Raw genomic sequence first — 60,948 nt, 5'->3', positions numbered from 1 at the left:
TCAATAGACATTCCGTAAAAACGTATGATAATTACGATGATATAAGTCTAAAGAAGCTATAACAATAAATTATATTTTATGACTAAAATCATTTCGAAATCTGCCAAATTCTCGATTTCTGCATGAAAAATGTGACAACGCTCTTAAGAAGAAATTATATTTCATGTTATTATAAATAAATTTCAGGACTGACCATTGAACTTGGCACCCATTTAGATCTCACTTGTTTTGTCATTAAAGTCAACAACGATGACATACAATATTGAAATTGGCTCTCATTTCACATTTATGTTTTAATGGGGACCCCTTTACTTCACTTATAATTGGGTATTTCCTTACCGTAATAGTATGGGTGGGCTGGATCATACTGACTGGGGACCTGCACTTTTTTGGTTATTGGAGACCGCTCTTTCGTATTCTCATAGCGTTGATCTAACCATTCATACGGCAAATGACCGGTGAATGCTCCGTACAGGAAATCTAGAACTTCATGGGTGTTCAGTACAGTGAAATAGTGGACTATTGGTATGGAGCGGAGTCTCATGGACACTGCGTTCATTCCAATAAGGCCATCGTAGCGCCAGCCGTGCCCTTCCAAAGATCGAAAGTAAGTCGCACCACTGTCCAAACCCAGTGGTGCCCAGTCACCTGGAATACAGTGGAACCAACCCCACTCGGACTGAAACCAAAACAACATTGTGCTAAACTATGATCTAATTCTAATGTACAACCTGGTCAAGTCAACCAACTTCTCTGCTCCGCTCCGCCTCAGTGGAAACCAGGCCGTACTCAAGAAAGACTGATATTACTCATCATCATCATCATCATCTCAGCCATAGGACGTCCACTGCTGAACATAGGTCTTCCCCAATGCTTTCCATGTTGCCCGGTTGGTAGCGGCCTGCGTCCAGCGCCTTCCTGCTACCTTTATGATGTCGTCGGTCCACCTTGTGGGTGGACGTCTCACGCTGCGTTTTCCGGTACGCGGCCTTCACTCCAGAACTTTGCTGCCGAACCACCGGCCGTAAGTTCTGCGTGCTATGTGCCCTGTCCACTGCCACTTCAGCTTGCTAATCCGTCAGGCTATGTCAGCGACTTTAGTTCGTTTACGGATCTCCTCATTTCTGATTCGATCTCGTAAAGAAACACCAAGAATAGCCCTCTTAATAGCACACTGTGCAACTTGAGCTTCTGTATAAAGTTGTATTTTTTTTGTTATGGTGACAATAAAGGTTTATTTATTTATTTATAAGGCCTATAGTAAGAGGTCACGTTTCCGAACCATAAGTCATCACTGGTAACACACTTTAGTCTTCAGGCACTGACTGTATTTTGGACGAAAAGATGTTGCGTAGTTTTCCGAATGGTGCCCAGCTAAGTTAGATTCGATGATTGACCTCTTTCTCGAAATTGGACCTACTTAGCTGAATCGTTTATCCGAGATATTACTAGTAGGTACTAAATTTAATTCTGTACTGATTATTTACCTTCGGGCACGGGTATGTGTGTTTCCTCGTCCTGACTGCGTATTTGAACCAGGGCATGGGCTTTCGCCTATAAGCCTTTATGAATTGGAATCCTGCTATCAGGGCCAACTCTCTAGGTCCAGGTACAGATGATCCGTATTCCATCCTTATGATATATAAGCATAATTATTAATGATCATCATCTTAGTAGCTTTTTTATTCAGTTATACCAAAAAACCGTCCAAAGCTGGACAAAGGCTTCCCCCAAAAATTTCTACGACTGGTCTGAAAAAAGACCGTCCCAATCCCAATACTTTCCGTGAGCTACATCACATGATTGATCCGGCGAACCATTTCTGGGGGGAAATGTACTTAGCTGATATTATACAGAGTGGCCAGGGTGTTGACGTTCAAAGTTAAAATTTAGATTCCTTACATCGAGGTGTATCTCACCCTCATGACTACGATTTTGCTCAGTTTAGTAAATAGGGTTAATTTTGTGATTTATTTCCTTAACTTTCACCTATGATTGGTTTTTTTTTCTCACTCTGGCGAGCACTTGTTGTAGTTTGTTTTTACCTATTCACGCTAGGGAACCTTCCAGTGAAGATAAACTTTCTTCTTCGGCTTCGCAGATTTTTGTTCTGAGTTGATCTTCACTGGAAGCTTCTCTAGCGTTAGTAAGTAAAAACAAAGTACAGTGCTCGGGATAGTCAGAAAAAAATTGATAACCAACCATAGGTGAAAGTTAAAGAAAAAACCACTCTATCTCCTTAACTAAGCAAAATCGTAGAACATACATGAGGTGATTTAGATACACCTTGATAAAAAAAATGAATTTATTTCCTTCGAAACATGATGACAAGGAATCTAAATTTTAGTTTTGAATGTCAACTCACTGGCCAGCCTGTATAAGTAATATTATATAATTTTGTCATCATAATTTTGGTCTAAATTTATTAATTTATTTATTTTAATTACACAGGTTTTAGAGCTTATTACGAAAATGTATAGTCACCTTTGATAGGCTGTTTTCTTAGGCCCAGAACAGACGGTTAAACGCAACTGCAACGAAACTGCAACCTTCTGATGATTCTTATGAATGAAACTGGAATTGAAAGTTTAAAACTGGTCGCGTCATGTGTGGTCTCTCAACGGACGCTATGGCAGAAACTTAGGTGCAACTCAAAAGTAACTAGCAGTTGCAGTTTCGTTGCAGTTGCGTTTCACCGGCTGTTCTGGGCCTTAGACATGTTTTTTTATGCAATCACTTACCAGTGAGATCCCCCTCTATTACAGATGTATGCACCACTCGGTGACATTGAAGTTCCATATAAATTATACGTCGTACTCCATACAGACAAATCATACATCGCTGGTATAGGATGTGACCGATTGACTTCTTTCGGCTTAACGTACTGAAATTATTATTATTTTTTCACTTATAGACTCGTAGCTGTGTCCGAGAAAGTGAGGGTTTGTCTCATTTGGAGAATGTACTAGATAGTAGTAGTATAATGAGTGAGTTATTTAAGAGTAGGCGCACACCGTTGATTTTTCGTCGGCCGATAGTTTAGTCGGGCAGTTGATCAGTATGGGCATATATGGGAGTGCGCACACTACGCCGATTCGATTTGGCCGATTCTTCATACAATAAATTTAAAATCGGACACAACTATCGGCCAACTAAAAATCAACGGTGTGCGATTACTCTTAAGGATGCCAAAGATCGAAATTTCAGCCTATGTACAGGTTGACTTTGCAAATACATAGTTGCCAAATTTTTAAAAGTGACTCAGAATCCATTTCCTACTTAAAGAAATTTTTTTTTTCATAGAAGTAATTATTTCCATCCGCTATTTCAAAATTGGCTTCGTTCATAGAAAAATATGCACACACACAAACTGCCTCACTGCTAAGCCACCCGTAGGGACAGGAGTGTTATTCTTCGACGTAGCGAAGGCATTCGATAAAGTCTGGCACAACGGCTTGATTTACAAGCTTTACGAACTCGGTGTGCCGGACAGTCTCGTGCACATCTTACGTGACTTTTTATCGAATCGCACCTTTCGTTACCGAGTAGATGGCTCCCTCTCCTCCCCCCGCCCCATAAGAGCCGGAGTCCCCCAGGGCTCCGTGCTCTCGCCCATCCTCTTTTCATTGTACGTCAATGACATCCCCAAATATCCGCATACGGATTTAGCCCTCTTTGCGGACGACACCGCACTCTACAAGTCCGGACGTAATCGGAATTACGTCATCTTGGCGCTCCAACGCGCAGTCACACAATTAGGCGAATGGTTCAGGAAGTGGCGTATCGAGGTAAATCCCGAAAAAAGTGCAGCAGTGTACTTTTCTAGGGCTTTGTCTGCGAAACGTCCTCCGGTTCGCACTCGTCCTAATGTCCCCACCCATCTCACCTTATTTGACCAAACTATTCCTTGGAAAAGTGAGGCCAAGTACTTAGGTGTCACCCTCGACCAGAGATTATCGTTCGCTCCGCACCTCAGACGCGTCTTGAGCCGTGCGAACCACTACATCCACCGACTCTACCACCTAGTTGGAAGGAAAAGTAAATTGTCACTTAGAAATAAGTTGACAATTTACAAAACCTGCATCCGTCCAGTGTTGACTTACGCCAGTCCGGTGTTTGCTCACACTTCCTGCACAGACCTTAAGAAATTCCAGACCCTCCAAAACAAATTCTTACGCCGAGCCGCGGATGCCCCGTGGTTCGTGCGTAACACGAATCTCCATAGAGATTTCGAGATCCCATCGATTGATCACTTTATGAAAGAAGCCTCTCGCCGCTACTTTGATAAAGCGATCAACCACAAGAACCCTCTTATCGTTAGCGCCGCCACGTATACACCCCAGAAGACCTAGGCATGTCCTAGACGACCCGGACGATCCTATTACCGAATTTCTTAACACAGACATCACTGCCTTAAGCACGCCAACTACTCCACAACACAGTAGCTCGTTACACCGTACTCGCCGGCGAGTACGAGGCCCTGCTTTCCATTTCGGACGGTACAGACATGTACCGGGCCGGTTCTCCCCTATCCGTCCCCCGGACACGGCCTGAGCCGAGGTCCGAGCCTACCGTGGCGCCCTCAGGCCGCGTCCGTAGTCCCCTCGATCGGGCCCACTAGAGTGAGCCCGCCGTAGGCTGGACTTTGGTCCAACACCGCGGTGGGCAACCCTCTAGTTGGGTTCGCCACTGATCGGGCGCCTTATGCGCTCGATACGGCCCGATCGCGAACGTCGGTCTGCGACCGACGTGGACGAGCCTGGGCTTCGCTTCGCGAAGCCCACACTCGGCCTCGTCGGCACGCGCACCGACGATCGCCAAACGGCTAGAGTACCTTCTGTACTCGCCACTCTGCCCGGTGAAGCTGGAAAAGCTCCTCAAGCTACCAGCGCGCGTCCCTTCAAAAAAAAAAAAAAAAAAAAAAAAAAAAAAAAAACTGCAAAACTTATTATGTCATTATGGTGCCTTTAGCCTTAGCCATAGTGTTAGCTAATAACGGTTCACTTTTGCAATGAGTGTCCTCATACAAAAATGTTGCAAATACTATAAACTTTCTTTACCTTACAAGGTAAATGCTCTAATTCCAAGTCACCATGTATAATAGAGAAGAAGAAGATTGTGATTTAAGTAGGGCTTGTTAAAACATTTTTGGCAACTGTTTGCAATTTCACCCTGTATGTGGACTGTAAAATAATCATACCCTTGGATGATAATGTATCCTATTCGGATATGCGTAATAACTGCTGTTAAACGAATTATCGTTAATATCATACCATATACCAAGGACTTCGGTCATCCGTCTGAAAATATATTTTACAGTATTATTTTCATGATCAGAAAAAAACATTTATTGCAATTAATATGTGTGGTGACGGCCCACATTCTGTCTACATCTCTTTTAAGATAAACATTAATATTTTAAACTGCGATTTCTAATCCGTATGCCAAGCGAGGAGATTATGGCAAAACCCTCCACTAAAGTGGAGGTGGCTCATAGTCCAGCCGTGGGCTGTAAAGGTCTGTTGATGAGACAGAATGACAGTAGTAGCACCAGTAACTTACATACAACATTATGATAGGAGGAGAAAGGCGATTATCACACTGCACCGCGCTCCGCCGCGTCCGCCGCGGTCCGCGTGGCCAGAGTAAATACATATGAGTAGGTCATCTTCATAGAAACGCACGGGCGCGGTTTGTATGTGAGCGCGCCAACACGTATGCGGCGCGCACGCACACACTGGCAAAATTTGGCGGGGATTAGCGGGGAGTCAGTCGTGGTTGCGTCGAATTTTGTCAGTGTGTGCGTGCGCGCCGCATACGTATATTGGCGCGCTCACATACAAATCGCGCTCGGTGCGTTTCTATGAAGATGACCTACTCATTTGTATTTACTCTGGCGTGGCGACATATAACGAATCCCACGCGCAAACGCGTTGTCAGTGTGTTGTGCTGCGCGTGTTTTCTATAGATATAAACTGAGGTACCTACTTGCATACATTGATTAAATTTGTCATCCCGCGTACGGCGGCGGAGCGCGGTGCAGTGTGATAGATAATCGCCAAAGTGTACTGATTAGTGCCAAATGCCCAAATAAACCTTAACGGTTTGAAGGAGAAGAAAATCATTTAGCTATCTTACTCGAAATGTCTTCTTGTTCTCAATATTAGCTCGGTTGAGGTAGCCGTTGTTAAAATATGTCTGGTTGAGATCGCCGCACAGCCTGCTAGCAGGTGGAATCGTCGGAATACTGTTGTGCACGCGCACCCAAGGTTATACGCGTTATCCTGAAACACATTAAACATCAGTTCATTAGGTAAGTCTAGTCGCAAAATACAGACTTTGACATTTAGGCGACTTTAGCAGCGCGACAAACGCGCGACAGACGCGCGACAGACGCGCTGCCGATAATTTCATACTATGTGACAGCGGATGCATGCCTTCATATTATAAAAACGGCACTGCCGCGCTGCTGTCGCGCTTCTAACGCCCTAATGTGAAAGCGCTCTTATAGTGTTATTCTTATAAGAGCATTAAAAGCTTATTTAATAATAATCTTCTTTTCTTTTCATTTGACGATTTATTTCTATTTGAAAAAAATTTGCATAAAATTTCATCATCATCATCATTAGTGGACCATAGGAACCACTGCTGAACATAGGGCTAAAAATAAAAGGAATTTTAAATTACTGTATAGATAATGAGAAAAATTCGGCAATTTCACTATTCTTATAGGGGTAAAGTGTACTGAATATTTAACCTAGGCGCAGACCACCGACTTTTTGTCGGCTGATATTTGGGTCGGGCTGTTCAGGTGATCAAGTTGTTCATACAAATAAGAATCGGGACCAACTAACGGCCGACTAAAAGTCTGTCTGCGGGGAGTCTTAGAACAGAAACATGTTTCTTCAGTTCCTCCGTGACCATGGCGCTGCAATAGTGCCGAAATATCGGAAACTCAAAATTAAGGTACCTACATGGTAGCAATCCCGAGGTTTCTGGCGACTGAGACCGCAAGTAAATGGGACCGCGGTCCCAGTCGCTGTATCCATAAAAATTAAATACTTTTCTTCCAGCGACTAGGACCACTCATAGATAACTTAAAGAAATATATTATTCAAGGTAAACTATGTACAGTACAAACATTTATTAGTGGTCTCAGTCGCCGGAAGAAAACGATTAAATTTTTACGGATCTGACGACTGGGACCGCGGTCCTAAATAATTGCGGTCCTATTCGCCGGAAACCTCGCAATCTCGGTAATAATAATTATCTTAGAACACAATTTTGAATCGCACCCGGCTATACCACCTCGTTAGTTGTTTGTGCGCAGGACTTATTCTATATGGCCGTTCTTCTTCAAGGTAGAAATAGGGGTAGTGCCTGACTAATGGGGTCTCCTCCATCCTGAAGTCAGGGGCGTGCTCAGGGGCCGTAACCAGCACATCGGACCCGTTTATTGTCCTTGACAAAGGTGAAGTGTACATTCCATAAGCATGTTCGAACTCCACATCTGGCATATAATAATAAAATGAGGCCTTTGGTACTGTACTGTAACTGTTGTATATGACTGCTGAAAGAAATATGAGGCACCTGCAAAAAGGGGTAGTTTATTTACATTCTGATCTGAAACTATGGAAGAAAATTAGCCAAGTGCGTGTCGTGCCACGCGCAGTGTAGGGTTCCGTAGTTGTCCGTCGTTAGTATTTCAGAAGCACTTACGTCATCTAAAGTCACTTTTAATATTTTCTTCTAAGGAATTACACCAACTAGACACACGTGGGTCCAGTCTTTTGTGTCTAGTTGGTGAATAACTCATTTTATGGCGCATGTACCTACACTATGCGTGGTATAGTGTAAACAGTAACACGCACTTCGGGCGGGCATTTCCCGCATAGTGTACTTGCGCCATTACAAATAATCACGTATGCAATCGGTATAAATATGTATCAAAATAAAAGGCCGTATACAGAAAGAAAGCTGGAAACTTATAAGCGCTCACCAGCGCTGGACGCTGCCATATAAAATGCCATTCAACCTGCTTCCTTTGTGAACGAACGGACCAGCGCTGACAAGCGCTGGTAAGCGCTTATAAGTTTCCAGCTTTCTTTCTGTATGCGGCCTTATACTATAGGATACTCACAGTAGGTGCAACCTCATCTTGATGGAGATTTAGCAAAGATATTAGAGCCAACCCATAAGCCAACCTCTTTTATACACTATCAATGTTCATAGTCTTCTGTGTTGCTACACTTCCAAATAAATTTACCCATTAATTGACAGTTACTCTGAATTAACCAACTTTAAAAACTTTGATTCAATAAAAAAATATTTTCATTTTTAGGCTTCCGTAGGTACCCAAAGGAGACTAATGCTCGTTTTCACCATCAATCCTTAATTTTTAAGTATTTTCAAAAGGGTCACTTAAAAATTAGGGATTGATGGTGAAAACGGACGTAAGAGCTAATGAACGCCAACTACAGTCATTTTATAAAAGCTGAAAGTTTGCCAGCGCATGCTCTCAACATAGGTAAGAACGTTGGTGCATCATGAAGTCTGGGCTATCGTGACTTTGGCAGTTACCCTTAAATTATGGTCTGGCAAAGGATTCGAGCGGTCAAAATTCTTTGACTGATAAGGAAACAACTTCTGATCATTAGTGCCTAAATATACAGTGTGAGTCTTCATAAAGTGCTTATATTATAAAAATGGGTCTAGTTTCACCCTTTTTCATATATGTGAACTTTATGAAGGCTCATCATCATCATCATCATCATCATCATCTCAGCCATAGGACGTCCACTGCTGAACATAGGCCTCCCCCAATGCTTTCCATGTTACCCGGTTGGTAGCGGCCTGCGTCCAGCGCGTTCCTGCTACCTTTCTGGCTAGGATCTGGAGTGGAGTCCGCGTACCGGAAAACGCAGCGTGGGACGTCCACCCACAAGGTGTACCGACGACATCATAAAGGTTATGAAGACTCTCACTGTTTAAAATCAGTTTTATGGTAGGTATAAGTACTTAAACGGGATACTGCAAAAAACAGTTCCTGCAAAAATGGGATGTCTCTCCACCCCGAATTAGTTTGACAGGAGATGTGGGCTTTCCCTGAAATGGGGTAAACTTCAATCATGGCCACCCAGATAGCGTAGTTTGTTTGTACACAAAATTCATCTGTGAATTGCTTTCATTTGAGCATTACGAAATATCTTTCCATTTGAACATGGTACTTATCATAATGTTTGGTTTTCAAGCGACAGGATGATTTCAAATTCTTGAAATGTCTCGAATGTATTTATAGAGTACAAGCGACCCGCCCCGGCTTCGCATGGGTGATAAGTATACATTAAACCTTGCTCATGAACCACTCTATCTATTAAAAAAAACCGCATCAAAATCCATTGCGTAGTTTTAAAGATCTCAGCATACATAGGACAGACAGCGGAAAGCAACTTTGTTTTATACTATGTAGTGACACGTAGTGATGAGCCTGTGAACCCAGACCTTCGTTATTTTATAAAGTAGAAAGTTGGCCAGCGATCCTTGGTATTTTTTTTCCAAATCAAGCAAAATCATATTTTATTCTTACCTTTACCAGTAAAAGTTAGCACGTTGTACAAATTGACGGATATTATAAATCAGCGGCCACCCACGATTTCGTACGCGTGGACCCCGATTTACCTCCTTAGGGGTGGAGTTTTGTAAAATCCGTTCTTAGCGGATGTCTAGGTTGTGGTCTAGGTGTTATATTTTCCGAGATTTCGTCATGAGTGAGTGAGTCAGTCAGTTTCGCTTTTTGACAGTTTTTGTCAGGCATTAAGTTTGTTTAGAACGGTATAACATTGTTCATTCATACAACATTTTGTATTGTGTGGGGATCGAACCCGTGACCTTTGGCATAGTAGCTCTGGCCTAAGTGAACTAGGCCTATCCTTATAATTATTGTTACTGTGGAAGGCACATGGCACGAAACACGTTTATAATGTCATCATTGATTCAGCCAAATGACGTCCAAGTCTGGACAAAGGCCTCCCCCAAGGATATTCGTAACGACCGCTCAGTGGTCGCTTCTTATGGGCCTCATAAGAAGGCTCCCAAAGCAAGCTATGCTTGTGTCGAGAACAATTGCGAGGAAATAGTGAGTTGGTGAACAGTGATGTGATCGAATCAGAAATGAGGAGATCCGTAGAAGAACCAAAGTGACTGACATAGCTCGCAGAATCGCTAAAATCAAGTGGCAGTGGGCTGGACACATAGCTCGTTGTAGAGCTGATGGCCGCTGGGGTAGGAAAGTTCTTGAGTGGCGACCACGAGCTGGAAGACGTACCTAGCGTGGTCAGGCCTCCCACTAGATGGACCGACGATTTGGTGAAGGTCGCGGGAAGTACCTGGATGCGTGAGCGCAAGACTCTTTATTTGGAAAAAAACACGAGGTGATACATTTCAAGTATATTTTATTCAACAAAACATAAATACTTCATAAAATTAAATAAGCCGTATAAATTGTAATATGATTTATTTAGCAGAAAATACATGAAACCACTGTTGGTATTTTGAGCAAAGTAATCAATTAATTACGGTCCTAATGACTGGGTTTAATGTTTTTTATTAACTAAACTTAATATTAAAATAAATAGGTAAACAATAAATTAACACATTAACGAAAATAATTATCTAATTTACTTTTTAACAGACAGAGACCATTGGCGTCTCTAAGGAAGGATATTTCAGGGTGCCTGGCCCCTGACATCTGGGGTCTGGCTGGCCCCCTTGAATGCCGAAGCCTGTACGACAACGTTAAAATATTCATGATAAATTCGATCAACAAGATCGCTTCACGCAGTAAAAGTAAAGGGTTAGTTGTCGCACTTTTGAAAGATTCATACTTATGAACATAATAATTATTATTACTTACATAATACATAAAGGGGCCGTTCAAGTATTACGTAAGCAGATTTCTTACCATTTTTTACCCCCCCGCCCCCCTTGTCATCAAAAGTAAGCAAAGCACTTACCTACCCCCTCCCCCTATGCTTACGTAAACATTTTGTTATAAATGTTTTTTATATTGTAATTTTTAAAATAGGAAAATTTATGAAAATATTAGGTTTAACTGATACACATAGAGTATAACTGATAAAATATAATCAGAAAAAAAGAACATAACAAACATAATTGCATCAATTATGCATCAACATAAACACAAATGATAACTTTCAATGCTTACAATACGTTTAGTATCCAAGGAAACAAAACACGCGCGCGGAAGGCCGGCCTCGCGTATAAAATATTTTATGCGGACTACGACTCTCAAATTTCAATGGGCAGTGTCGGCACGAGAGTTAATGAAGAATGTTCACTAATTTTGTTTTTTAGCTTTCTGTATTCTCTGTTAAAAATAAAAAATACACGTGAAAGATTTATTTCGATACGTCAATTAGTTTCCAAGATATTGAATTTTAAAAGTGCGGGCGGCGGCCGGCCCGCCATTTTATGCGCGTGACGTCATAGTACAGTGACTGGCTCATATTTGTATAGGTGGAATCTTGCAAGCTGAATTAAGACCCACTTCCGGACAACCGATTAAGCTGAAATTTCGCATACACATGTGATTTGGATGACCATGCAATATTATGATGACATGGAGCTGATCTGATGATGGAGCTGGAAGGTGGCCATAGGAGAGTTCCTATGGCCACCTTCCAGCTCCATCATCGTCAGTCGTTTTATTATAGAGTTATAATAAAACGACTTAAATCCATCGAGTTTGGGCTCATTCGTTTTGTATTGATGAGTACTTTAATTCTATATAATATAGTAATCAGGGTCTGATGATGGAGCTGGAAGGTAATTCGCAATAAAACGACATAATCGCATTAAGTTTGGGTTTGGTTCAATTTTAATTTCTGTGATGGGACTGGGTGTTAATATGTATAATAAGTATGTATTTACAAAAAAAAAATGTATTTAAGTATGTTTATATCCGTTGTCTAGTGGGCTATGGCACCCCAGAATGGTCAGGTCTGGTGCCCCCCAGGATTTTTGAGTTACCGACTTGAAGAAAAAAGATGTTAGTACGAATCAGCTATAATGATACCAATCGCACCCAAGTATCATGATCTTTGTCATGCAGATGCGCCAGTGAGTACTAATCTGCGCGACTTTTGTCACCCCCTGATGCCTGGCACCCGGGGCGGACCCTGTGAATGTACTACTGAGCGGGCACTGTGAATGTACGTCACGCGGGGTCACGTGACCGTCGGCGGGACTCGATATTCGAATTTTGAATGCCTATAAAATCATAACTACTTGTTATTTTTGAATGAAATAAAAACAAATGTATTTGTATATGTAAAAGCTTAACTGTAACATAGGTTTCAAGTGAATTTGCATACCTAGTAACATTCTCAATTATTAAACAAGTGAATAGCGCACGGAAATTTCCCTAATGTGCGGTAATTCCCCTAATCAGTTCTCAAAGCGAGTGCCTACTAGAGAATACAATCGAGAATTCTGATCCCGAAAATCCCGGGACTGTACTTGGCTAATCCCGGTATTTTCGGGATTGATATAAACAGGTCTATTTTGCATTCTACGATCCGTTGCGCCTTGACTATGACCTTGCCTAGATTATACCTTAGCATAAAATTATACAGTGTAAGTTATTTTATCGACAAAAAAAGAGGTCAAAATTTTTTTCTGAGTTTTTTTTATTTTTTATAGATTTTTTTTTCTTCCAATTACTTATTGTAAATAAAACGTAATAACTTTTAAACTAAGAGGTATATCCTGATAAAATAAAAACAGTAACAATGCTAAATTAATAACAGGTGATACTAAAAAAATACTCAGAAAAAAAATACAAGGATTGAAAAACATGCTCGGGATTGTATTCTCTAGTGCCTACGCATATGTATTATTTGCGGGAATCCCCGAAAAAACGTAAATAATAATTAACGATGACGTAATCATCATCTAGTCCCCCCTACCCCCCCATGTCATCAAAATAAGCAAAACAGAGACCCCCCCACCCCCCCTTGGTGCTTACGTAATACTTGAACGGCCCCAAAAGACTGTACACTTGGTGCTAAAAATCAATCAATTATCTAGCAATAAGGCTTAAAATTTAATAATAAATGATAATGCTAGGTTTTGGACATAGCTGTACAATTTAAGCATTTTAGAATAATAAATGCAGACCAGCCTTTCCAGAACAATCTTATAGTCATATTATTAAATAATAATAGCTTTATTTATTATTATTATTTACCTGTACAAACGACAGCACAGCTATATTGCAACAAAAATGACTGTGTATATTGATGTGTTGTCGACTATACATAATAAAAAATATATATACAGGATGACTAATAACATAGTAAAAATATTTAGTTATCTATTCGCGCATGACACGTCTTTATTATATAAATAATTTATTCTGTTGAAATTTTTAATATTATATTATGTAAAGATGCAGCCAAAGCCTACAAGAATATCTCGAAGACTTGGATGCAACAATGCAATTTAATGAAGAAAAAGGTCGTTTGGACTTGGCCTGAAGCCGTAAGCCACTTAATAAAAAAAAACACAAAGGAGTTGAGGCGAATACGGTATTCACACAGACGTAATATTTACATGTACAGGAACACACACTCAAATTCAATTCTTCTTCTTGTCGTGTCGACAACAAACCTACACAGAGCGTCGGCCCAAAACTCCGCCACAAGAATGGCGTTGTCAGTAGCATTCATTAAATCTTCCTGAGTGCAGTTGTTTGGGCACGCAGGGCACGACATCATGTGCTTCGTCGCCTGGGGAACAATACCAGGAGATGCAGGTTATGGCGCGAGAGAGCTGATCTCCCCTGCCTTTTTGTCCCTGTGTCTGAAAGTCCTCCACCTGGATATGAGCTCCCCTGGCTTACCTGGAAGTCTTTAAATAGACTTCGGACGCAAGTCAGCTGTAGTAAGGACAATCTGTTCAGGTGGGGATTCTTGAATGGCTCAAACTTGGAGTGCAGGTGTGGTTTTGTTTTGTCGATATACATACCTTCCTCGTTCTTGCTAAATAATTATAACGAATGTGTGCAAGCGAGACCGAAAACGTTTGTCAGTTCTACCTAAGACGTCAGCGTGGAGAGCCACAAATACTTAAAAATAAACAAATGCTTGCACCTATTGATCGCCTAAACTCTGAGTCTCGCTGCGCGACCTCATACTCTTAAATTACTTTTGGTGCCTGTCAAAGTCTACGGGGCAGTTAGGATACAGAGCGTTACATTCCTTCTGCTCTTGGCCGTCTCTCGCTGCTTGCACGTACGTATAGTACCGAAGTGCCATCTTGCTGTCTGCTGGGGGAACCAACTCGCTGGAGTCTCTGGAAAACAGTAAGGGTACGTCAGTTTTAAGAAGCGCTGCGTTTAGACGCTGATTATTGTTTTTATCTTAAAAATGGATTGGCATATGCTCAGCAGAAGACAGATTTTTTCATCCACAACGAGAAAGCTCATATTAAAGTAATGATCAGATCGAAGATGGAAGCTAGATTCATTTGGAATTCTTTAACCACAGAGGAACTGGCTATTCAACCTTCAACTGCTTGAACACTTGGTAATGAATGGTGGTAACTAGAACATGCTCTACTTTCAACCAAATCGAGCAGAACTTTGCGTCCCCACTGGGAATCGAACTTGAGACCTCTGGTTCGGAAGCATCATCATTCCAGCTACAGGACGTCCACGGCTGAACATGGGCCTCCCCCAATGATTTCCACATCGGTAGTTGGTAGTGGCCTGCATCCAGCGCCTTCCTGCTACCTCTTGTTACGTCGTCAGTCCACCTTGTGGGTGGACGTCCCAATCGGCATTTTCCGGTACGTGGCCTCAACTCCAGAACCTTGCTGCCCCATAGGCAGCAGAGGTGGTTGATGACGAAGGCAATGACTTACCGCTGAAAACCAGCGTGACTCGACTAATGCTGAGCGGGCGGCTTTTTGGCACAAAAATATGCGTGTATAGTTTTAAATCCCTTTGTTCTTTTGGTGTCAAATAAAGATTTTCTTATTCTTTCTTTCTTAACTTACTTGCTGAGTTCATTGGACAGTAGATTGCTGTACGGTGCGTGGCGGAAAGGCTCTCTATATAGAGCACATACAGCTCTCTCGCCACAACCAGACTCCGTCGCACCTATTGAAGCTAGGATCTTGTCCACTCTGTCTATTAGATTCCCGTAGAACTTCTCTGCTGTTATCGTTTCCTGGAAAAAGTGAAAGTTTTTTAAAAAGCAGAGATTGAAAAGCACTAATGAAGCTTTAAATATTTCAGCGCAGAGTTATTTTTAGATAGTATTACATTCGTAAATGTTTATTACTCATATCTAGTAGGTTATTTGTCGAACGGAAGCTAATGAGTGAAACTTGGTATTTTTAACCTCAACCCTAGTTCGATATTTGTTTAATGCAGAAAATTTCTGTTGTTTTTGCAGCGAGTGCAGACATGGCCTGCACCGTATGATCTCGGATTTCGAGCGATCAAATATCCCAACTAATATTATAAATGCGAAAGTAACTCTGTCTGTCTGTCTGTCTGTTACGCTTTCCCGCTTAAACCTCGCAACCGATTTTGATGAAATTTGGCATAGAGATAGTTTGAGTCCCGGGAAAGAACATAGGATAGTTTTTATCCCGGTTTTTGAAACAGGGACGCGCGCGATAAAGTTTTTCTGTGACAGACAAAATACCACGCGGGCGAAGCCGCGGGCGGAAAGCTAGTGAGTATATAATAGTAGTCAACACTAAACTGGGTACTGTACACCCAGAGTTCTACGCTGCTGTTAAATATAACAAGTGCAGACTCGGCCTTTACTCGTTCGGCCTCGGCTCTCATACGTTTGATATTTCTTTCGTTAGGTGTTCTAAAAACTCACTGGGTCCTGTGCAGCCAGTATCTGCTGCTGTTGCTTGACGAGCGCCGACTCGGCCTTCACTCGTTCGGCCTCGGCCCTCACTCGCTCGGTCTCGGTGAGCTTGGCGGCCGAGACTCTGAGCAACTCGTCTCTCACTGGTGACGGAGGCACTCTGGCCGCTAAAGCCGCTGCTCGTATCTACATGTTAATAAGAGCTTTTAATAAAAATGCTCAAAATACAGGATGTCCCAAAAACAATGGATAACCTTACAACTATCGATTGACCTCCTCAATATCTCTTAATTCAAAAAACGAATTCCAAAGTATTTAAAAAAAATTAAAAAGAAGAAAAGGAAATTCGTAATCTCGCATCGCAATCGCATGTGACAATTTTCTAAAAATACAACAAAACTTAAAAATCTCGAAAACTGTGATATTTTTACCTGGTCAAAATTGTATATTAGAGAGACCATAGTGAGGCTTGTCGATAGTTACAAGGTTATCCATTGTTTTTGGGACAACCTGTATAGTTTGCAACAAATTGTAGCCGTTTACTGACTGAATGATCTATCAACACACAGCTCAAACCACGGAACTGATTGCGCTGTTTGTCAGGCAGATAGTTATTTTGATGTATTTATTTATTTATTTTTATTTAAAATCTTTATTGCACACATAAAAATACAGTGGTACAACAGGCGAGCTTAATGCCATGTGGCATTCTCTTCCAGCTAACCAGAAAATTAAACAAAACAGAGAATTTAAGTAGGCGGTGCAAAATAGTACAAATACAAAAAAATAAAATCTAATACAATACATAAAATATTATAATATAAATTAATACAAAATATATATATATATATATACCTACATAAATACATGCATATACATAATATACGGTGGATAACGAGAAGGTTTAGGAGAGATCAAGACGACGAGATATGTTCAAGGAAATGCTTGCGCACAGAGTATTTGAACACAAACTTGCTGGGAGCCTGCCTAATGTTCTCGGGAAGAGCGTTCCAAAGGCGAATAGATTGGAGAAGGAATGAGTTAGAGAGGAAACCAGTGCGGTGGGATGGGGTAGAAAGAAGAAGTTTGTTGGAGGAACGAAGTTGCCTTACGTGAGTTGAACTTAAAAGAGTATACTGAGATTTCAGATAGGAAGGAGCATTAGGGTCGTTTAAGATGGTAAAAAGTGTAGTGAGAATTCTGGCATTACGCCGTAGAGGAACAGGTAGCCATTTGAGCTCAGATCGGTAGGAGGAGATGTGGTCATACTTACGTAGACAAAATATGAACCGGATACAATTGTTGAGAAGGCGGTCCAGTTTGTTAAGGAGAACTTGATTAAGGTCCGGATAACACACATCAGCATAATCTATGAGCGGGAAAATTAGGGCGTGGACAAGTAAAATCTTGGTTTTGACAGGAAGGAAATATTTTAATCTGCAAAGAGAACGCAATGTAGCAGTGACCTTCCGACTAATCTCAGAGACCTGATGTAGGCATCAGCTAAAAAAGGATTTTCCTAAATTCACTTTCCATAGGATATACAGGAGATACAAAGTTTAATGCTAGTGAATTTTCACTAGAACCACAGATCACAGAAACTAAAGGGAAAGAGATGTGCCAAGGGGGCGGGGCTGGTGTCGCAGCAATATGCCCAAAAACAGAACACATTGCTGCAGACGTTATAATGTAAACAGTTTACATTGCTTGCGTAGTCCTAAAGATTATTCGAACGTTGAGTACTAATACCGCAGTGGATAATGAGTACATATTTTGATTACTTTGTTTGTGTCAATTTCTAATGCGACACTGAGTTTCGAACTCAGCGCATTAGTTGACATTTCTCTATATTTTTATGACTATTTTCTCGCCTTAGGCAGTTCGCTTTTTTCAAGTTATTAATTAATTATGTTGTTGTCGCGCTCGCACACTCACTGCGGGCGTCCGTCGCACAGTCGCGACAGCAATATAATTACTCGCGAGCGATAAGGATGGGTAGCTTGGGGTCATTGGACAAAATTCTACGTGCTCACGGACCAGGCTTTAGAACATTATCAGAATATGAGTTAGCAAGTGTTTTTCTTACCAGAGCATCTTTTTCGGCCTGTAAGGGATCTTTTACTTGCTGCTTTTTGATCCGATATGGATTTGGTGGTCCAACAGGCCTAAAATAAAAAAGAACACTTTTAATACATACAAAATGAATAAAATTGGTATTTTTAAATTGTATAAGGCGTATATTTCCTCAAGTTCAGGCTCATACTTTAGTGGTAGTTCAAAATACAGATCTTGTTCATTCTACTTCATTAATTCTGGAGACTTTATTTTTGGTTTTCAACCCTGGAGATTTTTTAAAATTAATTTTAATTATGAAAGTTTTCTTACCTTCCTGGAACTGCCAAATTGATTCTCTGCCCAGTGTTGGGATTGCCCACCATTTGAGGCACAACATTGGTGCTGGCATACTCCCCTGTGTTCGTGGAAGGTCCTGGAAATACAAAATAGTCATAGTCCCTATAATGTGTACAATCCCTTAATTCTTTGCCAGCCTCTGTGTTCTCGAAGCTATACAACCATAAGGCCTCCAAGGCACTCCACATATTATCCCTCCAGATTGTTAACAAGAGCAAGCTCATCTTAGTCAAAAACATTTTACCAATGATAGTACCAGAATCTAATGATTCTGTGGGCATGCCTCCCACTAGGTGGACCAACGATCTGGTGAAAGTCGCAGGAGGTGCTTGGATGCGGGCGGTGCAGGACCGGTATTTGTGGATATCCAGCCTTGGTCCAGCAGTGGACATCATTCGGTTGAAACGAATGAACGAATGATTCTATCGAGTTTTGAACGTTGTTTCGTAATGGACTTTTTTTTGGGTAGCATTTGAAGTATATTGTGGTAATGATGGGCACCTACGGCATCCTGCACCGCGTGTAGCACGACACGCACGCCTTTTTATCGTTAGGAAAATACATGAATTTGTATGCCCACCAGCCGTAGAAAACTCTCATTAAAAACTCATTAAAACTCATTTATTTCTGTAAATAGGCTTAAAAAAGCACTTTTACACGTCCCAGTATTAACCCTACCACTGCTTCAGGACAATAAATGGGCCAGTGCTGAGAAGAAGCAGCGCAAGAAACTCAGTCACTATTGTCAGCCTCTTTTTCAAAGGTTTACATGCTTTAAAATGTACAAAGTTATAAATATTTATGCGAGCTAGGCAGTAACGTATCCCAAACATTTTTATCTTTTAAATAATCATCGACTTTATAGTAGCCCTTTTTCATTAAGGTACTTTTAATATGTGCTTTGAATTTATGAATGGGTAGTTCTACAACAGTTTGTGGTAATTTATTAAAGAATTTAATACATTTTCCCATAAATGAATTACCAATCTTATGCAATCTGAAATTTGGAACGGCAAGTTTATTTTTGTTTCTTGTATTAAAGTTATGCAAATCGCTCTTTTTCGTGAATTGCTCTATATTTTTGCGGACATATAAAAGGTTTTCATAAATGAACTGTGAAGCTACTGTCAGTATGTTTATTTCCTTAAAAAAATCTTTCAAGGAAAATCGGGGTCCAAGGTTATAAATGGCCCGCACTGCTCTCTTCTGCAGAACAAACACAGTTTCAATGTCCGCGGCTGAGCCCCACAACAATATGCCGTATGACATTATACTATGAAAATAGCTAAAATATACTAGCCTTGCCGTTTCAATGTCAGTTAATTGCCTTATCTTTCTCACTGCAAAAGCAGCCGAACTGAGCCTTTTTGACAAAGTTTCAATATGAGGACCCCATTGAAGTTTAGCATCTAAAGTGATTCCCAGGAATGTTGTGGAATTTATGCTATTTAATGGTTCATTCTTCACCATTAATTGCGTGGAAACCTGCCTCACATTAGGTAAGGTAAATTTAATGCACTTAGTTTTGTTTGCATTTAACAATAAGTTGTTAACAGTGAACCAATGTAGAACCTGTGAGAGTGTGTTATTAATATCGTCAAAATTTACTTTACCTCTATCAACTTTGAAAATGAGAGATGTGTCATCAGCAAATAACACAATATCACACAGATCTTTTACAAAGTAAGGAAGGTCATTAATATAAATAAGAAATAGCAAAGGTCCCAATATTGATCCCTGCGGCACACCCATAGTAAGAGGTGCTCCAGAAGACTCAGTTCCGTTAATACAAACTTTTTGTTTTCTGCCTGTGAGATACGAGTTCAGCAGATCAAGTGACTTATTCGAAACACCATAATGTCGCAATTTGTTTAGTAAGGTTTGGTGGTCTACACAATCAAACGCTTTTGAAAGATCACAGAAAATACCAACAGCGTCCTTTTTACTCTCCCAAGCATCAAAGACGTGTTTCAATAGTGCTACCCCAGCGTCAGTAGTACTTTTACCTTTCGTAAAACCAAATTGCTTATTGTGTAATAATTTGTTAAAAATGAAGTGAGATAGAAGTTGGTGGAAAATAATTTTCTCGAAAATTTTGCTAAGTACTGGTAGAATAGAAATCGGTCGAAAATTAGAGGGGTCACATTTGTCACCAGCCTTGAACAATGGAATTATTTTACTTAACTTCATTAAGCTAGGAAAGCAACCTTGATCAATACATGTATTAAAAATGAATGCAAGGTGAGGAGCTATGGTGTCAATAATTGTTCCAATTATACTGACGGAGATTCCCCAAAGGTCCTCAGTTTTTTTCATATTTAATTCTCTAAAGGTTTTAATTATTGTATTGTAGGAGCAGCTAATGGGGTTTACCCTGCCAGAAGGGCAGGGCCTACCCACTAAAAACCTGACGTTGCCTTGGTAAACCTTGTCCCCCTTATAAAAAGTTACACCTAGGATAAACTCTGGATTAAAATGTCATTTCCATACTAAATGACAACTTAAGCCAGAGTTCAACTAGTTACTAGGGTGTGACTTTTATTAATAAGGCCGTATGGATCAGGAACGCGGGACATCACTATCGGCGTTTTGCCTCAAGCATTCGTCCGCGTTCCACGACCCGGATGCCTTGTCTTACCTGGTGGCATGCCCAATCCCCAGGAGTTGATATCATTAGCGTCATTGACATCCGGCTTGAAGTTGGCGATCGCGTTGCGGTGTATGCTGGATATGCCTGACGCCACGTATCTAAAAATAATAAAACCATTTGTATATTATCTCTACGAATAAGACGAATTAGCAAGCTGAAGTGGCAGTGGGCAGGACACATAGTACATATGGGACAGGGGCAACGGGACTATTCCCACATCTCGTTCCTACCACTGCAACTCCTGTGTAAGCCAGGCACTACAGCTTGACCGCCAATAAAAACCCAACCAGTGAAGGTCAAGTATGTCCCGTGGGAAAGTCAAATGTCATTGGACCCGCAACGAATTACGAAATTAATCAGAAGAAGGAGGAGTTTGAAGTTAAGGTTCGACTTCCCTCTTTTGCAAAGTGGATGACAGGTGACAAATAAAGGTTAGGTAACCGATGCCGACCGATGGGGCAGCAAGGTTCTGGGGTGGAACCTTGCTGCCCATTCGTACCGGAAAGTCCACCCACGAGCCCTAAGATTTAGTCTCATCGCTCGTTAGGGAGGCCTGTCGAAGGCTCGAGTGTTCGCATAATATTTGTTTCTCTATTATCTGGAACTCTTCAAATGCTTCAAAAATTTGTCTCCAAATCGTATGACATCACACTTTGCATGTTAAATATTTTTGTGAGAATTGCCTTTCTGGTGTGGCGGTCATTTCAAGTGAATGTAATTAGCATGGAGTAATAACGACATAAAAATGTCTAGCATTTCTCATGGCGGCTAGTTCAACGACCTTTTTAATGGGTGCAGACTGTTAACTGAATGTATTTATTTTGGCATTCTATTTATAGTACTATGATCGCCATTAAACACTTTTACTTCTAAGTAAACACGCGGGTGTCGTAAGAGGCGACTTAGGGACTACACATCAAACAGAGAATGGGCAGCAGCGCTCTCTGAAAAACATCAATCTTTTAAACTGCGATCTCCAACCCGCCTGCCTAGCGTGGAGATTATGGCAAAACCCTCCACTATAGTGGAGGAGGCTCATAGTCCAGCAGTGGACTGTAAAGGGCTGTTGATGATGATGATGATGAAACTTGTTGAATCAATGACTTTCACTGGCCATCTACACTTAACAAACATTAGTCATTCATTTCATGGTCATGCTCATGGTCACCGACCTTTAAATTATCTACTAAAGTAATTAATTAAGTTGTTGACATCAGTTTGATTCCTACTGAGTTATTTAGTTTGAAGCCTCGTCGTTTTAAATTAGGTGATTTCTATTTTTTCAGTGACATGAGACATGAGAAGACAAGGAGAAGAATTTTGCCCGTATTTAGCATATTCCAAAAAGGTTAAAAGTTGGTTCCCTTTCCCTTGTATCAGAGGAAAGTAGAGATTATAGTAAAGAGAGAAAGTAGTACTTTCACACGCTCACTTAACGATGCTCATAAAATGTACAAACACGACTACTCTACACACAACTCTCTCTCACCACTCACACACATACACATACACACACACACACACACACACACACACACACACACACACACACACACACACACACACACACACTACAATAACAAATCCTATTGTTCCTTTTCCTTTTTTAATTAGGTTAATTAGTCTAATTAATAGTTAATACGCTGCCCTTGTAATCCTTGCCATACATCACTACCATGTCTGAGTCAATAATATAATATAATATCGGTTCTCTAATTAATTATAAATTGTGCCAATATCTGGGGTGGTGGGAGCCTGATGACCTGTACTACAGGTATGCAAATACCTATCACAGGCATCAGTCTCACACAAACAACTTTGTTTTTGAATTGTAATTAATGTGCTTAAAAACTTGTGTCATTGTAATGTTTGTGATGAGAAAATAAATACTATTTATTATTATTATGTTTGTACGCTTTGGAGCTCACGGGTCAAAAGTGGCCCGGTCCTTTACAGGCTTGCGTGGGGATACAGATCCAACACGTAGAGGCCGTTTTAAGCGCAAAATAATCGACAAAAGTGAAAGTGGTGCACATGCTGGATCTAGTCTCTGACTATATCATGGGATGTAGCCAGAGACCATCCCCAGCCTGTGTACAGGAGCTATTGCAGTTATTGAAGAATGGACTAGGGTTATGGATGAAGGATGGAGGGACTGGTTACTGGGCTATGGATGGAGACTACGGGACACCTGCCTGGTTCATAGTCTCTGACTGAAAAAATGGCAGGCGGTGACTAGCCAGCGACTAAATGGGCCCCCCCTGGCGTCATGAGTCGTATAGACCGGACTGAGGGGCAACATTGGCGTCTGCCAGCTCAGGGGTGTAGAGAGGTGTGCTGCGCTTTCTCCGAGGTTACTCGCGGCGTTATGCCCTTTAACACTTCCACCCCTGGAACATATAGCTCTAGCGACTCCACTCTGGCCGGCCGGTTAAGGCAAGCCAGAGGTGAAAGTCCTGCAGACCCTCTCGGATTCCACTTCGGCAAGCCGAAGACGAGGGTCTTGACCGACTCTCGGGAGCACTCGGATTAACAACTGGCCCCGTGGTGTCGCTACTCACCAACAGCTCGCCACAAAGCTGCCCTGCGGGGCTTATTATTATTATTATTATAATCCAATTTTACTTTATTTTGTTGACTTATTATTTGTGGTTTTAAAGACAGATATCCCCGAGACTAGAATCTTCATTATTATTAAACCTTTGTTTGTCACCTGTCATCCGCTATGCAATAGAAGTCGAACCTTAATTTCGAACTCCTCCTATGTTCTTCTGATTAATTTCGTTGTGGGTCCAATGACAGTTTAACTTTCCCCGGGACAAATTTGACCTTCATTGGTTAGGTTTTTATGGCGGTCAAGCTTTAGATCCTGGCTACACAGGAGTTGCAGCGGTGGGAACGAGAGGTGGGAATAGTCCCGTTAACCTTCACTAGTTGAGTTCTAACCAGCCCAGGTAGAAGTGAATATTATTATTATCTTACTGTGGAGAGAACAAGATGTACGAGTATAAAAGTTCCTTCTACTTATCCTAAAGACTTTTCGAAAACTAAAGCCCGGTCTGTGAGCACGTAGAATTTTGTCCAATGACCCCAAGCTACCCATTCTTATCGCTCGCGCGTAATTATATTGCTGTCGCGACTGTGCGACGGGCGCCCGCAGTGAGTGTGCGAGCGCGACAGCAACATAATTACGCGCGAGCGATAAGGATGGGTATAGCTTGGGGTCATTGGACAAAATTCTACGTGCTCCCAGACCAGACTATACAAAATTTTAATCGGCCGACGGTTTGGCCAACTTGTAATTTGTGTAGAAGATTGACCGATATCAAAGTGCACACTTCCATACATGTTCATACTGATTAATAGCCCGAAAAACTATCGCCCGATTAAACTCTATAATCTGTAGGGTATCATCTAAAAGAACCACTTACTCATTGCCAAGTCCTGGCCCAGACAGCTCCCAATCCTGAGTCGGGTAATGGTCGTAGGTGTGTGGAGGGCCTTCAGAGTGCGGCCTGACGATCACAGTCGAGCTGGGGTGTGATGAGTGACCGTATGAGCCGTGGCCGTGTGATGGCTGTAAGGAAACGGGTTTAGGAATAAGTTGTATGACTTGATTCATTGGAAGTCGTCAAATGTTAACTTTACTTTGGAGTTAACTTTAAAATGTGGGCTCAGGTTAAGATTTTCTAAAACCCTGCTTCGCAATCTAAAGAACCACATCATCATCATCAGCATCATTTCAGCCATAGGACGTCCACTGCTGAATGATAGCAAAGCCAAACTCCTAACACAGCACACTATTTACCTTTTAGAGGATTGAAAGGGTTATTAAGGGTACCTACTTAAAAAATTACTAGTACCCTTAAAAAATAAGAAAGATTTTTCCTAAAAGCGCGTAAGGTACTTCTTGCACCGCTAAGAGAATGAAGTTCTGATTATGAGGAAACGCGAAGTAAATACGCGATATAAATTCCCCAATTACCTTATGATGGTGAGTGATCAAGTGATGATGGTGGTGATACTTCGTCGTGTGGTAGTTCTGGTGGTACCACGAGCACAGTTTGAAGATGTGGCTCAGTGCAGGGAACAGGAATAGCAGGAATTTCAGGAACATCTTCTTGGCGGTGGTCACCCCCATGATGAGGGGGAGAACGAAGACTATCTTCAATGCGATCAGCTTCACGACCAGGATGATGGCTATGGCAGCGGTGAGGAGCTTCTTCTTTACGTATTTTTCTGGAATAATAAAAGTTAGTGTCTATGAGATGCTGCAGTTTGAATGTGGTACAGGACGTACCAGAGCAATTCTAAACGACCATTTTTGAAGTCTTTAACAAGATTTTACAAAAAAAAAAACTTCTATCCAATTTGTTTTCCCGAATCTAAGTAGGTAATAACTTGATCACTGATGACACTTCTTTTGTCTGGTTTTTTTTTATAAATTACAGCCTTTATTATGTGAACAATTTTGATTATTGTAAGGTTTTATCAAAATCCATTCTTTTGTTTGTATGAAAGACATAGTGGAAGAGGAACAAACATTCGTCTACTATTCTGACAAGTTATTATTTAGGTAAAACATACCTTTCGTCATTACAATTTATTGTCTCATTACATTGAGAATATTTAATTTTAATTTTAATATTCTTGGACATTTAATTTTGACACTGCGCTTCTAGTCCCAAACTAAGCAAAGCTTGCACTATGGGTACTAGACAACGGATATAAACATACTTAAATACTTGTTTTTTTTTGTAAATACATACATATTATACATAGAAAACACCCAGTCCAATACAAACAAATATGTTCATGCACACAAATGTTTGTACTGTGCGGGAATCGAACCCGCAACCTCCGGAATAGTAGTCCGTTTCGAACCACTACACCAAACGGCCGAATATAAATTAAATCTTACTAATTTTCTGGAAGAACAGCCTCCCGTTCCCCACATCATTAGCCTTCGGCTCCAAATCAATGTGGACCAGAGCACCAGTCTTCGTGAGGGCTCTCGGAGATATCTTCAGGGTGGCCCCTTGGAAGAAGAACTCTGGTAGCGTCACTTTGACGTCGTGGGTCACCAGGAACTTGACGCCTCTGTCATAGAGGCCGTCTGTCACTTCTTCTAAAGGAGATTCTGGAAAAGATAAAAGAAAATACATCAAAATCATAGTACATTCCCAACATAAAATACCTTGTGATTCGCGTAGGTACTGGAATACTAAGCCAGCTGTAGCGAGTTCGATCCTCATCATTATTATTATTCATTATCATACAAATATTGGGATGGTACGATGATACATTTCCCAATTTTGCAAGTGCTAAATCTTAGTCAAAAATTGATTATAGGTAGGTACTTAGTTATTATTTATTTCAAAAGGAGAAAGTATCAAAAAATCGGTTTGATTTTGCCCTGAACAAACAACACACTATTTTGGGGATGCAGAGGGTGGGTATCTACAAAATTTATCAATATTTTCTTATAAAAAAAGTATAATGTTTATTCTAAAGAAGCATTTTCAAATATTTACTCAATACAACATCTTTTAGTATATTTTGTTGATTCTAAACAAATGTTTTTTACTTATTAACATTTAAACTGAATGCACTAATGTAACAATAACATTGTAACTTTACATACAGCTAAAAAGCATAACCCTCTCTTCGGTAGCTAAGTGAAAAGTGCAAATGAACACTTCAGTCATATTTTTTTGTTTTCATTTTTCAATCGGAGAAAACTGTTTTCACCGTCGATTTTAATTTCCCTATACTTCCTCATTTTCACCACCATTGTTCTCCCATTATCTAAAGGTCACACGCTCCAGATTTTTCTATCTCTTAGGCAATATTGATTTCTCCATTTCACCCTTACGTGGTGTATGTAATTTTGTTGACTTAACAATTAAGTGCTTTTTTTAGACTTGAATGAATATTCAAAGCTGTTGCAATGCGTGAAAATATGCAATCACAGAAATAGGGTATTAGGTCAAGATTATAAAATGGAAAACCTACCTTATTTTGATAATGATTATTGTCATTTTTTAAAATCGGTTCTGAGCTGACGGAGTTCTGTGGTAACATACAAATAATCATAATTACAGTTGAATTGAGAACCTCCTTCTTTTTTTTAAGTCGGTTAAAAAGTATGTCACATCCTTGTTTTGTTATTAGGTAGTTAGGGAAAATACAATCAGGCTTGTTGAAAAGATAATTCAGTAACTTTGCATCTTAAGTTAATTATGGTTTCATTTTTTTGGAAAACAGCAAAGATATCTGAAAACTACTTATCTTCTAATAACAGGAAAAGTCGAACTATTTATTTAAATTTTAAATCAATACCTATTTATTTATTTGTAAATTTTATAAAAGTCAATTTGTACCAGTATTGTTCAAGAATTCGACTCACAATTGAAGGTTTTTTCATCATAAAGTAGGTAAGATAGTATCATTCATTAGTCTATCAAAACTGTACCATTTCTGCCACCACTAAGTCAAGTTCAAAGCTACGTAATAAAAGTAAAAAGCTTAACCACAACAGTCAAATTACACGTGACGCAATGGAATATAAATCTTACCGGACTGTGATAAGACTTACAATTATTGCACAATGTAACACCAAAATAACCGATTCGTTCCGACTCTACTTCTCTACATGTTAAACTATTTTCGACTTAGTACCTGAGGTATTAGGATCGAGAATGAATTACCAAAATAGATACCGGTTCGATTTACTTTCACTGGACAAAAATAAAACAGTTTTGGGAATAAGGCTTCAAAATGCTTTAAAGCTTTTCTAAATTGTATATTCCTTTCGAAAAGTTCGAATATTCGTTCTACAGATTAATAATTAGAAAAAGTTAAATCTTTACATGAATGAGCACCATTTAGGGTAACTTTAGTACCTATATTAATTAAAGTTTAATTTTTTTTTACCAATACCGGTTAGGTACTTACACATAAAGGATTTTTTTTCTATAAAAGCGAAAGGTCACTGTCTCACTCACTCATCACGAAATCTCAGAAACTACAAGTGCTAGGAGTCTCAAATTTTGCATGAGGGTTCTGTTTAGAACGTAGGTGCTCACTAAGACGGGATTTTGCAAATATCAGCCCCTAAGGGGGCAATACGGGATCCACGCGTACGTAGTCGCGGGTGGCCGCTAGTAGAAATTATAAAATCAGGTTAATGTTGATAAACTTGTAAATTACATTTCTGGATAAATTGACTTGGATAAAGCATATTATAATACGTAGATATTAGATATACAAGTGTGGTTTTGCCCTGCGTGCCCGGGCAACTGCACGCAGGAAGATTTAATGAAGGCTACTGACAACGCCATTCTTGTGGTGAAGTTTTGGGCTGACGCTGTGTAGGTTTGTTGTCGACACGACAAGAAGAAATTAAGTAGATATAGATGAATAATCTTCGTCACAGTTTTCGTATGTTAAAACCATTATAGAATTCCAAAACTGCTATGAGATATAATATGGCCCTAAATCTAAATAATATTCCAGATTATAATGATAATAATACGAAAGCCACCAAAGAAAGTACTTAGAATATGAGGAATGACCAATTCTTGACAAAACCACCAATAAAGGAACCACAAATGCAACAGTTGAAAGGAGACCAGAGACCATACTACAGTGGCATGTCATGGAGTTTCTAAGGTAGCGGATGTGACATGAATATAAGGAATGGAGCTTTGTTTAAATATGCTAATGTTTGGACTTTCATTCAGTTTAGCTGTATGATAGTAACTGGCCACTAACACCACAGACAAAGAACGAATTAACATGACACTACGAGAATGAACCTAGAATTTGCACTAGGTATTCAATTATTCATAGATGAGTATATTAGACTAAAGGCTGGTGAACGCCAGACCTACGTCATTTTATAAAAGCTGAAAGTTTGTCAGCGTATGCTCCCAATATAGGATATTATAATGTTGGTGAATCATGAAGTTTGGGTCATCGTGGCTTTGGCAGCTATCCTCAACATCAGCCAGAAAGTTTTGGAAGTTCCAACTTCTTGCCGTTTTTTTAGGATAGCTGCCAAAGTCACGATGACCCAAACTTCATGATTCACCAACATTCTAACCTATATTGGGAGCATACGCTGTCAGCGTTTCAGCTTTTATAAAATGACGTAGGTCTGGCGTTCACCAGCTCTTAGTCTATGTTGTTTTATTAAATTAAATCAAGACGCTATTCTCATAGGCATGAAAATAGGACGGAAAAGTAGCCCCAGATTTGAGAACAATTGTGAAAGGTGTAAAGAAGATGATTGAAAGGAAGAACACGAATATTAGGGATACAAGTATGCAGATAATACAAATGAAAAGGTTATAATTAATAATCCATTCGGCTCTCTTTCATTAAACAATGTAACGTATGTGATAGTACCTACATGTGAAAGTTAAAGTATGATTTAACTTTAACGATAACACGTCAAAAGTCTGTCAAACTCTATACAAAAACACCGGTCATGGATATAGTCATGGTTAAAATAAGGTATGCAACTCAGCTTTAGACTTCTGTAAAGCTTTTGACAATATATTGGCAGTCTATTATGATGTCTACCTCTTGAATTTAGGCTGCTTATAATCCCAATAAGAGACCGGTTTGATTTACTTTCACTGTGCGAAAATAAATCTGTTTTGAGAATGACTTGAATACGTACGATCTATTTTTTATTTTCTTTTGTGAATTAGGAAATAACTTTCGCAGCAATATGTATAGAAAATTTTACAAAATTTATGGATAAATGTGCATATGTATACAATTAAAATTGTTTATTTATCAAAACTGTTATTAAATAAATAGAAGAAACCAAGTAGTGTGCCAAAAAGGTCCCCATCGTAGTAGGTATTCGTTATGACAGAAATGTAGCTACTTTTGAAGGTATAACCACACGTATAAGTAGCCAAATGAAATTGATGAGGAACAGCAAGAAGTTGTTATTAAAAAAATTAAGCGTTAAGAGTTGCATCTCAAATGGGTTCATCCAGTATCTAAGTAGGTAACTCAGATGGACGAGTAGTCGCCTGACAAGCGAAAGGTCGTGGGTTCGGTTCTCGCCTTAAGAAAGAAAAGAAAGAAGTTGTAACAGGCGAATTAAGGCTGGAACCAATCTTTCCAGACATACATTAAACAAAGAAGAAATCAAACGAATGATTTGTAATAAAATTGTATACGCAAGTTAACGAAATGCTGCCAACTGATAATAGTATTTCTCTATTAATGAGGCATGGAACATTTCCTCGTAGTTCTACTTTTACTTTTCCAGTTCTTTTATAATTAATTCACCATAATAACACACTAGCCATATGAACGCTATGGAATCCGGATACTTGTGAGAGTATCCGGTTTTGCTTACTCGTTATGCCACGTGGACTAATACCCTGCCCTACTTTGAAGGAGCACAGACCTTGTGAAGACTTAATAATACGTTTGCTTTATTAATAATGTTGTTCTTTATGAAGGCCCTACTAAAGTACAATAATAGGCGTAATGCTTTCAGTCGACCTATGATAATTATATTAATATTTTATTATTATACGAGTAAATTTAGAGCGAGTACCTACTATTAAAGGTTACTGAACCTTATTATTTACAATCTTATTTATCAAACTTAATTTAGTATATCACTTTTAGGTTTACAGACACCTTAATTTATTAATAGGGTTACTTTTTAAGTAAACGTATGTATTATTAACATTACAACTCACCTGGTTCATCATCGTCTTCAATTTCATTTTCTTCATCAAAATGTCTTCCGCTTGCATCCTTCGGATCGTCCTTACTCCCAGTGAGGTAGATAATGTTCGCTTCTTTACTGTACTTGCTGATATCCACGTTGTTTTTCTTGAAACACACACCGTGACCAATGTCCACATCACCATTAAATTTCAAACTATCGTCTAAATAACTGTAAACGTTCTTTTGCAAACAGCTAACCGACGGATTCACACTACACTTATTCAAAATATTGTCCCACAAAGAATTTCCAGTCCTAAAAGTTCCGTTTTGGTATACATCACTGAAAAATCTTCCGGTTACACTTTCTATCACTTTCATACGTTTTGACAGTTCGTTTGTGTCTTCACTAGAATTTTCTTCACAACTAACATGTTTTACACTAATAGCTAATAATAGAACTAGGGATAGCTTTGCTGTATTTATTCTAATAGGTCTAAATCTCTTTTTGATATCAGGGTGTATATCTGCGTCGGCAGCACACATATAGCGATCTCGCTTCGCCATCGTCAGAGCATTACTGCCTCAGGTTCTGTGATGATACTTGGTACTTTAAAGTAAACAAAGGACACAAAAGCTGTTACAGCAAGTGCTCATGTGTGATATCAATTCCATTATCTTCGGCTCGAGACGCAAGATATTCGAAAGTGCGTCGTGCATTAGTCGTTATTTTGAAAAGGTTCAGTTCACCGGTGACATGCGGAAGATTGCTGTCAGATTTGCCTTCCAAATCTTACTTGACGAGCCATCTGAAACAAAGAGAAAATTTGGGTAAGATGAAAGCTAAATTGAAAGAAAACACCGTTATTAGCTATTCATTATGGTAATAATTTGCTAAGTTTGTGATATGTGATAGAAAATATTACTCAGATATTTTTTGCTATCCCAAATCAAGTCGATAACTTCTGATCGTACTTCAATTCTGAACGCAAGTAACCAGTAATTTAGACAGTAGCCTTAATATAATAATTAAAACGCAACCCGGAATCGTTCGACCATTTCACTTCACAGCCCAACCGAAATTGTCGAGTGCGTGATAAACATTCTAGAGCCGTATTGGAAAGTCGTTCGTCGTTCCAAGAAGAAAAAAATCGCGTGTGCCATCGGAATTGGCTGAAAATGTGAATAAATAACATTAGAACCGAGCTGATGATCAAACACGATACTAGCATGATAATGATGACTACGAAATCGAAGTTCACTTTCTCTTTGGTTTCGTATGTGACTATTATACTTGTTATGTGACGGAGTAAGTGCGTAATTAGGTTAATGTGGCGCTGTTCTATTGTTTTTTTGGGAAGGGTTTCAACTTTTGACATTGTCACATTCTTGCCGATCATAGGTCAGACATGTGTCAAGATGCGTGTAGTTTTAGTTTTTATTTTGACTTCCGAAATGCCTTTTGTAACAATTTTTGAAACGGTTTTTGCAAAGGTAACTCACTTAATGGACGACAATTTTGTTTACGAGTACAATTACAATGTATCGCAACATATCTTTTGAACAATTTTTCACATGAAACATTTGCAAATGTTGTTGTGTATGTTTACAGACAAACTTTATACACACGTCTGTGACCGGCATAAAAGTGTCATATTCACTGGACTCCATCGAATTGTTCCCATTTAGAATTTTAATAATTATTATCATTACTTGCAATAGCCTCTTCTTTCCTCCTTCCTATAAAGTCCCATCGATGATGTATAAAGTTGCCCCTGAATCAGGTTACCGAGCAGGTTTCGAAGCTCGCAGACAGTTCCTGCCATAAATGCTTGGTTTGAGATGTACAAAGATGTAGAGAAGGTATCTAAGACTCAATAGTAATCAAAATTAAAATATTAAGCTTAAATAGACCAATTTCTATCTAAAAGTAAATAAAATAGTTTCTGGGTACCACTAAATTTGATCATGCACAGAAATCTATATCTATAAAAGCGAAAGGTCACTGATTGACCGACTCACTCATCACGAAATTTCAGAAACTACAAGTGCTAGGAGTTTCAAATTTTGCATGGACCTCATTTAGAACGTAGACTCACTAAGACATTTTTAAAAATTTAATCCGGGGTTAAAACGCGGGCGGCCGGCCGCTAAGTTTCTTTGTTTTTATTAACTTAGTTTTTGAAGTTTTTTTTAACAACTTCAAAGTTAATTACGCGCTTAGGTAATAAACAATGTGTCGTGCAATCTCGATATCTTAAATTCTAAATTGTCATAATAAATTCTTGTAGTAAGAGCATAAATACTAAGACATTTTAATCATGACCATTTCGCAAGAAAGTCGTAAATCGTAGGTAATAATTGATTGAGAATGAAGCTGCTTGTCTGATCATTATTGAAATGTTTTGATCGACTTCTTTATTATCTGAAAGTAGAAAAATTTTACACAAAACTTTCATACTTAGCCGAAAGAAATCCAATTTAGAAATCGTTGCCATTTTTTTCATAATACTAAAAATCATTTTATTTTGTTTTCATTTGGCATCACTATGCATGTACTGAAATTAATAATGTCCTTTCATTCATGTTTTTTTACTAATGAATTATTTTTGGGAGAGAAGAATCTCCTCATCTATTTGGACGTTACTAGCTCTTTAGAATATTCCTAGAAGAAAACATAATATTTTGGGCTACTACTAACTCTTAAGCGAGGTTTAGACTAGCAATAAAAGCAAACGGAAGTCAACAACTGCAAGTTTTATTGCTAGTCTATACCTTTCATTAGAAATTAATATGCCAAGTGCTAAGTAAAAAACGCCAAAACAAACTCAGTCACCAATTATTTGAAGTAAAGCTTTGGCCACGACCTCGAACTCTAAAAAAAGGCCTACACGAATAAATTCACACCATGACATTACTTTTATGGTGTCTGACATAACGCAACCTTTTAAACAACACCGTTTTGTGTGCCATAAGTAAACCAGTACAAATTGTAATTGTAAATTGTTTACTACATACACATAATCCGTAACTGTGAAAAATCCGTTACTACAACTTGTTGAGGAATTATTTTCTATCATGCGAGGTGTACATTTATTTGATCAGTTGTAATTGATGTATTCTGGTAAGTCCACTCCTAAGTCATCTTCTTCATCATAATTTCAGCCATTTAAGACGTCCACTGCTGAACATAGGCCTCCCCCGATGATTTCCATATGACCGATTGGTAGCGGCATGCATCCAGCACCTTTCTGCTACCTTTACGAGATCGTCGATCCATCTTGTGGGTGGACGTCCTATGCTGCGCTTTCCGATAAGTGGCCTCCACTCCAGAACCTTGCTGCCCCATCGGCCGTCAGTTCTGCCTTAGCCCATTGCGACTTCAGCTTGCTAATCCATTTAAAGTGTGAATTATAAGTTTTGATTTGCCCAGAATAATTTGCATAAGTACTTTATTAGGGAAAGTGTGTGTATATTTATTTTAATTGGCAGTTTCAGTTTCGAATGAACTTGATAACAAATATTACTATTTGTTTGTGTCGGCGCATTCCTTACAAATGTTAATGCATCGGTCATTAAAACGTACAGTACTTTCATAATAAAATGCAAGTGTTGAAATAATAAGGAATAAAATTGTCGTAAAGAACAATACTCGTATAATAAAACAATTCATGATGAAGTCTTTAAAGATAATTAGCTCTAAACAATAATAATTAAAAATTCAATTCGTATTCCGGTTTTAAATTGAATACTTTATTATATTAATCGATTTAGCAATAATGAAAACGTTTAGGTATTCTTTAGTTACGGTTTGTTAACCATTTTAATAAGTATCTAAATCATTTTTACAACTTATCGGAAATGATAAAATGTGTTTATTATGCACATTTTAACTATGCTACAAATTGTAAATTTTATTTTCATTGTATTTCCGCTGTAATGCGGATATGTCCAAACCTCTATAATATCATTTACAATCCAACTTCCTACTAATACCTATTTATATTATGTATGTATTGTGAAAATTTCTGAGGATGAATTTAGATGGAATTTGGTATAAAGACAGTTTGAGACCCAGAAAAAAATATAGAAACGCTTTCATCTCGTTTTTGAAAGGGTGTTTTTTTTAGACAGACCCGAATTCACGCGGGTGAAGCTAGTAATTTCTATAATTTTGTCTTATAAAAATGTCACTTTGTATTTTTCGTATATTGGAGAAAACTATTGCCTCATCCAAAGTAAAACTTTCCCACATCATCTTGTACAAATTAACTCGGCGACTGGTACGCGTATGACCAACAGACACACTTATGCATCTTACTATGTCAATTGAGCGGGTTTGCTTAGTCACTACTATACACATTTTATTTAGAGTTATTAAGTGTTTTCAATGCTCACTGGGTATCCAAAGTGACGTTTATTATACAAATTTTATTATATGGAAGACTGTCATTATACGAAATTATGTCAAAGATCTATCTCACTAGGACTTTAGATTAAGAACTAGTGAACGCCAGACCTACGTTATTTTATAAAGGCTGAAAGTTTGTCAGCGCATGCTCCCAACATAGCTAAGAACCATGGCCAAACATGAAGTTTCTGTCATCGTGGCTTTGGCAGACAGACGGTGCAAAAGTTGTGTAAAATACCAACTCAAATAGGTACGTCAAATTATAGTCTATAGAGGTTGATTCAGAAGAATTCAGAAGTAGATTGGAAATCCTTTGTCCAGAAGTAAACTTCATTTTAAAGCAAATGGAACCCAAAAGAGCTGAAGAAAGTAACATAAAAAGTGCTTGTAATTTTAGTGTGATGATGACAGCATAATGATCTGATGTAAAATGTAATTAACTTTGAACTTAAAATGTCAAATTATTACATGTTATTAAGTCATATTACTATGACATAAATGTCATTATGTTGCTATAATTAGTTTACTGTAACTTATGTGATCAAACATTTAATTATTTAATTTCTTCAATCAATGGAGAAGTTAATGACATCAGAGGCATTGTTTTTAAAAAGGCCTTCTCAGTGGCTGGAAGTAAAAGATCGTGTTTTTTGGCGCTTCTTAGTAGTGTCACAGAATAATAATAAGTACTGTAGTTTCCCGAATGTGCGGTGTCTATTCAGTAACAACCATGAAACTTCAAACTCCAACATTTTCTGAAATTTTCAAACGTATCGTAATTAGTCTTCCCCGAAAACGAATTATATTCGACATTAATTGAGTCGGTGTGGGTTATCTTTCTTCTCTATTATCCATCGGTAATTTCTTTCATCTTCTAGCCGTGCCCCTTCAAATTCAAATTCAAATATTTTGTTAAAACAGACTACAACTCTACACCCTTAGACTATACCCTTCGACAACGTGAAATTCGAGGCAGTTTTAATTCCAAAATCGCTTCTCTTTAACATAACTCATTTGCTCCGTAAAGCATTAGCGAATTTTTTTTTATCCACAACGAGGATGCTCTCACCTGATAGTAAGTGACGATCAGGCCGAATTGAATATGTAGCGACTGTCACTCTATCTAGGGTCACTGCATACACTACATTTAGCGTCAGAGACATTTTTCGCAGCCTAGTCCACTCAAATACCAGCGACAGATGGTCGCGGGATCCGTTCCGCTTTCGAGCGCGGCGCGTGCGCTGTATTACGGTCTCGTATCTAATAAGATAGGCAATATTATGAGACTCGTACAATCACGTACGATCTATCAGTTTACAAATCATGGTCAAGCTGTAGATCCTGGCTACACAGGAGTTGCAGCGGTGGGAACGAGAAGTGGGAATAGTCCTGTAGTTTACAAATCATGTGATAACGGATTAATAGGATTGCTGTCGAATATTGAATTAGGAATCGATGCTTGAAAGAAAGCATGTGACCACATAAAGGTAGCAGGAAGGCGCTGGATGCGGGCTTCTACCAACCGGGCGATTGTGGAAATTTTTAGGGAGGCCTAAGATCAGCTGTGGACGTCCTGTGGCTGAAATGATGATGATGATGACCACATGACTCTTAAATTCGCCCTACTTGTATACAACGACCAGACAAACCAAGACAGACTGTCTAAACGCTTTAGATCGAGGAGAACCGACCCCAAATGAAATAGGAAAAGGTAAAGAAGAAGAAGAATTACAACAAAAATGTTTAACTCACTCCGACACAGAACAGAATGTTATGATCACTGTAGATATGTCAAAGACGTACTCTTATGTTCATCTTGTTGACGATGGCCGTTGGAGCAGAAAAGTTCTCGATTGGCAACCACCGCCTGGAAGACGTAGCATGGACAGACCTCCCACTAGGTGGACCAATGACCTGGTGAAGGTCGCGGAAAGATCCTGGATGCGGGAGGCGCATGACCAATCATTATGGAAAGCCTTGGGGGAGGGCTTTGTCCAGTAGTGGACGTCATTTGTCTGAATCGAATGAACGAACGAATACTGAATCTAATGGCGGTCAGCACAATGTTGTTATTTATTAATTACGAGTTGAACATCGTTAACGCTAATGACGTTGTGATTTCAATCTCACGCCATTATGAGAGAGATTATTGTAAGAATCTTGTGACTGTGAGTTATGATTATGATTGATTTTAACAGTCAACTATCTTTAAGACTTTGATTTCTTTGAAATAAGTAGCATAATATATTGTTGCTAATTATTGAGCCTTGTTTTCTTCGTCGACACCATTCCCTTTGGCTCTATCTATAAGTTAGGTCTTAGCTGTATAGAGTTAAGGTTTCTTTCTTTCATTAAATATTTATTAATCTCTGACGCACTTTCTAATTAGTATGGTAACTTAAAATCTTGGTTTAAAATATGTATATCAAAATTCACATACAATTTCACTTACCTCACACAGATTAACAGAGTCCAAATACTGTCCTAGGTTTTAGTAATTCCTTAAATACCTGTCGTTTTAAATATTTTCGAGTTTGTTATACTATTTTTCTGTTCCTTGCAGTAAAAGGAAACTCTGTAAAAAATAAAGTTTCCTCTTTCTTATGCTTTAATAAACTTTGTGAAGTTTAGTTGCTTCGATAAACTGAAAAAAAACACCATCTTTTTTTATTCACATTGACTTAACTATAGTTAAACTTTAACCCTTCGAAAGAGATTTTTGCTATTGCATTCCCATGATATAAGACATGATAACCTCTTATAGGCTGAGTTGCACCACCTTATTCTAACCATAACAATAACAATAACCGGTGCTTTATGAATGGAGTTTGACTGATTTTTGACGTTTATTAAATTTAAAGTAAGATGGTGCAACTCAGCCTTAGAGTTACATACTTACTTGAGACTCTTACTATCAATAACCTTTAATATCACGTGAAAGAGTTTATTAGTCATTGACAAAAGCGTGGCAGGTGTAAACAGCCGTTGGAATGCTGTTTCTGTAGTGAAAGTCAATTTGCACATTCAGAACTACTTGTGGGATATACGTAGGATCTGTATCACGGCATCTTGTGGTGGTTTCTTTTATTCATTGATTGTTAATGCTGTTGAGATAGTAATGTAGATCACTTTTGAGAATAGTTTATAATACTTATTACCTTGGGTAAAGTCTTAACAACCTAATGTGTTAGTTGCATAGCTCTACTCGTAAAGTAAGAGGATTTTGTACGCTTTGGCGATAAGACTTAAAAATACTATAGCACTTAATAGGTATACTACAAACTTTCATAACTTTTGGTATAAAATCGAATGCTTGTATCACACTATTATGACTCTGTATTTGTGTATGTTCGTGTTCATTCATATGGCACTGGCATATGGCTCTAGTAAGTTTCAAACCCACAACTGGCGTTGTTGTCCGATCCACGCATTTAAATCCGGGTCTCCAGCGCATGTTTTGTGCTACACAATCAACAAAACATATCAACATTCAACAAAACTGCCTAGAAACATGTTGATTGTTGACTTGTTTATGTTAATTGTGTAGGGAGCAAAACACGCACTGGAGACCCGGCTTAAGGATATCGTAATGTGGATGATAATAGTTTTCTCATTTCCAAATAACCTTGGAACGATGTCAATACCTCATCAGCTCGTAAAGTTGAAACGGAGAAAGTAATGTGACGCCATCCGGTTCCAAGTTTTGGTTTTTTTCATCTCCGAGGCCATATTGGCTTGCATCTTAAATTATGTGTCCCACTTCAAGTAAATTATTGAGATTCTTATACTTTCTTCTGTCATGTGAGTGAGACCCTTTTCCTTGACCCAAAGTAGGTATTTATGTTGATATAGCATTTCGTTTCTCTGAAAAATACTGCGATGTAATTATTTTTTCTTTTTTTGTTAAGCAACCAAACTTCTCTTGGATGTTATTTCTGCCAATGTCGAGTGATAAACTACATTGCTATTATAAAGAAGAAATATTTGATAATTTGTTTGCATTAGGCTCCAAAACTAATGGATTGATTATTATGAAAAAATATTTCATCATAAGTGTCATTCATTGTTGTGTTGGTGTTATACATTCACAAAAGGTATCAAAGGTAAGAATTTAAAAAGGAATTATTTTATAAACCAACTAATTCTATTTTTTGTGATCGCGTGAATTCATTGAAAATAATAGGAAATAATTATGTTTTGTACAAATGAGCTGTGGTCACGAAAATTTTTCTACAACAACAATTTATTTCAATAATAAGTTGAAAAAAATCAATGCTTTTAACTTTGTTATTGCATGTTCCTACATTAATGTTATATTGTAGAATTGTACAACATAATTATCATAGTGCACTTCCTACATAAGTATTTTAAAATCAGTTTCCGGTTGAAGAAATTATCGTTACTTTTACGATTATAGTACTTTCCATAAAATAGCAAAGAAATACAATATTCTATCGAAGGCTAGTCATAAACAGTTCCTTAAATTAACACACAATAATTTTTGTCGTCAAAATGTTACTACCAACAGCGTTTTGGCTTATCTATCAGCTATAATTTCAAAGTTTCAAAAACTTTTTACTTTTTTGTTTTGTTTATAGATATGTTACGGCTAAAGATAGTTGTGAACATAAACTTAAGATTAGCCGGCTAAACTTAAGTTTATCTCCGAGAAGCAGCTAAAGTTCGATAACATGTTAGTTTGCGTCGTGATATTCCATCTTTAGCCGGCTAATGTGCACATTAGCCAAAACGAAATGGCTAAAAATGTATTCGATGGGCGCTTCAGGCCGGCGGAGGGCTTGAGGGGGCGGGCGGGGGGAGACAACGCGCGCGCAGTTTTATTTTGTAATTTTAAATACCTACCTACAGAAGATTCTGTAAAGACCAAATGGTTCCTTACTACTTTATTGTAATGATTAGGTAGATATTGTTTTGAGTACCTAATTAATATTTTGTTATTGTAATAATTGTAATTTTGAATACCTACATAGGTACATAAAAGTATGTGTAATGGAAGTGATTATTTTTTAATGAAGGTTTCGTGTCAAAATAGTAAACATTATTATATTGTTTCCTTTTCCATTTCCTTCTACATTTTTAGCCAAGGTCCTGCGGTTACACTTAAGTTTAGCCGGCTAAAGATAGAAGAAACTAACATTAACACCTCGCCGAAGATAAACTTAAGTTTAGCCGGCTAATCCTAAGTTTATGTTCACACCTATCTTTAGCCGTAACAGATATACTCAATTCATTATTGAATTTCACAGTGTAGAATATAAGATAGTTTTTATTTCTTCTTTATTTTTGCCTGAAGATTGTGTTTCTTTTATTTCTTCTCGCATTAACTGGCCATCTTTTAGTTTAAATACAGTATACCCTCTGTCAATAGCAATTGAAATGCATACAAAGTATCTGATGTAATGTGACTTTTCTATTATCACAGGTCAGTCGGTTTTTTTCCATGCGCTACACTTTTATTTTCCTTGACCACTTTCACCGTTCGATCGTATGGAGATATCGTTTCTTTTGCTAACCTGTCTTTTTCATCTTTTTATGATTAACAATAAAGTTAAAAGGAATGTAGGATTAAGATTTATTTTATACTAGCTTTCCGCCAGCGGCTTCGCCTGCGTGGAATTTTGTCTGCCATAGAAAAACTTTATCGCGTGCGTCCCTGTTTCAAAAACCGGGATAAAAAACTATCCTATGTCCTTTCCCGGGACTCAAACTATCTCTATGAAAAATTTCATCAAAATCTGTTCAGAGGTTTAGGCGTGAACGCAAGACAGACAGACAGATATAGTTACTTTCGCATTTATAATATTAGTATAGATAGTATAGATATAGATTTCATCGTAAACCTGATATTATACATCATTAAATTCAATTGGCGAACTATAATGACAAGCATAAGTTAGCACAAACAGATAATTCGTAAAAAATAAAAATGGAAGCTGAATCTTTTGCAAGAGTATTTCTTTAAAAGAAAGTAAAAGTTAATAGAAATGAAAGTACAAATACTGTCTATTTAGGTACGAGGGAAAAAGAACAAAACTGTGGTATAAATCAATTAGCACTACTCGAACAGTTTCCAGTTTTCTATGTGCTTATGGTTAACATGGACTTTCAAAGGTTTTTTAAAAGCTATTCGTCAGGTCCAACCACTTTTGTGGAAAACAGAAGCCATTAAGTCGTAAACGTTGATACTCGTATTGAGTTGAAGATGATTATAATAGAAAAACATGATAGATTTCCATACTGTCAAGAGCAACGAGTATGTTCTTTATGAAAGAAGAAAAGAAAAGGCAATAGTGAACGTACGTCAATATTATATCAAGCTGAAGACTGTGATACTGTGGCATCTTTAGAAGCTAAAATAGGTGTAATTTACAACAAATTGTACTGGCGACTGCATGTCTCTACATTATTGAAAACTAATAAGCCAATATTAATACTAATAACTCGTAATTAAATTTTACACGAATTTCTAGTCTCATAATTATTACAAAAACTTTACTATTACCCGTAATGAAATTGTACACTAATTCTAGTGTACAGTTTTAATTGCGAGTATAGTTCGATGGGTGCCGGGAATAAAGCCACAATCGACAAAACACAATTTTACAGGAGAAGAGATTTAGTGTCAATTTTGAATAATTCTAAACTACGAGGCGTATCAAAACGGTTTGTATATCAAACGATGCGTTATTTTTTCTGGAGTAACATTTAATGTGCATAAGGTTATAGTGCTTAGAATATACTTTTAAAAAGGTAGAAATACATATTGCCGCTTCATAGATTGAAAGTCGGTTCCGTAAGAGTCCATTGTGGTTTTATTCCGGTAAAAAGTGTGCAATTAATCAAACAGCAATAGTGTATTGCAGCCTCGGGCGCTGATGTGAAGGATACAGTAATAGCCGTTTGCTTGTAGAAGATTTAAATAAAAGTTTTAATATTGTATATGGCACGATTATTCCGGTCAACAAATTTTAAATGATGAATGGGAATAACGATTCAATATCCATAGTGCTTTTGGTAAATCAGGCAGTTTCAAAGATAAAATACTGAAAAAAATTCAAAAGGTGTATAGGGACCAGCGTTGCCAGACGTCCCGATTTTGGCGGGACGTCCCGATTTTTAAATCAAATTTAAATGTCCCGCGCGGGACAGGATCGGTCCCGCTTTTCGGAGAGAACTCGACCGTACGTGGCGTACGTACTAAATCTGATTTAAAATATTATTTTTATTGTTAAAATACATTTTCTATAGCTACTTTTGCTATCTATTGTCACGTAAACGTAATTTTAAGTCAAATAAAAAGATAAATATTTGAAAACCTTTGATTATTATACGTTTTTTTACTATGTCCCGCTTCTGACGGAAGAATCCCGCTATTTTCACTCAAAAAGTACCAAAGTCCCGACTTGGCGAAAAAAAAAACTGGCAACGCTGATAGGGACCCGCAGTTTACTAAAATCACTTAATCGGAAAACTGCTGCTATGGCTATTGCGGCTTTATTCCAGGCACCCATCGAGTTATAGTATACTGCCATGCTAGCGATATCAGCAGAAACTCCAATGCTGTTAAAAAAACTCCTGTCAGCTTATCTGAAATAGAGCTCATTATAGTTTTGCCAAAAAACTGGAGTTACTGCTAATATCGCTAGCACGGCAGTATAGTGTTCGTAATGAAATACACATTATTTCAAAATTGATTTAAATAGCTCATAATCAAAGTTTGGAACTGATAGTGTTTACAGACTCATCACATCATCACCATGGTTATCAAAGCGTTGTAAATATAACGCTCACTTGGGCACAAATCTTGTCACGAAATCTTTTATCTTTCGAACTTGTTTCGTCTCATTACACCACTTTACTTTTTAACCGACTTCAACAAAAGGAGGTTCTCAATTCTCTTGGTATGTTTTTATTAGACTATTTTTTTTACTATTGTTTTGGTCAGTCTTTTGTTCAATCCGTAAACCTTTTAGGAGCTTTCTAATATGGTTCTTTATTTCACATGCATGATTTGTATGCATCAGTTTATGACAATTCTACAGATTTGTAAGATGTCATCTCACTCATGACAAATTATGTTAAGTGATAAGTAGACAGTCCATCCCAAAAAAAAAAAGTGATGAGTAACAGTCAAGACCTTTTCACTTTTACTAACTTTTTTAACCGACTTCTTGTGTTATTTCTGATCATCGGTTCCTAATGAGTCTTGCTCATATGGATTACCTATTGTATTGTAGCTTGGTGCTTCTTATTCATCAGTCAAATTTCTACAACTGGTATTGTCTTCATGATACTTTGAAAGTCCATGATCATTACTCCAAGGAGTTCTGAAATGGATATTTTCTTTTACAATAGTGTCATTGTTATAGGTAATTCGGAGAGCGAAACGACTTTTTCATAAAACTACATTCTGCTTACGAACATCAGCTTTAATATTCTTATTTCCATCTACTCAAAGTCCATATTCCTATGGAGTGGTTAGTAACAATGAATCGTTCATCAAATATGGAAACTCAAGGAAACACTTGACCGTTTACAAGATTACCTGCATGTCAAAACCGAAAGATTTACCACAAATAGAAAGGAGACAGGTGTATTTGGGTTAACAGCTCTGTAAAACCTGAGTATTGCTGCTACTAAAAGCCAAGTCCTTGTAAACGTAAAGCGAAGTTGACAAGTTGAAGATGATTGTTCGCTTGAAACCTTTAAAAAATCTGCGTTAACGAACATTTCACGACATTTTTTATTGTTATGACAAGTATTTAACATTGTAAATACCAATCAAATAGTTACAATGGGGAGTCAAAGCCAATCAAAATCAATCATGATGAAAATTGCCATCACGGGCTGGTAGATGATTATGTAGGTTCATTCATTTACAAAACATAGTTATCAAAACCAAGTAAGTATCTAATCTTTTGCTAAGAAAGGTAAGACCAAACACAAACAGGAAAAGTTTATGAATTAAAAATATACACGCCTCCTTTTTTTAAGTCCGTTAAAAGGGAGAAGAGAGTACACTTTAAAATGATTGTAATTACTTTTTTTTCACTTCCGGTTTTAAAAAAGTATTTGATCAGTCCACTCATACAATCCCAAACAAATCTACAGTTAGTAACATGCCTTAACTACTACTCGTTTACAGTGAATGGACTAGTAATTAGCAAACGATCAAGTGTAAAAGCAAAGTTATCTAGAGTAGTACCGTCGACAGCACATAAAGCTAAACACAGTGGAGTCTTATCTCGTGTTAATACAGGCTATTTTTCAACAAAAATATTAGTCCGATCTGCTGTCTTAACATGTTTTTTATCCATCGCACTACTTTCAATCACCGGCTACATAATTGCTATAGTCTCTAGTACCGGTTGACTAACGCACATTATTATGAGGTCTCACAGTGCGCGTGGACGCACAGGGTGACACACGAACCAATCACAGAGCTCTATTCGACGCTGTGCGTTCGATTTGCTGCTTTACTTAAGCAAGCATCGTTTGTGAATACGCGAGTTTCTGGTACCGGTTGACTTAATGTTTTAGTGATGAGAATGGATAATCATCAGACTGATCTATTGAAGATGGTGTTTACGAATGTTCTATGTTTACCTAATGATTCAAAACTTTCAGTCTGACCAAATATGGATGATTTTCAATTTTTCATCTAGGTTAAGCGCATCTTTAAACGTGTTTATGCAAATACACGAATTTATATGGACGAACGCTTATTTATTTGCAAGACGAAAACCAGTGTGTTCAAAATTATAAAGATTATCCCCAGAAATAGAGTGAAAGTCATTTTTCAGTCAGTCAGTCAAAAAGGTTTTATACAAAACATCATAATAAAAATTATCCATTTTTTGATGTCCCCAAAGAACATACACATAATGCTGGCTGTATACTTTAGGCCTTCCTTTGTTAACCTTTGGGCAAGCAGAATTCTGACACTTGAGTGAAACTCCGCCCTTTAGTACCTACTTGTCTCATAATATGAATAAACTGACATTGTTTTCTCAATAGTAAAGAACTTGAACTCCAAAATGGTTGAAACCCGCGTTCTTAACACGGATAGTATGGCAAACAGAAAACGAGTTTCGCTCCAAAACCGAAAGTTTCTCGTCTGGCCATAGTATGAAGTACTCCTCCAAATAAAGTGAAGTTTATATCCTTCCTACAGTTCTTGGTTCCGGTAGTATTTTCAGCTTTTAGTTCACTTGTTATTTGCAGATTCCTATTGTTATTTTTATGAATGTTATGATTAGGTTTATGACATTTATAAATCGTAGTTAGATACTAAGCTTCTAACGTATTGACACATTATCTGAATGTCTGTTCTACCCTGATAGACTTTTGGCTAGCATCAATATAATTAATTATAATCAATTTCTATCAAAGCACTATTCCCTTCTGTCATTTCCACCAATGCAACTTCAATACCAGCCATGATCTACTAATTGGTTGTCAATGAATCAGATGATACCGTGTTGTCGTTACTTCATTCATAATAATTTGAGCCTTACGACTATTTGGTTTAGAATTCTTTGAGCTTTATTGCAGTCTTTTTTACTTCCACCTTCCATGTTACCTACATCCAAGATCTCACATTGATGAGACTGTTTTTATTGTGATGATGACATTGATGATAATGTTTTTGTATTATTATGACAGGTTTTACTGTGTTACATTGGAACAATGTCAAATAAAAATACCAATTTCGCGTAAACCATTGACCTTAACGTTTTATTTTGTCAACCGTAGTTCTCAGCCTACTTCCTGATAGGTCATACCTGTCTACATCCAACGTGATTTGTGGTTGATTTGCGGTGGTAGTAGGTCCACCACTTGGCGACATTTGATTCGCATTTGTACTCCAGCACCTGCATATAGGATGACTTAACAAGAGAGAATATGATTGGGTTGGAATTTTGGTAGACTGACATCGAACATCGAAGAAGAACAGGACTGGAACCGTCCATAAAATATTATGTGTTATTCAAGTTGTCTCTGTTTTATTTCTTATTCTCCTTTGTTGTTTCACTCTACATCACCATCATCATCTCAGCCATAGGACGTCCACTGCTGAACATAGACCTCCCCCAATGCTTTCCATGCTGCCCGGTTGGTAGTTTCACTCTTAGCAGGGCGGTAATGGTGATTTTGAAGCGGTCACGACGATGGTTGAGGCAATACAGCTATCCATATGATCCCCCGCCATCTTTCCTTGCTGGCAGACTGCCAACAGTTCTACTTCTTGCTTTCTCAATAGTGCTTTTAACTTGTCATACATCGTATTTAATACTATGTAGATGATAGTATGGTCTTCTCTCTTATGTATTTTTGACAACTTCGTTTCAGTCTGTCTCGTATTCGGTTTCACTATCCCTTTCTTCATAGTCTTCCTTAATTTTTTATGTATTTACATAAAATATGTTAATACTGCTGTTAATTAAAAATGAATGACCACCTGATTTTGCATAAGTAAGTGTTAGAAATCCGGGCTCTGTTTAGCAATTAGATTTATAACTTCTAAAATGGTATCAGCAATTCATATTAAATTGCTATTCATACACGTACCACTTTCTTTAAATAGACTACAGTCTTCCTTAGCACCTCGAAGTCGGTCAGACTAATTGTTATGAATACCAATGAAGTAAGACAAGGTCAATCAAAGAATTTACATTATTTAATATGACCGATAAATTAAATTCCAGTTGGGATTCCATTAATGCCTAGAAATCAATCTGACGTACATGGGTGATATTATAGAACTCAGGTAACTTTGATGAGTTGAATTAGCCTCAAAAAGATGGTTGTGAAGATATTACTGCTTGCATGAGACTGTTCATAACATTGCTCGACAAATGAACATCAATGGAGGAGTCCAATTGAGCAAAGAAGCTAAAGACTCCTACAAATTTTCAAGAAGAGAGCGCACTTGCACCTTAAAGGCCGGCAATGCATTTGTAACTTTCCCGGGGCAGCAGGTGTCTATGAGCGGCGGTAATCACTTACCATCAGGTGATCCATTTGCTTCTTTGTCCTCCTGTCCCATAAAACAGAAGAAGCTGAACTAAATTGGAGCTCATTTGAGATGGATTTTTCGTGAACCACAAGCATGCACGTTGTCCTGATTACCAAACCATATAAAGTTTGCAGGAATCGCTGGAAACACCGCTTGCAGCTGGGGAAAGTATAGATCTAGATGTGGATATCCTTTGGCCTGGTTTTTAGTGACTGTAGTACCTCACATCTATTATGCAAATTCGCATAAGTTTGACAGTGACATAGTTTACAAGGCTTATGTGTGACAGGGCTACAACTCACATGGCAGGATGACTGGACATTTTTAACGCAGTAAACAATGAGTTTTCTAGTCCATCTACATTACGTGATTCCTCCAAGATCTTTGCTTTAATTTAGTTGCTTTAGTTATAAGCATTAAGGTTGCGTGCTAGCAGATTGACTGGGCATGTAGGGGAACAGTTTTAAAACTGTAGAAATCCGATCAAAATGTAAGTAGATTGAGATCGAATTAGAAGAAAAACTCGAAAGTACTGAAGCATAAAATGCACTATCAGTTTGAGAATTTCTGTAATTCTCATTAAAAGTGCAACTTTTTCCACGGAAGACGTAAAAGTATTGTGAACAGTTCCATTATAATGAACCTTATTAGCTTGGAAAAGTTAGTATACTTTAATTGACTTATGAAAGTTGGTCAAATCTAGTGTCAGACTAGCGCAGAAATGGGACAATGAACTTCCAGTTAGCTTATACATTTACCATGTTTTTGATCAATGATGCTAATGAACTAGGTTTAGATCTTTAGATCATACCTAGTTCATCTTTTAAATCTTTTAAAACTAAAAGTATATTATAATCCTGTGATAATAGGATCCAAAAGCTGTAATAGAGTTTAGCCACTACTGGCACTCAGTCAACCAGCAACCATGCTCTTTCTGAACAGCTGGGCTACTCTCTTCAACGTTGTTCCTGCTATCTTTGGAACTGTGTCATCTTTCTTGAGTTGCCGGTTGAGTGACATCGACATCATCTTCATCATCATCAGGTAATTTATTAGCCTCCAAACGAGGAGCAGGACACTCCCTAGTAAACCATAAGTGAATGGAGGATTTGACCTACATTTCCACGCGCATCCTCCTCAGCATCATGGGTCTAGTGATCGGGTCGTAGAAATACCTAGAATCAGAGCAGATGATGTTCTGGTTTTCAAGAAGCATGACCTTGAGTGGTCCAGTTCAAGGAAGGAAGGAAAAGTCGAAAGGATTATTGTTACTTGGGAGCTGCTACCCCAACCCCAACGCTGGGCGAAGAATCATCAGACATCGAATATCATACTCAGGTATCCTTGATGACCTTGATTCAGCATGGTTCTGGAATTGAGGCCACGTTCAAACGCAGCGTGGGGCATCTATTAAAAAGGTGGACAGATGACCTTATAAAGGTCGCAGGAAGGCGCTTGATGCGGGCCGTTTCCAACCGGCTAATCTGGAAATCATTGGATGTCCTGCAGCTGAAATGATGATGATGTTGATGCCTCAGTACAATAATAATTAGAATGTGAAATGGAAACAAACTATCGTGACAAATTACGGTTTCTCTTTCAAAACCATGCTCTGCGATAGTGCTCTACTCTAGAGCAAATACATAATCTAGGTTCTACCAAGCTAAAATTAAAACACAATAAAAATGAAGTTTCTCGAACGTTCGCGGCAAAAAATTCAACAATAACCTACTTATCGAAACAAAATGAGATCAAATACCGGCTACCCGACTTCTATCATCTCTGTAATTTGGTTATCAATTGCTATTTAATCTCAATTCTAAGAGAAATCAACGAAATATCACAAGATCTGAAGCGCGGAAAGATGACCACAGACTTTCTACATACCTAACACCTGTTTAATGAAAAACAGTGAAACCTAAACTTAATTAAAACCAAAAAGTTTTGTAACAACATAAATCACAACTCACCTCTTTGCAGTCACTCAAAAAAAAATCCAAAACACTTTTGCGTTCACTAAGAAAAAAGTTTTGTTTACGTTTCAAAAATGGAGGTTAGGAAACGTCAAATTCGTAAAAGCGCGCGCATGCGCTTCGCGTAGAAACGGCTGACTAACTAAGGTGGGTTTATCTGTGGTAAACCGGTGAGCGGGCGAGAGGCGTCTCTTTCGCACGTTTGGCACATAGTGAAGGACTTTACATCGATATCGATGTAAGTGGTAATCATTCCATTAGGAAATCCTAAATCAGGTGAGATGCAGGCCAAGAGCTGATCTTGGCTGCTTCTTCGTTGTTGATAAAAAAAATATAAAAAATGATATTGGCAATATACAATTTTAATAGTTTTTTATTGTACTAATTGAATAAGTACTGTATTTTTAGACTGTGGTATTTTCAATTATGTAGGTACTTTGAAATAAATTATTTGAGCTAAATATTCGTTATCTACTACAGTGAAAGTAACATTTTGGCATTTTCACCCAATCAACCTTTAGGCCAAGCAGATATTAAAGTAATCTTTGCATGCTGAATCTACAAGCATGTGCTTATGGTTGAACTTCGATTAATTTTTCAAAATGTACGGATGTGCGCAATTAGAATAAATAATCAAAACTAAAAGCAAAAAATTACGGAAAAGTATTATAGCACAGATTTCGATGAAGGCTAAAACAGAAAAAACGCATGTATTTACCACATTAAGAAATTGCAACGATAAAAAAAGCTCAACAGTAAAAATCGTCTCCCCCTAAACGTTTTTGCACAAAACTCTCAAATTCTGTAAAATATAAGATAAGTCCAAACGGATCGGGGATGATTCTGGGGCTCAAATAGTTTAAGGCGCTCAATAATGCAAAAGCGGTTTAATAAAGCCTATCGAAGAAAATAAATGATTAAATAGATATTTAATTTTTAGCGTTAAGAGTCGCATCTCAAATTAATTTAAAATTTATAAGGCGGGAATTGAAGTCGCCCGGCAAGCGGAAGGTCGTGGGTTCAATTTCAATTCAATTCCCGAATTAGGCAGTTTGATTTTTTCAAGTTATTTATAATTAACAAATTATTAAATACATACAAATGAAGTAACTTCTCGATATCGATAGACGTCAACTTACATCACTAAATTTTGACAAACCACGTCGTTCAAGAGCAAGGTGAAGATCTGGGTCTTTGACCGCAAGCTGGGGGCCGACTCTACCATACTGTTAAATCTTGCTTAACTTTTGGTTAAAGTCAAAATCAAATTCTTTATTAAGAGTAGTATTATTTAGTACTTAATGTAGGCCCTTTCCAGGGCATTTAGACACTTATATCTATCTTAATTACTAAAAACTTAACAATTATAATAATTATTACCAACCTCGTTGTATACAAAAAAATACTGATTATTATGTAGTAAAATATTAATAATTTATAAATATTATTTTCATTTTACCACATAATATTTTAAATTGTGTATTTTAATCAACTTTAAAAACATAATTTGATTACAAAAATACGGTAATTTAATTACGGAGAGACACAATTTTTACTACTTTTACTATTTGCTTACTGTTTTTGGTATAAGTCGGTTAACGAAAGATTAAAGCCCAGTTAACAGGCCACTGTGTAGCCGGCCCGGGTGTTTTCGAAAGTGACAACGTGGGTGCGGCGCGTGGTCAGCGATTGGCTCGAGGAAATCGCAAATTAGTTGCAGATTTTCCTCAAAGGGTAAAATAATTATTTATAATAATTATTATTTTATGAAAAAGATACATTATTGATTATTAGTAAAAACGCCTTCGATTCACGCTATTGGCAGAAAATAAGTAGGTTTATAAAGAATGTAAGAGAGTAACTTTCGAAAATAAAATCATAAAATAAATATTTTTGTATCGGGAAAAAATGCAAAACTGATCTTTCCGATACCGGGAATCGAACCCGAGCCTCCTGGGTGAGAGCCAGGTATCCTAGCCACTAGACCATATCGGATGTTGTTATATGGTTCGAAATTAGTGAATAAATATAAAGATAAGTTATTCAATGACACATGCATTAAATAATAATTGAAGTTAATTTAACAACGAAATATAAGTACTTACTACAGATATTAATAATTTATAGCGTGAGCAGTATTTATTATTGCAAAAAAGTCGAGATAAATCTTTGAAGTCCATTTAAGCGCCATCTGTTGATGGTTCTGTATTTTAACTCGTCAGAATATAGAGTGCTATTTCTGTAAGACTTGCTTTTTTCAGAAAAATACTCAGATGTTTGAAGTGGTAGTTCAGTATTTGTATAGATGGCGTTATGTGAGTAAATGTTGATGTAATAAAATATTTGAAGCGAAAGGTTGTGAATGTTGTGATCTTTAATTCCCATCTGATACAACAACATTTTTTCAAGTGCATTATTTAGTGGATTTCCCAAAATCGTTAATTTAAATTAGTAAAAGGTTCAAAGAGATCAGTTTGTTTCAAATAATTTATTTTCCTCACTTAATTCTGTATAAATATGCTGACTCATACATATTAAAATAACATCTACATTGACACAGTTACATTGACATAATATGCACTAATATTAATTAATAACTCGTTTAACACTATCACTATAAGAACAACAAAGCTCTAAAGTCCGGTTCCACCAAATTCTCTAACACATAGAACTTCATCAAGTAGTATAGTCATTCCCAAGGATTGTCCTCCACTGCGTCATTCAGAGACGCCGCCATCTTGGTGATTTTCTTCTTATGGGTTCTACTCTCCGCTTCAACTATTTCACCCTTATTGAAGTCTTCAGCAATCACAATAGGCTTAAATTCGTCTGCAGTTTTGATCTGATTCGCTTGTTCTTTAGCTTTGTATTTCTGGAGCACTTTCAAAGGATAATAGACGTATTTGACTCCGTTTACCATTTTGTACGGTTGCTTCAGTTTTCTCTTATTAATGCTACTTCCCAGAATTCTGTTCATCCAGTATGTGTATGCGTTTTGTATCACATCAATCAAACCTCTTTTGCTTCTGGACTTTTTATCTGTGTAACTTTTGTGTGTCGGAGTGACGTAAGTGACAGGTTTCTTCGCAATTTCGAGTTCTTTTTCGAAAATGGAACGGCTCTGCCATTGGCCGTTGGCGTCGTAACCGCCGCCACCGCCACCGCCGCCGCCGTAATCGCCACCTGGATTGAAATGCGGTTTATATTCTATGTGTGGACACTTGAGGGTAGTTAAATGGGTATTACTATACCTGCAGGCATCCACGCTCCACCACTAGCTCCGCCTGCCGCCCAACCCTGAAAAAGTGATAAGAAAATTAAAGGAGTACTTAGAGTTTATGATCAGATTTTTTTTATTAAATCAAGTAATAGACATCGTATTGGACTACATGTTTGTTTCAAATAAGTAGCCTTTATTACAACGTAACAACAAGCCACCGTGTTCAGCCGGGCTAGGATGCGTCGTGATAAAAGCTTATCAATGATTTAAGACGATAAACGTACGGGCTTATCGCGTAAAATCCTAGAAATAGCGCGATAAAAACTAATCGCAGCGCGTATCCTAGACCGACAGCTTGAAGTGCAGCACAGCAGCTATCGTCCGTACTGTAACTAACTACCTCTATTTAATAGCAAGAGCGCCAAGCATCGGATTTTGCCTTTACTATATAAAAGGCGTAATATTCAAGGACGAAATAACTCACTCCATCACCCCCACTAGTCCCTGCAGACCCTCCTTTCTTCTCCAAAAGTTTCATCAATAGCATCATCTAAAAAAAACAGCATAATAGTAGTTATAATTATAAGAAACATAAGTATTTGAAACTTTTTCTGATTACAATGATGGCCTTACTTTTGATATCATGAACGACATCATGCTGAACATCATCCCTTTGAAAGACATCATCCCCATCATGCCCATCATTGCTGGAACCATCTGCAAAGAATTACATACTAGTAAATAATGTTGGTAAACATAACTTCTTAATTCGGGAACATGCTTTACTTAAGTAAGTAACTTTAATAATGATAAACTTAAGACTTAATTATGAGATATTTTTGTATGTAAATAGATTAAATAGGTACTTCATCATCATCAGGTCAGTTAATTTTCACTACAGGAGCACGAACCTCTTTATTTCACTAGAGGCTAACACTGAAAAAAAAAAATGTTAGGCTACTGCTTACACAAATGAGTGACTAGTGAACTGGAGGTTACTACCACATTATTACTAAGTAGGTACTATGGTTATAAGGAACAAAATTTTGTAAAACACAAACAAACTATTTTGTAGTGAGCTAGGTTTAGTTATAGGTTAACACTCAGTTCGCTAGTCACTCATTTGTGTAATGAAACATTTTGTACAGTAACGAAAAATTTTTTTTAGTGAATGGAGCATTTGGCTTACACTTCTTACTGGCAGGTAAATTGGGGAAGCCTGATTTGCTTTTATTCTTATTGTCTCAAGTCTCCTTTTTCTATGTCCACGGAAAAAGTCCTATTCTACTCTTTTGGAACCATACTTAAATGACTTACCATCATCAACTTCATCTTCATACACATCATGGCCATCATCATCATCTTCTTCTTGCCTCCATCGCCTCCTCCGTGGTCATGGCCGCCACCGCCGCCACCGCCACCTTTTCTTTTCTTTCTGCCCACGAAACCTTCTACTGCAAATTAAATAGGTATGGATTTTTAGTTCAAATGCTCATTTATAAAACATATTCTCAGCGAGATGCCTAATAGAAAAGTCTGAGCAACAAAACTTTAAATTGGGCGTTTGCCACAGACTTGAGTAAAATGGTACTAGTTAGTCGAACTAATAACAAGCCCTAGGTACTACGACCCACCAAATCGAGCAGAAATTTTGGCCTCGATGGGAATCGAACCCTGGACTTCTGGGATTGAGACAGGTGGTTTTACCACTAGACATAGATGCAATTTAATTTAAAGCCTTGTTTTTGAGTAGGAATGTGAATAATATTATCCTGAACTTTTTGATCTCGACAGACTACAGATTTTTAGTCGGTAAATAGTTTAGTTGGGCTTTTCATCATCATCATCGTCATTTCAGCCATAGGACGTCCACTGCCTATGCTTTAGGCCTCCCCCAATGCTTTCCACGTTGATCGATTGCCTGCGTCCCGAGCTTACCTTTACGATGTCGTCGGTCCATCATCATCATCCATGTTGGGCTTTTATTCAGTATTAATAGTATGTGAAAGTGCGCATATTACCCCGATTTAGTATCGGTCGATTCCTCGTACATTTAGGAATCTGACTAAACTATCGACCAATAGAAAGGGCTCTTTTTTAAGGTTCGAGTATGTTTCAGAATTCAAGCTCCAAAACCTTACCAGTGTTAGGTACGGAAACGTCTCGCCCCATCGCGCTAAACTTCATAACGTGGTTGTTGAAGAAACTATCCACAGCCTTGTCGATCATGAAGGACAGGTCCTCGGAGTTCTTGTCTCTGGTGTCCTCTTCCACGAGGTCTGGGTCACTGGTGTTTAACTTTACTGTAACGTCAATGGTCTCTTGTGAAGTGGAGATGAATGAACGCGCAAAACTACTTAATGGAAGGATTTTAGCAAAACTATAATGTTGTTGTTAACACTACGCAGGTATGAAGTAGTATATTCTACAATTTATTTAGGTCTTAACTTGCATACTATACTGTAATGGAGTATTTTAAAGTATGGTCCATCATCTTTTGGTGTGGTCACCAAAAGATGATGGACCATACGTATAGTTTTCCATACGTGGTATCCACACTTCAAGTAGATACCTACATTGTATTATTTTTAATAAAATTATAGGTACGATTACTTATTAGTTCTTCTGCTATCGTAGAGATTTATAGCCTGTATTTTATACACTAGGTACCTAATAAATAACTAGATTGATTAGATAAACACAAAAATTGGAAAGGATTTTTTTATACCATGTATGTTTAATACCTATGTGTAACAGGCACTGATATTAACTAAGTTTTCTTATAAATGCGGTACACGTTTAAAAGTTTTAAGACACAAATAATGTAGAGCCGTACTCAAGTGTAAAATAGCGACTCTATTTTGTTTGTATTTCCGATCTGTGTCTCTAACTAATTCCTCAAAATGATATCAGCTGTTTTCACATAGAAACGTAACAAACTGAGTAAGTCTTATAGAAATATTTTTCTTATTATAGCAAAAAATCTTACCGAACTTTACATAGTCTCCAATCACAGATACCTCAGACAACTTATTAAGTTCCTTCAGGTACAACAACGTTTTTCTTTGCACACACGAGTACGATAAATGCAGAAAACACTCAACGTATACTCCATTGAATACATTAGTTAGATTTCCATCTGCGTCTTCTAATGGAGACGTTTTCACTGTTTTAGTATCTTCATTTGATAAACTAACATCATTAACAGCTAAAGAGTTTACTACAGTTAAAATTGCTAATTTAACAACTATTCTTCTTAAAGCCATCTCTACTATTCACTTAGGAAAATGGATAACAAATGAATTAACTTCAGTCGGTTAGTTTTATTTATTTTCTTATTGTTTATAGGATTGTAGGTCGAATGTCATGGCGGTTGGGTGAAAATATGTAATTTTATAGTTAAGTTCGGGCTAAGTAAACATTATTGTGGTTTAGGCATAGAATAGTAGAAGCCTTTGCTGTCTTATACAAGTTAAAATCATCTTTACATTTTTGAGTTAAGGTAGAACTTTCAAAAGCACTCTAAGCGGATATAAAGATTCATTAACTTAATCAAAGATAAAGTACATTAATTAAAATACTGTAACGATCATACTCGTATACCTAACTAGTTGTGCCCGTGATTTCGTACGCGTAAAAATAGTTACAACATTTTTCTTTGCTGCTCTGCCCTATAGGTCGTAGCGATATATTATAGAGCCTAAAACCTTTTTTAATAAATGGGCTATCCAAGTCAAAAATAACTTTTTAAATCGTACTAGTAGTTAGGTGAAAAAAACAGGACATAATGACTCTTTGTAGCTAATAACTATTATTTAGTGTATTTTTCTCTTAAACCAGGGTTCTTTAAAAATTCACCATTTTGATCCTTGATTCCTATTGTGTCTAATCGAAAATGACGAATAACTGATCATCAAAATGAAAACTATAGTTGATAGCTTACAAATCAACTTAGAATATTTTCTATTCCAAAAGTACTCAGCCTGTATTATTACGGACAAGGTAATAAAACAAAGAGTTATTATTATATCATTTTCATTGTCAATAAATACAATAACAAGCTTAACGAATAAATAACAAGAGCTAACATTATATTTGGTTTGAAGACAATACATTACACTTTATGAAAGCATAAAATAAATAATAAAATAAAGTATATCACAGACATACCGCTTTAAACGAGTAACACAATAAAAAAAACAAGTGAAAATAAACAATAAACAGTTAAAATACGTAAATATCGAGGTATATAATGTGAGAAAATAAAAACAATTGCTAAACACTTAGCGGTGGGAAGAAATATTAAAGAAAAAAATAATAAACGTATGATTCTAGAAATAAATGCATAAATAAATAAATAGGAACATCTTTAACACGCCCACAAAAGTCTGCAATAATAAATTCAAAGTGACAACGAGGAAAGAATAAATTAACTAAAACTAGAGAAATAAATATCTTAAATCTAATTGTTTCTGAAATACAGCACGGAAATTATTAGCAATATTTTTAACAAAAATCTATTTAAATCATTCTGTCATGATAACCAAAGTTTAAACAATGAACATTGTAACTTATTTGGATTTGCCATTACAAGTTTTTTCACATAAACAAAATAATGACAATGGTGACCATAATATTACTGAAGAGTAAGGCTTATGGCTGGAAGTTTTATAGAGAGTATAAGCAATGCTTGCTCACGACCCTACTAATTTCAACTTCTTTTTATTGGTCCTCACTCTGTCTACTGTAAAATTCTATTCAGAAAAGCGTAGTTTATGTCGATATTTCTTCCTTATAATGTTGTAGTAGCTTAAGCTCAAATGCGATTTTTAACGAATTCAGAAAAGTTTGCTTGTCACTTGTAAGCGCCGATCTTTAAACATCGGCCATTTAGTGACGCGTGGAACTGTTGAACAAATTCTAACTAGAGGTGGTATCATATGGCATGTAACTGTTGTAATTCATATCATACGCTCTCCTGTACCCTCCATGGTGACCATGCTCATGCTCATGGTGTTCTTCATGGCTGTGGGAGTGGTGGTGGGAGACTTCGGGCTTGGTGATGATCTCGTAGGTTGTAGACTTGTGGCCTCCGTGGCCCTTGAGGCCTACGAGGGCAGAGAGCAGGAGAGACATCAGAGCTGTCATCAAAGCCTTGCCTGCAAGAAGGGCCAGCGCTCCAAGGGCTGCTGCACCAAGGGCACCTGGAAATGGAGAAATTTACAATAAATCTTTGAAATTACATTCACTGCCTGTTGCTAGAAATGTTTTAGCTGATTGACGTATGGCGTAGCTTAGAATGATGCCAGAGGATTGAATTCAATAAAGAAATAGAAAGTCTTGAAATTTTAAAGCTTAGCTAGGCCTCTGTGCTAATCGCCAAAATGTTTTTCTCTTGATTTCAAATCGAACGCGGGACCTCTGGATGACAGAATCCAATACAGTATAGAGTATTGGAGTATTGGGACTAGAGTCCCAGATATATTGTAGATCGAAACAATCAGTTATAGTCAGTGATCAAATGATGCATAGTAGGTAATTAGAGACGTTGAATACTCGTAGATAAATCACAAGATGAAAGAATAGCCGTATTATCATCATTATAAATAACTTCTAATTTATGAGCTTTCTTTCATCTATAACATTAACAAATAGCGTTTCTGTTTGATAAACATTTGTATAACATTAGAGACATAATTACTTACCTTTCATCATCAAAGCAGATGCCAAGAGGGCGCCACCACCACCCTTGCCGCCGCCGAAACCGCCACCGCCGCCGCCGCCGCCGCCCTTTCCTCTAGCGCTGGCTTGGTCACCCTTCGTCATCTCCATGGCCTCCTTAGTCGTCTGAGGATCCAACAGCTTATACTTCAAGGAGTGACCATCCAGATAATTCTGGAGGCGGTACAGCAAGTACCTATTCAATTTCTCTTCTGGCTTCCCAGGAAATTGCCTCGAAAGTTCCGCAGCCATTTCTTCGGGACTCAATACTCCTGACACGTTCTCCTTCACGATGCTTAATCCTGGGAAGAGGGCGAGCTCATCGCGAGAGCTCAAATCCTCCAAGAAGGACAGCACGTGGAGTTTCAAGCACTTAGAACTGAACATATTGCTGCACTCCTTCTGCAGAAATCGTCCAGTTCTTTCCGTTGCGTTGGGTTGACTCTTTTCAGGTTCAACCGTGAGGGTGTTATGGTCACCCCCATCTTCTATAAGTCCACTTGTATCGTACACATAACACAAAACCACAACGAGCGAGAGCACCACATATTTGCTACACATTTTGTCACTGTATTTATCACTATACTTTATTGGTAAAGGTAAGCTGAACACATTTCGTCGATCGGCTGTGTTGTACTGTGATATTCGACCAGATTCCAATTTATTTATACTTCCAAGTCAAGTACAATAAGAGCACGATGTCGCTAAGCATAGAAACTGAAATAAGGAAAAAAATAACAATTGCTGTAGATGCTGAGAGTGGAACCGAACTGCTTACTTTCGAACAAATAAATGGAAAAGTAAAGTGCATTCGTTTTGTACCTTTTGCATTTCTATTGGGTGTTACGAAATATGCATCATCGATACAGCTAAGTAATTCTACAATGAGATATAACATCAATTTAATTAACACAAAGTTATTTGAAATAATGTAAATATTTATACTGAAAAATTGTAATAAGCTTCTCAGAGACTATTTTGAAAATGCAACAGTAAATAGTCACATTATGTACAGTCACAATGAAAAGCAATTATGAACTGTCTGTGACTAAAATTAAGAAGAGCTTTTGTAAACTTGAAAACTTTTCAATAATTCATTATTTAGGTTGTTAAATTATGATGAGCCTCGGTTGTTAAATTATGATGAGCCTCGGTTGTTAAATTATTTATTTAGAAACTCTATAAATTGCTTCTTAGTTGGTTGTAATAACATGTCATGAGTTTTAGCAGAGCCAAAGCACACGATGCGTTGCGGCGGCGGTGCGACGCCGAAGCGGTGTCAATGCGTCGTCTTACATAGAAATATCTGTGGCGGGCACACGACCAGTGCGGTGCCACAACGCATCGTGTGCTTTGGATCTTAGATGGCATATGTCATGACTTCCTATAGTCCTCATAGAGTCATAGCTTATGGTGAATCAAAGTATTCTAAACTTTTGATTGCTTACTATCCAATCTGTTATGGAATACATTCAGATACTCGTATATTAAAGGACTATGATAATTATATCATTCTCTCGCATGGACCTATAAAAAAAGGCGGACGGATTCTCATCAACAAAATACTGTGACATTAGGATATACCAGCTCGCCTGTACATACAGGCCGGCACGCACACATTCATACCCTGATACACCAGTTCGAGTGCAAACTTCACACAGTTGACACATTTACGCGGCGAAAAAAAAACACAAATACGACATGTCTTGCGTGGTGAAATTGTGTAAAAACCGTTCTGATCGAACGAACAAAAATCAAGGAATCACATTTCACAGGTAAACTAATAATCTAATCACTTATTTCCCCGATTTTATAAACATTAAAATATTAAAATCAAACGTCAATCACCCGACAAAATAATACGTCAAAGGCCAGTGTTCTCAATTATTTACGTGGGAAAATTACCCGAAAAGTGGGAAATCTATAATTTTAAGACTTTTTAGGTGTTTATTACGCATACTATTGAAATAAAATAATTTATCATAATAACTGTGTTTTATTGGGATGTATTTTTGTAGGCAGATTTGATCCTTCCCAAAGGCGTGGAAAATCTATCAGAGATAATAAAATTGATGATACATAAGATTATGATTACGTAGGTACACAAGATTGATAATTTGTAACTGCGTGAATCGTACCTGACACTGACTTGCAAACAAAGTAAGAAAATTTGAAAATTTCGCGTCTACCTCAACTTATTCATCTTTCATCCTTTTCAAATGGCACGATATAATTCCGTCTACATTTCCAAGTAACATATCTGCCCATCTATGTTTTTCTTAAGATAAATGGGTAAAATGTTTTGGCTAACATGGCATCCCTAAATTCACTCACACAATAGACAAACGCCAAAATTTTGCGTCACAGTTTTGTTGTAGCGCGAGTTCCGTCCGCCTTTTTTTATAGGTCCATGTTCTCTCGTTAAAATAAATAACGAAGTCATTTGGAATTTATTGTGCCACTGTCTTTGTACTACAAAATATTATTTATTTTATAATATTTTTAGCTGTTTGAAAACAATTATGATCATCGTATTTTAATACAATTTGGAATTTAACAATATTAGATCAATTACGAAGATATCATTAAGAAAAATTTAAGTAAGAAGTTACTGCTTGTAGAAAATTAAATATCAGAGTCGTAAACAATGACAATCTTGTGTCTTATGTTAATTTCTATTAGCTCTAACATAATCTTTATTGTTACCTTTTAAGTACATAGGTTTATCTTCCACTTTACAATGGAGGGAGGTCTACTCCTCCTATATTCAGCTATGGGTTCCAAGATAGTCAGATATCCCCCGGGATTGCTCAGCCATTAATGACCATCTTACAGCAGTCAGATACATCGAGAGGCGAGATAGTCTTCTATCAAAGAGTCTCTAAATTAATAAAAAAAATATTTG

At 37.7% G+C, this 60,948-nt stretch overlaps 3 protein-coding genes, 1 long non-coding RNA gene and 1 other non-coding gene across 5 annotated transcripts in view; all 5 read right to left on the bottom strand.

Moving 5' to 3' along the window:
• Positions 1–264: 264 nt before the first annotated feature.
• On the bottom strand, positions 265–8,158 carry LOC135083942 (uncharacterized). Its single transcript, XM_063978707.1, has 7 exons — positions 8,141–8,158; positions 7,296–7,590; positions 6,139–6,284; positions 5,201–5,300; positions 2,742–2,884; positions 1,488–1,632; positions 265–679 (listed from the first exon to the last, which is right to left on the bottom strand). The coding sequence occupies exons 1-7, from the start codon at positions 8,155–8,157 to the stop codon at positions 314–316; spliced, it is 1,212 nt and encodes a 403-aa protein (XP_063834777.1). The 5' UTR covers position 8,158; the 3' UTR covers positions 265–313.
• Positions 8,159–14,036: 5,878 nt separating this feature from the next.
• LOC135083640 (uncharacterized) lies at positions 14,037–31,112 on the bottom strand. The gene is made up of 11 exons (XM_063978344.1): positions 31,062–31,112; positions 30,711–30,846; positions 25,895–26,113; positions 24,959–25,212; positions 24,405–24,550; positions 20,962–21,071; positions 18,297–18,399; positions 17,998–18,076; positions 15,921–16,097; positions 15,079–15,251; positions 14,037–14,373 (listed from the first exon to the last, which is right to left on the bottom strand). The coding sequence occupies exons 1-11, from the start codon at positions 31,110–31,112 to the stop codon at positions 14,223–14,225; spliced, it is 1,599 nt and encodes a 532-aa protein (XP_063834414.1). The 3' UTR covers positions 14,037–14,222.
• Positions 31,113–51,025: 19,913 nt separating this feature from the next.
• On the bottom strand, positions 51,026–51,097 carry Trnae-cuc (transfer RNA glutamic acid (anticodon CUC)). The gene has a single exon. It is a non-coding gene; the product is annotated as a tRNA-Glu (tRNA).
• Positions 51,098–52,815: 1,718 nt separating this feature from the next.
• On the bottom strand, positions 52,816–53,760 carry LOC135083871 (uncharacterized). The gene is made up of 3 exons (XR_010259730.1): positions 53,640–53,760; positions 52,956–53,039; positions 52,816–52,872 (listed from the first exon to the last, which is right to left on the bottom strand). It is a non-coding gene; the product is annotated as an uncharacterized LOC135083871 (long non-coding RNA).
• Positions 53,761–56,833: 3,073 nt separating this feature from the next.
• The window catches only part of LOC135083639 (uncharacterized), a 15,082-nt gene continuing 10,967 nt past the window's right edge, over positions 56,834–60,948 (bottom strand). The window contains exons 3-4 of the mRNA XM_063978343.1: positions 58,028–58,679; positions 56,834–57,526 (exon numbers count right to left, since the gene is read on the bottom strand). Coding sequence (XP_063834413.1) covers positions 57,243–57,526; positions 58,028–58,679 — 936 coding nt within the window. The 3' untranslated portion in view covers positions 56,834–57,242. The remainder of the gene's footprint in view (positions 57,527–58,027; positions 58,680–60,948) is intronic.

This window comes from Ostrinia nubilalis, chromosome 24, assembly GCF_963855985.1.
Source record: "Ostrinia nubilalis chromosome 24, ilOstNubi1.1, whole genome shotgun sequence".
In the NCBI taxonomy this organism is placed as follows: domain Eukaryota; kingdom Metazoa; phylum Arthropoda; class Insecta; order Lepidoptera; family Crambidae; genus Ostrinia; species Ostrinia nubilalis.
Note: the sequence above shows the minus strand (reverse complement) of the source record. Positions and strands in the feature narration are given on the sequence as shown.

Bases quoted from the DNA above. Each gene is read 5' to 3' on its own strand.
- LOC135083942 (XM_063978707.1), bottom strand. The intron at 5,301-6,138 runs GTAAGATAGCTA...ATATATTTTCAG, and splicing joins AGAACAAGAAGACATTTCGA to ACGGATGACCGAAGTCCTTG. The intron at 680-1,487 runs GTAAATAATCAG...TTTTGGTTTCAG, and splicing joins ACACATACCCGTGCCCGAAG to TCCGAGTGGGGTTGGTTCCA.
- LOC135083640 (XM_063978344.1), bottom strand. From the start codon at position 31,112: ATGTTAGTTGTGAAGAAAATTCTAGTGAAGACACAAACGAACTGTCAA. The intron at 30,847-31,061 runs GTATGAAAGTGA...GTGTGTTTCAAG, and splicing joins CACAAACGAACTGTCAAAAC to AAAAACAACGTGGATATCAG. The intron at 18,400-20,961 runs GTAAGACAAGGC...TTGTATTTCCAG, and splicing joins GGGATTGGGCATGCCACCAG to GACCTTCCACGAACACAGGG.